This window comes from Mchenga conophoros, linkage group LG18, assembly GCF_057382185.1.
Source record: "Mchenga conophoros isolate Kocher_MC1m ecotype Shallow Benthic linkage group LG18, M_conophoros_male_GT1.1, whole genome shotgun sequence".
NCBI classification, from domain to species: Eukaryota; Metazoa; Chordata; class Actinopteri; order Cichliformes; family Cichlidae; genus Mchenga; species Mchenga conophoros.
In genome coordinates, this window is record NC_140543.1 from 5,686,037 (window position 1) to 5,746,117 (window position 60,081).

The 60,081-nt window shown below is 40.8% G+C and overlaps 3 protein-coding genes, 1 long non-coding RNA gene and 1 pseudogene across 6 annotated transcripts in view; 4 read left to right on the forward strand and 1 right to left on the reverse strand.

Annotated features, from left to right (window-relative positions):
• The first annotated feature begins 13,028 nt into the window (after nucleotides 1-13,028).
• On the forward strand, nucleotides 13,029-18,668 carry LOC146553060 (uncharacterized). The gene is made up of 3 exons (XR_014889596.1): nucleotides 13,029-13,131; nucleotides 13,769-13,883; nucleotides 18,547-18,668. It is a non-coding gene; the product is annotated as an uncharacterized LOC146553060 (long non-coding RNA).
• Nucleotides 15,437-25,189, reverse strand: LOC146553061 (uncharacterized). 2 transcript variants are annotated; one of them, XM_085255519.1, is made up of 4 exons: nucleotides 25,067-25,189; nucleotides 22,593-22,851; nucleotides 19,155-19,300; nucleotides 18,877-19,048 (listed from the first exon to the last, which is right to left on the reverse strand). In XM_085255519.1, exons 2-4 carry the CDS (start codon nucleotides 22,834-22,836, stop codon nucleotides 19,016-19,018), a joined length of 423 nt encoding a protein of 140 aa, XP_085111645.1. In that variant the 5' UTR covers nucleotides 22,837-22,851; nucleotides 25,067-25,189; the 3' UTR covers nucleotides 18,877-19,015. The 2 variants fall into 2 exon arrangements, with proteins under 2 accessions (XP_085111643.1, XP_085111645.1); XM_085255517.1 differs by having other exon boundaries at nucleotides 15,437-19,300.
• Nucleotides 25,190-29,620: 4,431 nt separating this feature from the next.
• Nucleotides 29,621-44,446, forward strand: LOC146553062 (uncharacterized; annotated as a pseudogene). Its single transcript, XR_014889559.1, has 4 exons — nucleotides 29,621-29,726; nucleotides 32,523-32,787; nucleotides 42,835-44,008; nucleotides 44,438-44,446. The product of XR_014889559.1 is annotated as an uncharacterized LOC146553062 (transcript).
• An 8,909-nt stretch (nucleotides 44,447-53,355) lies between these two features.
• On the forward strand, nucleotides 53,356-57,016 carry LOC146553063 (uncharacterized). Its single transcript, XM_085255098.1, has 4 exons — nucleotides 53,356-53,401; nucleotides 53,511-53,720; nucleotides 54,198-54,383; nucleotides 55,786-57,016. Exons 1-4 carry the CDS (start codon nucleotides 53,356-53,358, stop codon nucleotides 55,998-56,000), a joined length of 657 nt encoding a protein of 218 aa, XP_085111224.1. The 3' UTR covers nucleotides 56,001-57,016.
• Nucleotides 57,017-59,400: 2,384 nt separating this feature from the next.
• LOC146553064 (uncharacterized) overlaps nucleotides 59,401-60,081 on the forward strand; it is an 8,750-nt gene continuing 8,069 nt past the window's right edge. The window contains exon 1 of the mRNA XM_085255558.1: nucleotides 59,401-59,647. Within this exon, the coding sequence (XP_085111684.1) occupies nucleotides 59,485-59,647 (163 nt within the window). The 5' untranslated portion in view covers nucleotides 59,401-59,484. The remainder of the gene's footprint in view (nucleotides 59,648-60,081) is intronic.

Here is a 60,081-nt window from a genome sequence, read left to right on the forward strand (position 1 = left end):
ATTCTTGAGGTGATAGTAAGCTGACTTTGTTATTGTCTTAATGTGTTTTTCTAAGTTTAGGTCTGCATCCATCACTACACCCAAATTTCTCGCCTGGTTTGTGGTTTTTAGGTGTATAGATTGAAGTTCTCTGGTGACCTGTAATCGTTTTTCTTTGGCGCCAAAGACTATTACCTCAGTTTTGTTTTTGTTTAGCTGGAGAAAATTGTGGCACAACCAGTCATTAGTTTCCTCAATGCATTTACCAAGAGCCTGTACAGGGCCTCGGTCTCCTGGTGACATTGTGATATATATTTGTGTGTCATCTGCATAGCTATGATAGTTTATTTTGTTGTTCTTTATAATCTGTGCCAATGGGAGCATGTAAATGTTAAACAGAAGGGGTCCCAAGATGGAACCTTGGGGAACTCCACATGTGATACTTGTCTGCTCAGATGTGAAGTTACCTATTGATACAAAGTATTTCCTGTTTTCTAAGTATGTCTTGAACCAGTTTAGTACAGTTCCTGAAAGACCTGCCCAGTTCTCCAGTCGTTTGAGTAATATGTTGTGGTCAACTGTATCAAATGCTGCACTGAGATCCAGTAAAACTAAGACTGACATTTTTCCACTGTCTGTATTCAGACATATGTCATTAAACACTTTGGTCAGAGCGGTTTCAGTGCTGTGGTTCTGTCCAAAACCTGACTGGAAGGCATCATAGCAGTTATTCTGTTTTAAGAAGTAACTGAGCTGTTGAGAAACTGCTTTTTCGATGATCTTACTTAAAAATGGGAGATTTGAGATCGGCCTGTAGTTGTTCATTTGTGTCTTGTTAAGATTGTCCTTTTTCAGTATAGGTTTTATTACAGCAGTTTTTAGTGATTCTGGAAACACACCTGATAATAAAGAAAAGTTGACGATCTGTAACAGGTCTGACTCTAAAGTCTTTGAGACCTTTTTGAAAAAACTTGTTGGCAGGACATCTAAACAGCAGGAGGAGGAGTTCAGTTGACCTAAGATGTCCTCCAGGTCTTTGCTGTTAATCGGGTGAAACTGTTTCATGGTGTTTAAACTGTTTTTTGGTGGACACAGTACATATCCTGGATCTGCTGTTGATGTACCAATTGCTTGTCTAATTTTTTGGATTTTTTCTGTGAAGAATTTGGCAAAGTCATTGCAGGCCATGGTCGAATGAAGTTCAGCTGCCACTGGCACAGGAGGGTTTGTTAGCCTGTCAACTGTAGAAACTAAGACCCGAGCATTATGGCTGTTTTTAGTGATGATGTCAGAGAAGTAGGACCTCCTTGCACTTCTCAGTTGTAAATTATAATTGTGAAGTTTCTCTTTATAGATGTCATAATGAACCTGGAGGTTTGTTTTTCTCCATCTGCGCTCAGCTTTCCTACACTCTCTTTTTTCTTTTTTCACCAGTGTGGAGTTTCTCCATGGAGACTTTTTCCTTCCAGAGATAACCTTCACCTTAATGGGAGCAATAGTGTCCATTACATTTAACATGTTAGCATTGAAGCTATTGACGAGCTCATTGACTGACCCTCTGGACAGGTCAGGTGTTAATGGGAAGACCTGGTTAAAATTGCACTATTGTGTTCAGTTATACACCGTTTTGTGATCACTGTTGTTGATATATTTATGTGGGCTGAGATTTTACTTTCAAATAAAACACAGTAATGATCAGACAGGCCCACATCAGACACAGTAATGTTTGAAATGCTCAGGCCCTTGGAGATCAGTAGGTCAAGAGTGTGTCCTCTATTATGTGTGGCCTCTGTTACATGCTGAGTCAGCCCAAAGTTGCCCAGAGTGTTACTCAGGTCTTTAGTCCCTTTGTCCTGAGGGTTGTCCACATGGATGTTAGAATCCCCAACAATAATTACACAGTCAAAATCAACACAGATCACAGACAGCAGTTCACTGAGGTCATTAAAAAAGTCTGTGCAGTATTTGGGAGGCCTGTAAACATTAAGAAACACAACTTTGGATGGGGCCTTCAGCTGTAAAGCCACATATTCAAAAGACTGAAAACTTCCAGGAGATAGCTGCTTACATTGAAATGATTCATTAAATAAGACAGCGACCCCTCCTCCTCTCCTGCTCACCCTGGCCTCACTGATAAAACTGTAGTTAGGAGGGGTCGTCTCGATGAGAACAGCTCCACTGTTACTTTGGTCCAACCAAGTTTCAGTTAAAAACATAAAATCAAGGCTGTGCTCAGTGATTAAATCATTAATTAAAAATGTTTTCCCAGCTAAAGATCTAACGTTTAATAAAGCCAACTTAAGTGTTTTAGAGGCATTACTTGTCCCCTCGTGTTTGGGAGCAGTCTGTGGCACACAAGGTATGTTTACTATGTTTAAAGATCTTTTAGAGTGCAGCTCTCTGTGTTTTGACCAGGCCACATGTCTCCTTCTGTCACCTAAAAGTACAGAGATTTTAAAACCTTCTAGTAAACAGGGTCCCAGCTTCTCCTGGGAAAAGTCACCACTGCCATAATCCTCGCAGCCCGGACCCTTCACACATCACACATCAGACTGCGGAGACAGAGCATGAAGGTGGTAAGAAGGAACTAAGGGGGGCGAGGCTGGGCAATGTGACTTCGATTGCTCTGTTGAGGGTGGGGCTTGATGGCGAACAGTGACTTACAAGTCACTGTTTTTAGTTTACTCCGGGATGGGGCTGGATATCGGGCGTCCTGCACCACCCATCCGATCGGGAGCATAGCGGAGCCATTTCTGCACTGCTTGGGCGAAGGCAAACTCAGAAACTGCATTTACCCCCACCTGCTGAGTCAGGCCATCTAGGGCAAAAACAAATAAGCAAAAAAATAAAGAGAAAAAAAAGAGAGGCCCAATTAGAGCTTAAATATGAACAACCTCTTGTAAAAAAAACAGGGAGAATACTTTGGGATATATTATACATTTGTTTATATTATTATTTTTTTCTCTTTCTTTCCCTTTTTCCTTTTTTTTTTTCTTTCTTTTATTTCACAGCCGAAGATAAATTTTTGGACTCATTTCACAGCTTAAATGTACTACTTAACCTCAATGTACAGATCATCTGTAATCCTTCTCTTTTTTTTCTGTCTATATGTATAATATATATGTTGATGTTTATGTGTACAAAAGGAAACCTCTTAATAAAAAAGACATTGTTTAAAAAAACAGGGAGAAAGCCTATAAACCCACGTTCCCCAACCCCCGGGCCACGGACCGGTAACAGAGGCCCGGGTGTGAAATTTATGAATAGGGTTTAGGGTTAGTTTTTTTTTTTTAATCGTTAACTCTGTTACCCTGGGTCTTTTCCCGTGTTATAGTTGTGTCTCTTATTTTGAAAGAAATATTTACAGGTTACCATAGTGACCAGAGAGCATTAAGGGGCGGAGAGGATGATGTTACTCTCAATGTTGTTGGCGCATTTCAGGAGGACGCTGCTAATAAAGTTGCGCAATTTTACTGTGAATTTGCTGAATTTTATTATTATATTTACAAAATACCACAGTTTTTGTCTTGGTCATATCATTTTAATTTGTTGTATTTATCCACGACAACATGAAGGCCGGTCTGTGAAAATATTGTCTGACATTAAACCAGTACGTGGCACAAAAAAGGTTGGGGACCGCTGCTATAAACTAGTAGGCTGATTAACATGAAAGTCACAAGGCTGAAATCAGCAAGCTACTGCCTCACTTTGTTCACCGGTGTGCTATATTTCATGATCTGCTTGGCTGCAGGACTAAACATGGGGCCTGAAATTACACACATTGTCCTAAGCATTTTCCTGTATCCCTCAACGAGGACTGGGCTAAGGTAGAAATAAGTCTGCCAAATTTATTTATTTTTTGCTTCCAAGGTGCCACACTACTTTGTTTTGTTCGCAGTCATAGTTTCCGGTCTTTCAATATTCTTTGGAGAGTCCCAAGTACTAAAACCCTGGTGATAGCAGTCCTTTAAGAGGGTCAAGAACCCACTAATGATCATGTATCTCATCACATGAAAGGTGACTTTATCAAGGTGTGAAAAAGGGTGTGTCATTATCAGCAGAGGTTTCAGGTGAAACCATTGTGAGACCTTGCCTCACCCTATTATGTTACCTATTGAGATCAGCTAACGTGAGATGTTGGTGGGCTTTAAGGTGCCTGTGAAGAGACTTCAAGAAACTCTGAGTGTTATTAGCTGAAAGCTCAGCATTTGCGGCTTGGCTTGTCCAAAGAAATTTTTGGTTGTCACTCCAATTCAGCGGTCCCAAATACATAATTAAACTGTCAAGCTGAATCATGAAAAATGCCAGTGTGATGGACATAACTAGAATTTTTTTTACCAACAAGGTGATTCCCACAGAGCTATTAGCTGCAAATTTGGCACGTCTTAGCATTGTGTGCCAGGTATCCTTAAAAAAAAGGAAAGAAACTGAACAAATGGAGGACAAAAGAAGTGGAAGACCTAAAACACTATCTCCAGGTTAACAGGACATAAAAGTCATGTTCTCAAGAAAGAGGCAAAAAATCTAGCAAAGACCTGACACAGGAAATGACAGATGCATGTAGCACTTCAATTGATCCACTCTATTGGTTCACTGAAGGCTCATAAAACTACAATAAACAATAAAACTTACCAAAGATGCACTTGCAGAGCACTGTCTCTTTAAATGCCCTTTTTTGCTTGGTCTGGTCCTTATTTTTTCTCCCAGTCCAGTTAAGTCCAGAGGCCAGCTCATTTGTAATGGCATAGGCTAGTATACGACGGACTCGCACCTCCAGTGTGGTCCCTCCAATCAAAGAAAAGCGTCTCACCTATCAAAATATTTTCAAAAATTGAATTATTGTGACTTATGTTTTAAATGTGTATGAATATGCTTGTGAGTTGATATGAAATAATTGAAAGAGACAATGTTTTTTTTTCCCAATGCTTAATTTTCCAGAGATAATAGGAAATATTTTGGTTAATTCCTATTTGTTGGATCTTCCGATGATAGCATGTTGATGTATATTCAAGCAGGACATACAGCAGCAGGCAATTTTAAGAAGTTGAACCAAATTGGGCAATTTATAAAGTTCTGAGTTACAAAAGTTACATAAGCTTTAAGTACCTACCATTGTTTTATTTGCTTCCGGTAACTGCAGAGTTGCCTCTGCATTGTTCAGCTCATCCATATTATGTAAAGGCAAATCCAGAGGCAAAACGCCAGCATCAACAGGTTCATTGCTGCAGGATTGACGGAAGGCTCTGAACTCCTCACGGAGGTCCCTGACTTCTCTGGTCAGCTCTGTCACCATAGTTAGCAGTTTTTGGAAGGCTGCATCTGTTAAGAAGAACAATAAAACTGGCTTGTGATAAACCAGATCAGCATTGTGATGAGAAAAAAAACAACTATATCCATAAGTTATGGTTTCACATTTTGATTTCAAGTTTAAGTAGTTCAATCAGGTCAAACTGTTTACAAGTTTATCCCTTTTGCATGTAGATGAAATCCTATGTAAAATTTCAAAGTACCACATTTTAGAATTTGCCTTTTAAAAGTTGACTCACAGAGTCTCTGGAATCTAAAAAATCAAAATAAGATGATATTTAATAACATAAATTAGTGTTTCGATGGTAAAATTACAATGAAATTGTGATGAAACTAATTTAATCAAAGCATACTTTCATTATTCAACGCAGACTCTATTTGCTGGGGAGGTTGTATAGTTGTGTAGGTTGGTGTGTTGGGCTGGAGCGGTGAAAGGAGCCGGTAGCTGGCCAGGGCATCGTGATGGTTGCTAGTAGTGGGTTGGGAGGCAGACTGCAAAGTGGTGGAGGCTGTTCAGAAAAATGTTTAAAAAATAAAAGCTTACATAAAATTTATCTACAAAGGTTCATTTCCTCACACACACTAAACATTACAAAATACTATACCTGGGGGATTCGGTCATCTACAGAGGAATTTCCTATTTGAAGACTTTTTGTCAGGTTTCAGAGCCCATCACAGTACAGAGATGGCTTTAGTGAAGGTCTCAAATGATCTTCTTTCGTCCCTGACAGTGGACTCATGTCCTGCTACACCTCAGTGCAGCATTCAATACTATTGGCCATAGTATTTTATTACAGTGATTAGAACATGCTGTAGTTATTTAACTTACTTAAACAGCTACAGCGCTTCAGTGTTTTGAATTCTATCTCTCTAATAGACTCCAATTTGTTCGTGTAAATGGAGAGTTCCACAGGGTTCTGTGCTAGGGCCAATTCTGTTTACATGCTTCCTATAGGCAATATCATTAGAAGGCAAAGATGGCATAACGCACACCAATTTGTTAAACTGCAGGAATGTGTTAAAGACATGAAGACCTAGATGGCCTTGCATTTTCTGCTGCTCAGTTCATATAAAACTGAGGTTATTGTACTTGCCCCTTAAAAATCTTAGGAATATGGTACCAAACCAGATTATTACTGTGGATGGTATTACCTTGCCCTCTAGTTGCACTGAGGAATCTTGAAGGTATTTTCAAAGAGTATATGTCCTTCAATGTGCATATTAATCAAATATTAGGGCTGGATTGCGTGACCCTTCATACTGCCTTAAGATATTCTGCAATATGCAGTTAGGCTACCGGGGGTTTCCATGATGCACGTTCTTTTTCACTCACTGTATTGTTGTGGAGTCTTTATCTTACAATATATACCACCTTGAGGCAACAGTTACTATGATTTGGCGCTAAATAAATAAAACTGAATTCATTTGTTTTTTCTTGGTCGTTGTATGTATGCCATAGGGCCTCTATTGTCTTAATTAAATTACATAGTATCAATTAAATATATCTTTAGACATTATTTATTAGTTTAATGATTTGAATTTGTTACAAAGTTTAATTTTCAGCTAACTCCAAGTCTGCCAGAGTTTTTTTTTTAAGGGTAAAGAAAGTTATCATAGCAACTATCAACTAAAACACAGAAGCTGCAGATACTGTGATCACAAGTTTGTACTTTGAAGCTAAATTTGAGGCTGATCGAGTTAACTTCAAGTTCAAACCTGGGTTTTCAGTATTATGAAGGTCATTCACATACGCTGGTATGGTAACTTGTGGAACTAATCCAGGCCTACAGACCAATCCCTTCTTTGGTCTACAGATGGTAAGAGGGTTCCAAGTTGTGATCTCCCATAAAGTCTGCTACAGCTTATCCTTGTATTTTTACATGCTGTGTGAAATGTGCCATTTCAGCTGGCTACATAATTATAACCTTCATTTCCCAAATTCAATATGTAATAAGTTCTTAGTAACTAATAAATGGGTAAAGTACAATAAGCCCAAAAAACAGATTTTTATGAAGATGCAATTTTCTACAGCTGTGTGCCTCAAAATTATAAATGGAAAAAGAAAATTGTCACAGAATCCTTTTGAAGCTCTCGAAATTTATTGCTAGTATGTTTATAGCTTCATTTTTGAGATGCAATCATTTTAAATGCATTAACAGCATTAAAAACTAAAACAAAATGTACATGTGAAACATTTGCAAAGTTACAATATATCAAAATAAACAATTTTCAACAGTAATCAAAGTTTTAAGTGTCAGGGAAACTTGTATACAGAGAAGCATGAAGTCAAATTTTAATTTTCAGTACCCTTTAAGGAGTTGTGATACAGCTTGTGACAGTTCCTGTCAACGATAACACACAGAGCCACTCTACATGCCTCACACATGAACGGAGTGCACTTCCGACACAGTTTGCACTTCCTTCGCCCCTTTGAGGCTTTATTATGGCCAGATGCCCCTTCAACAATGGCAACAGGGATGTGCTGATACCTCTCTGGGACCAATTGTAGGGGAACCTCACAGAGCTCAGTTATCAGCTGTTCCAGGAAGGCCTGGTGCTTCACAGGCTGCTCCTCCAGTCTGCCACACAGCTCCTTGCTGATTAAGTAGCTGTTTGTTACAGCAATGTCAATGAAATGATATAGCACCCTCACATACCACGCCCTGCTCTTTCTCCATGAGGAATAGTAGCCAATCAGCTGGTCTGACAGGTCAGCTCCCACCATAAAGCTGTTGTAGTCTTTCACAGCCGATGGCACCGGCACCTCGACTACTCTGCGTTTTCCACCAACCTTACACATCCTTTTCAGAGTGTCCCCTGAGAAGGCAGTGTGCATGGTGGAGCACACACTCACCTCCCTTGTGTCCATCCACTTGATGAAAATGAGGGCTCCCTCTCTGATCCACCTGACTGTCCCTCTTGGAGATTCTTTGGTCAAGGAATTATCTTTGGTTTTTGGGGTGCCGATTCTCGTGTCCCGAAATGTGCCGCATGCTCCGAACCCCAGGTCGTGAAGGTGGCGGAACAGTGCTGGGCTGGTATAAAACTTATCACAGTAAATGTGATATCCAGATCCCAGGCAGTTTTTGTTGACGAGAGACACCACTGCATCAAATGACAGGCCCCTCCCGGTTGCCAGAGTGGACTTCCTTGTATAAACCTTGAAGTCAAAAATGTACCCCGTGTTGTCAGACAACACAAAAATTTTTATCCACCTCTTTTTTTGCTTTATGTTTTTCTTTAGGGCAGTTTTGGCTTTGGTCGGTACCATGCGCTCATCCACAGAGAGGTTTTTCTGGGGATGGTACACCGCTTTGCAAGCTAACCGCAAACTGTCATACAGGGGGCGTATTCTGTGCAGGCAGTCATAATCATCGGTGCCTTTTTTGCGGTCGTTGAGTTCATCTTCAGCAGGGTCACTCATATGAATGTTCCAGGTGATGAGGAGGAACCGGGTTCTCGACATTACCTTGCTAGGATACGGCGCATAAAAGATGGAACTGACACGCCAAAAATTCCTGATATTTGGCAGCTTCAGAATCCACATGTACAGTGTCAGGCCAATGTAGCGATAGAGTTCAGCCTCTGTGAGCTCAGCCCATTTGAACTTTTTACCTGCAGCAATATTTTTTGCTGCATTTTTGTTTGTGTTTGCACACAGTGTTTTAACAGCGGCCCAGTTAAAATACATCTTGAAGAGCTTAGATGGAGATGGATTGGTCAGATACTCTGAAAGAGGTAGTTGGATACCTGGCGTTCTCGTGGGCAGGAAATGTGGCAGGGGGTGTGGCAAGTTGTCGGGGTCCTTTTCACTTTTCCAGGCAGCTGCATCACCAGAGAGTGGCTCTGACCTAGAGCGCTTGGCTTTGTTTGCTGAAGGCCAACTCCTCTGACTCCTTAATCTTCTTCTGCCTCCATCCAGAGTAGTGGCGGCTTCGGTTTCTTCTTCTTCTTCTTCCTCCTCCTCATAATCATCATCACTTCACACAAAGAAGTTGCACAATGTTAGAAGAATTCACCATGAGAATAATATAATGATGTATATTTAATGCTGCATAGTTATTTTCTCTAACTCAGAAACAAACAATATTTCATAAATGTATACGTACGTGTCATAGTACGGATACATTTCTTCACTCAAGTCAGTTTCATCATCACTATCAGCAGAGTCCAGCCCAGAGGAGTGGACAGAAAACCCATCTTCGTCCGGCACTGTTACAGAGTCAGAATCTTCGTGTTTGAGGGGTCCATTTTCTTCTAGTTTGATAATATCGTGTTTGTCCGGACCTGTGGGAGAGTGCAAAAAGTCTGTGGTGAGTGTGGGCTGTATATTTCTAATGCTTTCTAAGGTCTGCTTGGGTCCCGATGATGTAAATTTTTGTCATAACACAATAAGCAGAAGGGGCCGTGCCTGCTGGCTCATTATTTTGTTAAAACCGTATAAGTGTAGTCAGTATATTTCACACACTGTTGTAAACAGTGAAAAAGCGTTCTCGGGTTAAGGTGAGCCTGACTATGAGCCTGGGCTCAACCAAGAGGTAAATGCACTATATATCCACTACATGATCCTACATCAATCATATTTTCCCTATTAAGACTGTTTTAAGTTTTATATACCTGTGCAGTGCAAGTCTTCCTCACGTTTCCAAATGTTATCCAGGACTCTGAACCGCTCTTTCCCGGTCCAGACGAAGATTTCTTCAGACTCCTGCTTCACTATAACCTTCGCTATTTCCTGACCGGTGCAGACTTCCTCCTGTTCCTCTTTAATCTGTGGTTCTGGACCATCCTCGCTCAGACCAAAGTTCCTCTCCTGGTTATGGACCTGCGGGTCATTCAGACTCTCCTCTTCCTCACACTTCATATTGCTGTAAGGGATCTTAAATGATAAGGGGACATAACAAGAAGGTTACTAATATGATGACAGATGTGAAGGCACATCTGAGCAAATATATTCTAGCAAGTCTGTACACTGTGAGCATGTTGCTCACAACTTTATTAGTGCAAAAAAAAAAAAAAAAAACCATCAATGTATTTTCACTTAAACAAGCAGCTGTTTTTATGTGCGTTAAAGTTATATAAAAATTTAACAGTGCAAATGCAAATTCCTTGCTGACAGTTTCACCAAAAGGCATTTCCAGTGGAAATTAGCCGACATATCCTCAGCATAACCATGTATAATATCCACAAAACGCAAAAAGAGGTTATACAGACACAATACGGTAATATTATGTTCAAGTAAGACTGGGCGATATGACCCAAAATTCATATCTCGATATTCTTTAGCTGGATGGCGATATACGATATATATATCTCGATATTTTTTAAAGCCATAAAGTAAGAACAAAAAGAGAGTTCTTAGTCAAAACTGCGTCCCAAATCTCACACAGGCACTTTTATTAACATACAGCACAGATGTACAAGAAATAAATACTCAGAAATAAATTATCAGCATTTATTAAATAATAATGCTTAGTTTTCTGTCTTCATTTATGTTGGAAGTGGTAGCAGAGCTGTACGTTTTAATTAGTTTCAAAAATCTCTCAGTCAGAATATGTCATGTCATGTTTAGGTGGAAACTAGCGAGCTAACTTCCAGTTAACTTGTAACTCCGTTAAATTTAATAACTTCTGTTTTCATGGTGTAACTTAATTGTTACACCCGGTAAAGCAGCAACGCTGATCATTTTATTAAAGATGAAAGAATTTAGACTGTTTTTAACTCTCAGTGTTCCTTTGACTTTGGGACCTGAAGGGGATGGAGTACCGCAATATGGATTTTAGGCCATATCGCCCAGCCCTAAGAGAGCCAAATTTGCGGCTCAAGTAACATTGACTACATTGATATTAGGGCTGGGCGATATGACCCAAAATTCATATCTCGATATTTTTTAGCTGGATGATGATATAAGATATATATCTCAATATTTTTTTTAAAAAAGCCATAAGTTAAGAACAAAAAGAGAGTTCTTAGTCACACTGTGTCCCAGATGTCACACGGGCATTTTCTTTACATACAGCGTAGATGTACATGAAGAAATTACTCATAAATAAATTATCAGCATTTATTAAATAATCATGGTCCATAAATAAAAGAAAACAATGTTGTTTTTGTGCATAACAAAAAGCTCACAATTGTGCAGTCAAAATGTAAACTAATAGAAGCTGAGCATAATAACAAAGAGACAGATTTCACAGCTGCACCACGTCTCTGAACAGGTGCCATTTGTGGTCCTTATACACACACAGTACGGTAATATTACGTTGAAGCACAGTACGTATCACTCCGCGAGGCGGCTCCATCAAGCGGTGCAGCTCCTTAGCTTAGCAAAGTCATATTAAAACATTTTTTGACAGATTGCTGAGCGCTGTGCACCACATAAAATCGGTTCGCGGTCAGTAAGCACAACCAGAATTCATACATAAGGCGCACTGTCGAGTTTTGAGAAAATGAAAGGATTTTAGGCCGTGCAGCCCCTTCGGGCTGCATGTCGTTAGCGCGGTTAACTCGCTAACGCGTTGACGCCGTCCAGCCCCACGCACGGGGCGATCCGCGGTAACTCGCTAACGGAGATTTTCCGCTTTCATCTTGTCATTGCCTGCAGGTGAAGCTATGGGGGAGGCGGAGTTGTGTTCAGTGAAGGAGAGGCGAGGCCGAGTAACGTTTCGTAGAGACAAAAGTGGACGAAAGAGAGGCAAACCTGCGGCTCCACAACGTAACATAGACTATATCGATATAAACGATATTGTCACATCTTATATCTCGTATGAAAATATATCGATATTTTTAAAAAACTCGATATATCGCCCAGCCCTAATTGATATAAACGATATTGTCACATCTCATATAAAAATATATCGATATATTTTAAAACTCAATACATCGCCCATTGTGAAGCACAGCACGTATCACTCCACAAGGCTCCTGCTTACGATGCCGTAATGCTTCGACAATCCATCAAGCGGGTTCATAGCTTAGCAAAGTTGTACTAAAACATTTGACACATTTTCGAGCGCCGTGTACCACATAAAATCGTTTCGAGGTCAGTAAACACAACCAGAATTCAGTTGCAGCTTCTTAACGTTGCCCAACATTATACCAGTATTACCGTGAATGGTATGATATGGCCCAGCCTTAGTCCCAGGTATTTAAAACCTAGTGGGAGCTGTCCATTAAGAGGATCGTTGACCCACTTTAGGGACTACTTAAGTGAGTCAATGATCATTGACAAGCCATGGTGTGAAAAAAAAAGGCTATGGGTCATTATCATAAGAGATTTTGTGTGAAAGCATTGGGAGACCCTGGCTCAGCCCATCATGTGCCTACTGAAATCACCTCACCGGTTTAGACATTTCTGCTCAAAGATAGTCGTTTACCCCACATATCCACATCACAATACAACCCCTTCACACATGTGTGTGGCGCGCGCGCACGCACGCACGCACGCACACACACACACACACACACAAATGGCGAAATGTAAATTATGTAACTGGGTAAAAACAAATGTTTTTTTCTCTTTTTCTACGTTTTCAATTCCGTTGCGTGCTTTGTCTCCACACTACTTCCTGTTATTGGGGGAGCGCGGTGCGCACAGTCCCTTGGCCTTACAGATCTGCAGGTCCGCAGAGATCTGAGCAAAAGCAAATACTGAGCGAGGGGCTGTGTAAATGGATAAAAGCAAACACTGAAATAAGTTTTTGCACGCAGCAGTGAATTTTGTTCGCTAAAAGTTAGCCTTTCTTCGCTCAAAAAAAGTTTATCCTCAAAAAGCAACACTCGTGCTGGCAAATTCTTTTTACGTGCGCTCAGACGAGTGGCACAAAAATAACGCCATAGTAGACGGTGAGTAAATCTAAAAACATATCTTCGCTTTTCTTTAAAACTCCCGCCTTTGTGCTCAAGCGTTCTTTTTTACCAGTGGTTGTCGTTCATAAGTCCTGCAGGGAAAGACGTAGGATACACGTTTCGTAGAGGATCTTTTAACATGACAGTTTTACATACCTGTTATCTCAGATATCCAATAGTCTGCATTCACGGATGATTTCTTCATCGAGCTTTAGTAAGGTTTTAGATTTCATCGCCTGCTGCACCAAGTCTCTCCGTAAATTCTACTGCGCCGAACAGCGATAACACCGCGTCACTTCCGTTTTTCTTCTTCTTCTTCTTCATTGTGTTTCCGGCAGGCTAGTCGGAAACTTGTACTAGCGCCCTCCCAATGATTCAAGTTAAGCACTGTCTCATTTTACATCGCGGGTCTCATAAAGATAATGATGAGATAATGGGTTTCATGTCTTGTTAGTTGTTTCCCTCCGTGCTCTGTGCGCAGGCTGCCCCACTCACCCCAGCACTGTTAGTATGCAAATCAGAGCAGAGCAAAATTATGCAGCCAATCTCTATCGTCACAATGTAACTGACAGTGAATTATTTTAATGTTTTAATTTTGTATTTGTTTTAAATATTTTTTTAATTTTTCCTTTAGTTGCGAGACTTTGTTTTAAACTTGGTGTAGCGGAAGTAACGCTCAACACGGACTGTGCCTAAAGTGGGTGGACCGCAGGTTTTGACTCTTGCCACCGCCTTGAAGCTGGACTCAGGTATATAAAGAACACATGTGAAAGTATTGTGGTTAAGCTAAATGCAATTTATCAACCTACCTTTAAGGTGAAGTGCAGCTGTGAAGAACGCTACGGCAGGCAATGATGTGCGTTTAATGTGACTCTGTTAATTTGAGTTTCCATGAAATGAATGTCTTATTTTATTCATACTTTATTTTGCAAATTTATTTGAGAATTAGGCCATTTAATTAAGATAGATTTTATGTTGTTGGTTGTAAAGATCTGGATGGAGATTTTTTTTTATTCTGTATTTCTATTTTTCAGTTTTATTTTTCAAGACTTGATTTATTGCCTTTTTCTTTGTAACTTGGCCTACTTTTTAAAGTTTTGTTAATATTCACATTTCTCTCTGCCCCCTCGCCTGTCTAGAACCGGCTCAGATGGTGTTACTGATCTGACAGAAGTAAACAGTAAATCACAGTTTCATACTCCTAAAGAAACCAAGCAGTAACTGTCTGCGGATTTTGCGAAAACTTATTTGATACTCTTCTGCAGTAGAGTCCGAAGATAACATGATCCTGAGAATGAGTTTGTCTTCTATGCTTTGTAAGGACCTTGAGTAAAGGTGCCCACAAATAAAGTGCAATAATAAATTATTATTATTATTATTACTACTACTACTACTACAGAGTACTGTGTGAGAAATTATTCTTAAAATAGAGATAAAGACTAACCGACTGTCACCTCTGTAACATAAAACCACTGTCTTTGAGTAAGACCTGGCTTTTTCAATGTAATTGAGATCTCTGTATCACCCTTCAAATTAATGCAGGCTATTGGTTTGGTCTTCTGAGGTGAATAAATTCTAAAATATCAGCGAATTTATTTCATACTTCTATTCTTTTTTCTGATGATCAAAACCCCAATTTTGAATATGCACAGACTCTTTTCAATCAGTGTATCATTAATTCTTTAATTTTCCAATGGACAATGAAACCAGGTCTCGTAAAGCAGACAAATTGAATTTTAAAATTAAATTTGTTCCAGCAGCCCTTTTTTATATTTCATATTTTTGATCCAAATCTAAAATTGAAATAATCAAAACAAGTACTATTTCCTTTTGATAGGCAATTCAAAATCAAATAATATATATTTGTTCTTTGATTGTCAGTTTAAAAAAAAGAAGAGCGAGTGATCCACTGATTCAGTCACTGTTACAATATGCCTGTGCTCACGTTTTGAATCCAGCAGTTTACAGGGAGCATTTAATAGTGAATAATATTTAATATTAAAAACAAACTCAGATACGTTTAATCTTCCTGAAGTTTTTTTTTCCCCAGATAGACTTTTTCTTTATTGTATGTGGATAAAAACTTGTTTGAATTTATTTGTGTTTATGTGAAGACATGATAACTATGCCATTTTCAAATTAAAAAAACATTTCAATACGTAATTTGCATTTAATACTAATGGTTCAAAGAATGTCAGGCTGAATGGTGGGCCCCGACACATTTTCACCTCACCAAATCTGACCTTCTTTGCAAAACGTTTGGACACACCTGTCTTAGAGATCACAGTTCAGAAAAAGAGTTGGTCTCAAAAAGATTTATTTAAGGTTTTATGTAAACTTTATAAACATAACTTTTAAGTGCATATTGAAATTTAAGCCTACATCACAACATATGAATTGATAATGACTCAATATTATTTGTCTTGTGTGTGTCAATTTACAGCTTCTACTCCTGTGTAGTAAAACCTCTTTATTGAATGACAGAGAAATCTAGGCTATTAAACAAAAGCAACAAGCCAAATAAAATTCATGCTTTATTTTGTACAACAAAGCTTAGTTTAGTAAAAACGATTAAGAACTTCAATCTACAGCTGTTTTAAGCTGTTTTATATGTTTTTAGTATCACCTCTACAACTTAAAAGAATAACAAAAGTACAAATACAGACAAATGTAAAATTAGCCGGGCTTGTTTGTCCCAGTGATCACAGTGGCTATGATGTCAGAGGCTTGACCCTGGTAGGGTCTCCCAGGCAAATTGTCCCTGTGTGAGGGGCCAGCGATGAGCGATTTAGGTGACCCCTTTGAAGCAAGGAAAAACAAGGGACCAGTTCACCCTGCCCAGGACATGGATACTGGTGCCTATCCCTATGCCAGGCCTAGGGAGGAGGCTTAAGAGAGAACACCTGGTGGGCACGCCTTAACCCATGGGGCTCTTGCAGACTCCGCACCTGCAGAAAGCACTGTAGAGGGCGGGTGCAATGCATTTTGGGTCGCAGTGAAGGGCAGAGGCTCCAGGAGTTGTAACCCTGGCTCATGGTAGGAAAACTGAAGTTGACAAATAGAATGTCACCTCTCTGGTAGGACATAAATCTGAGCTAGTGCATGAGATTGAGAGGGACTGGATATAGACATAGTAAGGTTCACCTGAATGCATGGCTCAGGCGCTGGAGACGTTCCAGACTCTTCCAAACTCTAGATTCCCCATACACAGAAAGGCAACAGGCAGGGATGGGTATACTAATATCCCACCAAGTTCACTGTCTGTACAATAGGGTTTTCCCAGTGGACGAGTGTGTCTTTTCCCCTGCACCTTTGGGTCAGGGAACAGGTCCTGGTCCTGATTATAGGTGAATGACAGTTCAGAATATCCAGCTTTATTAAAGTCAGTAGGTGGGGTGCTGGAAAGTGACACATCTGGACAATTTATTTTCCTATTTTTAGACTTTAGTGTGCAATATCATGTAGACATGAACATTAGAGGGGTGTGATTTTTTGTGATGTTTTGTCACTGGACTTTTGTGCCAACCACCATGTCTGAGCATAAGTTATTTGCATAAGTGCATGTGGTACTAGGACACCCCAGGTCAAAGGTCAAGGATAGATTTTGTCAATGTTTTATTGGTGGTCTTGGACACATGAGTGAATAGAGGAACAGAGCTGCCAACTGATCACCACCTGGTGGTGAGATGGATCAAGTAGCAGTTTTCTGAGGAAGCCTGGGCACATTGAGTCTGAGTGGACCATGTTCTGCACCTTCACTGTTGAGGCACCTGCACAGAGCTATGGCTGGGAGTTGCCTGTTATGGGGTAATCCCTGTACAGATGGTGAATAACCAAGGTGAAGGGAGTTGTCAAACTGAAAGAGCTCCTGTGGTTATCCTGTGGGATTCCAAAGGAAACAGATTCCACTGGGCCAAGCAGAGTGTGGCTCTGGAAGAAGCTGAAACAAAATCTCTGGTGCAGGAGTCTGGTTAATCCATGAAACAAGACTTTTGATCTCCCTCAAAGAGATTCTGGCAAACTACCAAGTGACTCAGGAGGGCAAAGTGGTGCTGTACTCATATGGTGTATAGTATGGGTGGGGTGCTGCTGACTTGAACTGAGGAAACAAGAAATAGACAACCTGAAGGATTTTCTGAATCCCACTGACATGCTTTCTGTACATGAAGTAGAGTCTGGAAACTAGGGGGATGACTTGCCCGTAACTGGGGCTGAGGTCATTGAGGTAGTTAAACAACTCCTTGGTGGCAGGGCTGCTGGGGTGGATGAGATTCACCATGAGTTTCTCAACACTCTGAATGTTGTGGCACTTTCTTGGCTGACACACCTCTCTGCTTTTTCAATCTAAGGCTACAACTCTGACTGGAGTGGTAGCCTAAGAAGGGGGGACTGGAAGATGTGCTCCAATTACAGAGGCAACACATTATTCTGACTCCTGGAAAGATCTATGCCAGGGTACAAGAGAAATGACTGTGTTAATCGAACCACAGGTTCAGGTCCAGCTCTTTATCCTCATAGGAGCATGGGGTATCTGGCTTGTTGTCATCTGGTCTTTAAGTGATGACGTGATGAACCCTGCTTTTAGATCCTAACTGCTCCATGTTTATCAAGGCTGTTGTGTTTTTAACACGTTTTAAGGCTTTGTATCTTGTTCTATGTACACGACTTAAATAATAAAAATAATGTGGCATGCAGCCAATTGAGGTGGCTCAGACATCTGAATAGGATGCCTCCTGAGCTTTTCCTAGGTGAGGTGTTCCAACACAAAGGGGCCCAAGGGCAGACCCGGGCCACACTACAGAAATTATATATTATCGCTAACCTAGAACCTAATGCCTTGGTGTCCCCCAAATGAGCTGAAGCAGGTTGTCGGGATGAGTGATGTCTATAATTCTCTGCCTAGACTGCCCTAACATTTGGCCCTGGAAAAGTGCCATAAAAGGGATGGATGGCTGTAAAATCAGTGTTTTCCTTATACAAAAAAAAGGCTAATAATTGGAATAAACAATTCAGAGAGTAGAGTTAATTACTATTCTAGACAGGATATATACCATATTGACCTGAAAATGGTATGAGCGCTTCCTTCAGGCTTTGAAGTGATTTGGTTCCTCATGAACATGTGCTCCACTATTAAACTGTTCCACCTAACAGCTTTCAAACATTATCTAAGAAGGAAGCTTTTAACAAACATGGATTTTCATGTGTCTTCTCAACTGTATCCTATAAGTGAATCTTTTCGCACAGGTGCTACAGAAATATGGCTTTTCACCTGTGTGCGTTCTCATGTGAGTTTTCAAGTTTGTCCTATCACTGTATCTTTTACCACAGAGGTTACAGGAATATGGCTTCTCACCTGTGTGAATTCTCATGTGAGTTTTCAAGTTCGTCCTATCACTGTATCTTTTTCCACAGGTGCTACAGGAATATGGCTTCTCACCAGTATGGACTCTTATATGAGATTTCAAGTTCATCAGATCACTGAACCTTTTCCCGCATGTGCTACAACAATGTGGTTTCTCACCTGTGTGACTTCTCATGTGAGTTTTTAATGCAGACAGGTAACTAAATATTTTTCCACATATGCTACAAGAATATGGCTTCTCACCTGTGTGACTTCTCATGTGAGTTTTTAACGCAGACATGTAACTAAAAATTTTTCCACAAGTGCTACAAGAATGTGGCTTCTCACCTGTGTGGACTCTCTGGTGTTTTGTCAGTTTGTATTTATATTCAAAGGTTTTTCCACAAGTGTCACATTTTAAAGACTTTTTACTTGTGTCAGTTCCACACTGACTCTCTGACACAGGACAGCCGTCTGCTGTGTTACTGTTTCTGTGATGTCCTCTCTTCTCAGGCTTTGCATTTCTTTTTGATCCTGAGTCTACATGCTCACTTTCATCCTCATCTCGACTTTCTGGTTCAGGAGAGTTGTAAGAAAGAAGCTGGTCACTGTTTGGTTCAGGTTCCTCATAAGTAGAAGTCACCATAAAGGTATCAGTCTCGACCTTCAGCACAAGCACCTGACTAGTGCAGAGTTCCTCTGGTTCCTCTTTAATCTGTGGAAGCTCTGGGTCCTCCTGGTCAAGACTCAAGTTGCCCCCCTGGTTAAAAACTTGCTGGTCATCCAGATCCTCCTCTTGCTTACAGACATGTTGTTGCAGGAAGTCTGAAGGGACAAACATAATAGAAAAAACGCATCTGATAAAAGATTATTTTCACTTTAAACATATGAAAATAATAAAACAACTCAAAATTTACATATAAACATTTCTGCCGTGTCAAAAAATTAATAAATAAATAAATAAAAATCAGTGACCAATATAACCACCCTTCTTTTCAATAACTGTCATAACCCTTCAATTCATGGAGTCTGTCAGCGTCTTAATCTGTTGATGACCAACCGCTTGTGCAGCAGCAACCACAGCATCCCAGACACTGTTCAGAGAGGTGTATTGTTTTCCCATCCTGTAAATCTCCCATTTAAGCAGGGCCCACAGGCTCTCAATAGGCTTTAGGTCCGGTGAGGAAGGGGGCCATGTCATTATTTTTTCATCCTTAAGGCTAGCCATTCAGTGGAATACTTCGATGCATGCGATTGTCCTGCATAAAATTCATGGTCTTCTTGAAAGATGCAGATTTTTCCCGTACCACTGCTTGAAGAAAGTGCCTTCTAAAAAAAAAAAAAAAATCTTTGCAACAAAATGTTTGATGGTCCTGTGGTCACGCCCCAATATTTGAGCAATTTCAAAAGTGCTGCATCCCTCTGAAAGACCGGACACATTTTTTGAGTTTTAAGAGTCTTTTAAATTTCTCTTTTGGCCCATTTTGCCTGAGGAAGAGAAGCTGCCTAAAAATTATGCACACATTTCTATAAAGTGGTGACATCCTTAGACCACGCCTTCACTCATTACGCAAATAAACATCACCTGATATGCTTAAGTCCAATAAGCACTCAAGTTTATACAGCTCAAAGTTTAAAAATATGCATAAAATTATGATATGGCCAAAATACGCTGTTCAAACAATGTTTGACTGCATTGTTCTGGACAGAGATCTTGGATGTTGTTCCGGGGAGCCACTCGCCTAGCTTGAAGGTCACTGCACAGAGTGCTTCCATTACCACTGAGACCAATGTTTCAGCTTCTCAAAGCTTCTCGTTCTCCTTCATCCTGATGTTGCTATCACTTGGTATTATCTACCTTTATTACTATGGCCATTGTCCTCTGCTTGTCCACCACTACTATACCAGTTGGTTAGGACTACTATGATTATATTTAGAAATATACATTTTTGTATTTGATTAAATAGATATAAAATAGCACTTGGTGAAAATTTTATATTTATTCCAAGAGCTGCAGAACCTAAAGTTTTACACTGTCAAGATGGAGGCATATGATCACATTACAGCACGCAGTGATCAAACCCATATTTTGTTCACCACATGAAAGAGCTGTTAAGCATTTATGCACACAGTGTGAATGCTCTCCAATCCAATCAGAACAATGTCATTTGTTTAGAAAGGCTGGACAAGTTTGTAAGTGATCCAATCAGAAGTAATCTTCTTGTGCAGTGACGTTAGATGTGCACATTTAATCTGCACCTGGTAAACAGGTTCGGAGAGTGGGTTTAGCCAACTCCCATACCTCCAGTTTCTAATCAAAATGTGACGAAATCTCAACATTTAGGAAGCAGAGAAGAGTACATGCACAGAGACATTTCAGATATAATGTCAATGAAAATAAGATGCTTTGCAAACCACGTGGAGCAACACTCTTCAGTAAAAACCCAACAAACCACTTTATTGTTTAGTCAATTAAATCAACTTTAGATTTTGTCTATGAAAGTTTTATGATATTTAGTTAACTTAAACTAGACTAAAACAATTTAAATGTCTAAATTATGACCAAAACTGAATGATGTTTTACTTGAATAAAACTAACTCCAAAAAAAAAAAAAAAGAATTTTGAACAAAAATTCAAAAGTTAAAAGATGAATTAAACAAAAAATATTTATCTACGCAACATAACATTTTATTGTTTGTTATTAAAATATTTGAATCTTGTCCTATTTTCGCTGGAATTACATTTCCTATCCTTGGAGTTTTCAAGGCAGTAACAATGTTTTTACTATGTTTACTGACAGTGTTGGTCAAGTTACTTGAAAAAAGTAGTCAGTAACTAATTACTGACTACTTCCCCAAAAAGTAATCCCGTTACTTTACTGATTACTTATTTTCAAAAGTAATTAATTACTTAGTTACTTTTTAAAAACATGATTTACAACCTGAATAGGTGATGAAGCGATAGATCTTTCAGCCCAATTCTACTTTTTCTGCATAATCCAGCATACAAAATGTAATCAAAAGGAAAAGTCTCTTTTTAAAACTTGTTTTATTAGTTTTAATCTTTTAACTTTATGCATCAAGCAAAAATGTAATTATATTCAACATTCTCTGACTGGAAAAAAAATTGTTTTAACATTTAAACCTATTTTCTGCACCTTCCAGCACATAAAAATATAATATTTTTTGTGTTTGTACTGAGTCTTTCAAATAAATGCAAGTGGTGCAGGTGTGCCGCAGCGGTCAGTGGAAGAATCCGCGAGTTTCTCTGAATTTCCCATTACGTGGTAGTGTACTGGGTGCTTTCTTGGAAGTTTATGGGGTTTTTTCGCTGTAAAAAGAAGTTTTCTTCCCACGCAGTGCAAAGCGTACGCTAATGTTTTTGTCACTTTTTAGTAAGTAAGGTCAGTACTTCCACGTTTCAAACGCTGCATGCTCATACTCTCTCCTGCACTCGATATATTATCCATTGTTGATCTGCACACAGCTGTTGCCACAAACGTCACACTCGCTTACGTCATTGTCATGAGACACTCTTGCAAAATAATAAATAAATAAATAAATCACGGTTATAGTAACGCAGTAGCGCAGCGTGCTTACGTAACAGTAATCTAATTACCTTTTTTGCAATAGTAATCCCTTACTTGATTACTTGAAAAAGTAATCGGATTATAGTAACGTGTTATTGCCCATCTCTGTTTACTGAGCACAAACATCTAACTGGGAATAAATTAAGTTCCATTTTATGTTATTTTTGGGTTGTAGCATTATTTACATTCTCAAGATTGTTTCTTTCTAAACTTTTAGCAACATTTGTGGGTAAATATAAAGAATTTAAAAATGATTCAGCTTCAGTAAGCAAAGAATTGTATTCAGTTTGGACAAAATGCTGCATTAAAATCTAGTCTCACCTCTTCAGTCTAAGAATTTAAGTCAGTTTATCAGCTGACTGATAGAAAGTATAGAGTTAGCTTAGGAAAGGTATAATAATAGAGGTATAATGATACTTGCATTTGGCTCTTAAATTCATCCTCTACCTCTAAAAGTAAAAGTAATTTGGTGTCTCGTTTGGAATCCTACACGAGTCATATTTGTTTTTACTAAGAATATTACATGCCTTTGTCATGTTTTTCACATTTCCAGATTGTATCCAGTAGTCTGAGCCGCTCTTCCCCAGTCCAGACGATGATTCCTTCAGCCTCCTGCTTCACTACAAGCGAGTCTACATCCTGAGTGGTGGAGACTTCCTCCTGTTCCTCTTTAATCTGTGGGAGCTCTGGGCTCTGCTTGTTCAGACTGGAATTTCTCTCCTGGTTACAGACCTGCTGGTCATCCAGACCCTCCTCTTCCTCACACTTCATGTTGTTGTGGGAGGTCTTGAGGGACAAACGGACACAACAAAAAGGTTACTAATGAGATGACAGGGAAACACAAATGTGACAAATGTTTTGAGACAAAATATGAAAACGATAAATAAAGTGGAGGAATGATAAGATTGTTTTTTTATAAATATTTGCGAGATACATCTTACAGGGTTTTTGTATTAACAAGTACTGCAACAGCAGTGAAAAGCTTTCAGCTGCAATATTCTCATTTGGATTTATCTTCACATTATTAGCTCAGTCAGTGTGCACAACTGAAAAGACAGTTCATTTAAGTTCTGCCATGTTTCATCAAATACCAGTATTACTGAGGAACAGCAAAATGTGCAGGTCCACTGTAAACACTTATGGTGAGGACTCTGTCAAGAGTAACATAATAGAGAAAGTTTTGGTGCTCTACTCAAAGCTTTGAGGCATCTACCCGTGCCAATTACACACTCTTTTTGACAACATATCCCATATCGCTTATGTGGTACATGTGGGTTCTCTCCGGGTACTCCAGCTTCCTCCCATATTTCAAAGGCATGCAGTTAGTGGGGTTAGGTTAATTGGTGACTGGTTGCCCATAGGCAAGAATCTGAGTAAGAATGGTTGTCTGTCTCTGTGTGTTAGCCCTGCATCAGGTTGGCGACCTGTCCAGGGTGTACCAAGCTTCCTGCACTACGACAGCTGAGATAGGTTCCAGACATAATCCCACTCTCCGATAACAGACATCAGTGCATTGATGTCTGTTGTGGTGATGAGAGAGCTGAGCGTAAAAGCAAAGCCATCAGTTTATGGTCCCACCCTCACCTACGCATCCATCTCCACATTAGTCGCTCATGAGCTCTGGGTAATGACACATCACATTACAGAGAATAACTTCCTCCCAGAGTAACAAAAACTGTAATTTAATGACATCCGGAATCCGTTTCTGACCTTGGTCAGACACCTGGGGCTGAAGCCATGCACATCTCCACAAACACATAAGAGATACACAACAGGTTACTGCTGTTATGTGGTTGTTTTTTCACCATCAGTGGTGTCATTTTTAGTAATATATTATTTTTATTGCTGTTATGACTACTGTCAAAATAAATTTCTCTTCAAATTCACATTGTAATATAAGATAGCATATCATAATAGGTATATAAGATATAATATAATCTATACAAATTTACATAAATGACATTGCATAAATTTATATTACATATTATAGTCTAAGGAGCTTGGAAAGAAAAGTGTCTGGACTTCTTTAAGTTGCTTGAAGACGTTTCACCTCTCATCCGAGAAGCTTCATCAGTTCTAGGGTCAAATGGTGGAGAGTTCCAGATTTAAGCCCTGTGGCAGTAACCCTCGAGAGGGACAAAAAGACCCCCTAAGATCCTCTACCTAATCACATAACATATTACATATTATACAACACATTGGGTAAATTCCCTGCTTATAGAGTCTAGGGGAAACCAGCAAGTGCCATTAACTGGTCTAGACTGGTTGCTCTTAATGATCTGTTACTCTATATTTTTCACATGTTTGTACAGGATATTGTATTTGATTTAATTGTTATGTGCTTATGTGGTACATGTTTTTTGAGTTTTGCTGCCATGATGCCAGGACTCTCTTTGAAATGAGATTTTTTTACCTGGATAAATAAAGGACTATTAAATATAAGTATAGATGTATACGTATACAGCATTATAATTTATTGAATACATAACAGAAACATTGCTGAAATGGCGAATATTGAACCCCTTGTTAACCTCGTTTATAAGAACCCAGCTGCGGGTTTTGTAGTCCATCTCTTGCACAGTCTGGAGTCACTGCAGCTCTCTGAACTGTGCTTCTCTTTTAAAGTGCTTATTAATTCTCATTCACACCTTTAATCGGCTTCGTTACGCTTTCCTTCAAGGTCGAGGAAAAGTAGCTAGAATAAGGAGACATAATAGGAGGTATTTCAGGACTATCTGGACCTGCCCCACTTTCTCTGTACGTATCTTTGATTTAAACGTGTAAAGCCGCCTTTTTACTAGTCACGCCCCTCCCGTGTCTCACTGAACTTCGGGCTGAAAGGTTTTCATTAAAAAGAGAGCGAGAGAAACTTGTGTTATTCCTATTATAAACAGCTCGTAGCTCCTTGCTGGTTTGAGATCTGAGCCTGCAAACTGAGCTCTGATCAGGGTCCTACAGGAGTCGTATTCCCGCGTTAGCTCATTGACGCCGTTTTACACACCTGTGTGACTTTATCTCGGATATCCAACAGTCTGCTGATCTCTTCACTGATGTCTTTTCAATTTCTGAGATTTCTTCGGCTGCAGTTCGTCTCTCCTTAAACTCTCGGACACTGAAGACGCTGCTAAATAGTAAGAGTCACGTCACTTCCGCTTTCCTTCTTCTATTGCATTTACAGCAGACTAGACCCATCAAAGGTGTGTTGCTGCCCTCCTTACACAAAAAAGTCCTGTATTTTTGTGCTTCAAAGCTCTTTTCGACAGCAACCTTTTTTCACGGCGGAAAAAGGATAAACTGCATGTATCATTTCAAATTCTCAAAGACTGCTGGCATCGCTACCAGAACACTGTTAAAGAGGCAAAAAGGGAATATTTTGCAAATATTATTTCTTCCAACTGTCATAACCCACGTGTGTTATTTAGGACCATTGACACTGTTCTTAATACTCCTTTGAATGTCTGTTTGGAAGTTTCTCCTGAGATTTGCAATGATTTTCTGAACTTTTTTATTGAAAAGGTTGTCACCATCAGGGCTCTTATCACAGCTCCTGACTCTGACCCCTCTGTCTCTGTCCCTTGCGCTGCTGTTTTCACTCAGTTTGAGCTTGTGACGCTCTCCTCTTTAGAGGATGTGGTTCGCCATATTAAGCCCACAGGTTCCCCACGGGATCCTGTCCCTCCACAATTCTTTAAAGAAATTTTTCCTAGTATACAACAGTATGTCCTTGACATTATTAACAGCAGTCTGTCTTCTGGTGTGGTTCCTGCAAATTTCAAACATGCAGTAGTACAGCCACTGCTTAAGAAACCTGGCCTTGATCACACAGTTTTAGCAAACTATAGGCCTATTTCCAAGCTGCCTTTAGTCTCCAAGGTTTTAGAGAAAATTGTTTTTAGTCAACTGAAAGATTTTCTAGATGAAAATGGAATCTTTGAGGTTTTTCAGTCAGGTTTTAAAACCCTTCACAGCACAGAATCTGCATTACTAAGGGTTTTTAATGACATCCTTCTGGCATGTGATTCTGGTAACCATGTTGTTCTTGTCTTGCTTGACCTAACTGCTGCCTTTGACACAGTAGACCACAATATTTTAATTTCTCGATTACATGATGTAGTGGGTATTGGTGGCACTGCACTCAATTGGTTTAGGTCTTATTTGTCAGATAGAACTTTCTCTGTCAGCCTTCTCGGTTACGAATCGTCTTCTGCTCCTCTGTCATGTGGTGTCCCACAGGGCTCAATTTTAGGGCCACTGCTCTTTTCTCTGTATCTACTGCCTCTGGGTTCTATCCTTAGAAGGCATGGGATCTCATTTCACTGTTATGCCGATGACTGCCAAATTTATTTGACACTAAAACGCAAGGATGCCATCTCCATAAAACCTCTCTTGACATGTCTAGATGACATTAAAGCTTGGTTGGCTCGAAACTTTTTAAATTTTAATAAAAAGAAAACAGAAGTGTTGGTGTTTGGACCCAGTGGTCCCTGTGAGTCCTCCTCTGTTGTTTTAGGATCCCTGGAAGTCTATTTTAAATCTGTTGTTACTGACCTTGGTTTTAAGTTGGACAGTGATTTTAAATTGGACAACCAAATCAGAGCAGTGGTGAAGTCCAGTTTTTATCATTTAAGGCGACTGGCAAGACTAAAATCTTTTCTTTCGAGGCAGCACCTTGAAACAGTGATCCATGCTTTTATTTCTTCCCGCCTGGACTACTGTAACTCACTTTATGTGGGGGTCAGTCAGTCATTGCTCTCACGTCTGCAGCTGGTTCAAAATGCGGCTGCACGACTCCTAACAGGAACTCGAAAAAGAGCATATAACCCCCGTGCTGGCCTCTCTGCACTGGCTGCCTGTGTCTTTTAGAGTTAATTTTAAAATTCTTATGTTTGTTTTTAAATGCCTACACAGTCTTGCCTCTCTGAGCTTCTTCATCCCCACATACCCTGTCGGTCTCTCAGGTCAGCTGACCAGCTGCTCCTGGAGGTACCGAGATCCAGGAGGAAGCTCAGAGGGGACAGGGCCTTCTCTATTGTGGCTCCAAAATTATGGAATAATTTGCCCATGCATGTTAGAGAGGCCCCTTCACTGTCCACTTTTAAATCACGTCTTAAAACCCACTTTTATTCCTTGGCTTTTAACCTCAGTGAGACTTAGTTTCTTTTTTTAATGCAGTAGTTATTTAATTAATGATTTCACTCTTCTTTTATTTGTTTTTTATTTATATCTCATGTAATTTTATTTTACAGTTCCAATGTACAGCACTTTGTGTCAGCTGTGGTTGTTTTAAAGTGCTTTATAAATAAAGTTGATGATGATGATGATGATGACGGCAGCATATAGAATAAATCCAATAAAAAGGATATATAGAACATAGGACGTACTAAATTGACTTTTGCTACGGTGTTTGAGTGTAATTATGACTAAAAAAATGCACATTTGCCTTTTTGCGGCATATTTTAGTAGAAATGTTATATGTTATGTTTTATGACACAGTGCACTTTATTATAATGTAACCTTTATTATAAAGGACTTGTCCTAAATACATGGCAAATTGTCAAATGTATGGACAAACTAAGGTGCAATGCTTTACCTTCCTCTCCATCCCTGTTAGCAGGATGAAGGCAACCTCTTGTGTTGTGCATTCTTGGTTTTCAAATTTCAGTTGTTAACCTCAGTGTAAAAGCTTCACTGTGCCTTCGGCAGCTTCAACATCATCAGTAAAGAGAGATTTAAATATGTGTAATATCACACTGTGTCAATTTGTTCACCGGAGTCACAAGCTGTAACACTGATGCTGCGTTAAGGGACCATGGGAAAGATGGGAGAGACAAGTGTCCTCTACAAAAGCCCTAAAACCCTTCACTGATGAAAACTGTGGATTAACTTCAACCCAGAAAGTTCAGGAAATCAAAAATCAACTTTAGGTGTCAAATGAATAAATGTGGAAAGCCATTAACTCTCCTGGGGTTTGAGCTTTGATGCAGCTTTAGTGTAAGCCATGGATTTACTGGTCAATCTATGGTTCCACCCTCACCTAAGGTCATGAGCTCTGTGTAGTGACTGAAAGAATGGGATCACAGATACAAGCAGTGTAAATGACTTTTCTCCAAAGGGTGGCTAGTTTCTTCCATAGTGATAAGGTGAGGAGTTTGATCATGTGGTGAGAACTAGTACAGTTGTAAATAAAATACTACATTTTTAATTGGAAATCAAAAAGCTCACTATGCATAAATGACTATATTAATTTTCATTGAGAACACATCATATTAGAGAGAATAACTTCCTTCCGGACAATAAACTGTAACCTGACGCTCTGGTCACGTCTATCGCGTTCGGTGTGGACGTCTATTGGGAAATCTGAAATCGGAGCCTCTTTCACAGAGTTCTGCCGGAGGTTTCTTCCTGTTAAAAGAGAGTTTTTCCTTCCCACTGTCGCCAAAGTGCTTGCTCATAGGGGGTCATATGATTGTTGGGTTTTTCTCTGTATCTACTGTACAATATAAAGCGCCTTGAGGTGACTTTTGTTGTAATTTGGCGCTATATAAATGAAATTGAATTGAATCGAATTGAATCCAGTATTCCCTGTTACAACCTTTCTCCTCAGTCTGCTGAGTATCTTTGTCAACAGCAGCTGAGTGTGAGAATGGATTATGCACTCTGATAACAAGTGCAGCAACATTTTGCAATGCTCACAAAGTTTCTCCCTAAAGATTTTCACTTAAATGAAAAGTCTTTCCCTTTTGACCATCTCTGAATCGAGGAGGGGGGCCTGAGGGTACATCTTTCGCCATCTTGCAATGCTGTGATTGCAGCCATTCCCCAACTCTCTGTGAATGGTACTCATGGCCATTGATCAGTGGGCTTTGATCAAGGGTTGGTGATCAATGGTCATGAGAATTTGCATAATCATGATGAAGGAACTGACCTCCCAGTCCGTTGTTCCTACAGCGGATCCAGTCATTATGCAAATGTACTGTTTATAAGATTAGGAAAACCTGCAGTCAGCTGAGACTGAAGAAGTCACTTGGATGAGCGACGAAACGTTTCTCCCACTGAAAACGATACGTCCAGATGAACAAAATCAACCTTTGAAGATTTACCTAAGTGGATGTTTGAGAATGCATCAAGACGTAAAAAGCTAATAAAATGGTAAAAAAGGACTTCCTGCGGATACTTTTTGTCCTTACTCGTCTGCAGCTCCGTCAGCATGTGTAAAATGCTCTTGTTTCAGTTGCTCTAATTTTAGTTTCTGCTAAAGAGGGGATCATGTTCAGCTCAGCTTGTTTGATTTTATTTCAAACTGATACTGAAGTGTGTACTTAAATCGATAGAAAGCAGAGTTTCACTGGTCTGGCCCACTCAAGATTAAAATTTGGTTTATGTGATTGACGACTTAAAATGAGTTTGAGATCTCTGTCATTCACTATTCCTTTAAGTCAGTGCTCAATGTGAATCATTAGGGGGCGCTAGTACGCCTTTCAGTCCAATCTGCCAGAAAAGCAATAGAAGAAGAAAAAAACGGACGTGACGCGATGTTTTGGCTGTTCGGTGCAGTATCTGAGAGACTTGGTACTGCAGGCGAAGAAATCTCAAATATTAATAAGCTATGATTGAGGAGGACCAGCTGTGAGCGCATACTGCTGGATATCCGAAACAAACAGGTATGTAAACACGATCGACTACAAAACGTGCGTCTTACTTCAATAATATTTGACACAATACTAGACGTGCAACGGGAAGTAGTGTGAAGGCAAAGCACGGAAACGGAAAAGAAAAGGGGAAAAAAGAACATTTGTGCACAGTTACATAATTTACATTTCACCATTAAAGTGTGTGTGTTTACACACACTTAAAGTGTTCAGTGTATTGCAGGGATGGGCAACTCCAGGCCTCGAGTGCCGGTGTCCTGGAGGTTTTAGATGTGTCCATGATACATCACAGCTGATTTAAAGGGCTAAATGACTCCTCAGCATTTCTTGAAGTTCTCCAGAGGTCTGGTAATGAACTAATCATTTGATTCAGGTGTGTTAACCCAGGGTGGGATCTAAAACCTGCAGGACACCGGCACTCGAGGCCTGGAGTTGCCTACCCTTGGTGTATTGTATGCACTCTAAACGACCATCTTTGAACAGGTGATTTCAAGTCACATGATGAGCTGAGGCAGGGTGTCACAATGGTTTGACACAAAATCTCTTATGATATTGACCCTCTTTTCACACCTTTGTTGTGTGATGAGAGACATAAGGGGCAACTTAAGGGGCAACTCCCACCAGGTTTTAAATTCCTGGAACTATCCACCATTTGGCTTTAGAATTAAAAAAAAAAAAGTGTATCGGATAGGAGGTGAAACATGCAATCTAGCTACTTTCTTTCCAAGCGCCTTAGACGACTGTTACCTGAATGACTGAATGATATATTGTTAAGAGTTTTTCTTCCCCACTGTTGCCAAAGTGGTTGCTTAACATTTGATTGTTGGTGTGTTCTTTGTATTATTGTAGGGTCTTTATCTTACAATAAAAAGTGCCTTTAGGCAACTGTTGTTGTGGTTTGGTGGTATATGAATAAAATTGAATTTAATTAAAAATTAAATTGATTTGAATTGAACGGCAACAATTAAAGAAGAAAAGGAGTATAAATAAAGGCAAGCAGCTAAACAATAAGAATGGAATAGACAATTAAAATTTATCAATAAAAAAGACGGCTATGGGACAGGAGCTTGGTACATGTTTGTCATGATTTTAGAGAGCAGCGATGGCACAGAATAATCCTCGTGGTGGTTCACTGGGGGTGAATACTGGCTGGATTAGCAGTTTTTCTGTGCTAAGAGCAGCAACTTGTATATTTTTTCTGTGTTCGTGGAGGTGTGCGTGTCTTCAGCCCTGGGTGTCTGAACCAAACCAAGATAGGTCAGAAATGTGTTCCAAATGTTATTAAATAATGGTACATTGATTCTATGGAATTGGTGAAAGAAAATGAAAATATTGCAGAACTAAATCTCGTCAAAAATCACTAGTTAATTCAAACACATGAAGTGACCCACTACCCCCCCCCCCCCCCCCTTCCACAACTAAAGAAATGAAGAGAGGAGGGAAATCCTTCAGACACAAAGGACCATGATCTTTTTATATTTACAGCTTAGTTATTACAAATGCCTCATTATCATTCCTTTTTTTAAATCTGTGTGTTCCACATAATCTGACCCTCTTGGCTTGCTTCCAAGAGAGTTTTTGCAGTATACTTCCACAGTCCTTTTTCCTTTTTCCCTTTAGGGCTGTTCGATATAACGATATATATCGGATGACGATATTAAAAACGTCTATGTTTCATTTTACGCTATCGTTTGTTTCGTGGTGTCACAAAATAAACTGTTTACGGCAACATTTTTTTCATTATATTGATGGTCACAGTAGTGGCTATATTAATTTTTTAAAGTTCTCTCTTTCTTTAAAGTTCTCTTTATATTTGATATAACCACACTACAGACAGAGAAGCAGTTGTTGTTGTTTTTTTGCCTTGTCCTTAGCAACAATGACGGTAAAACCACCATGTGTCCGCGTGTTTATTTTCCACATAAACCTTTCACAATAAAGCTCAAGATCCTGTTGAGACTTTTCAAAATAAACTGAATCACGTGAAAGAGCAGATTATTTACGGATGAGAAGCAAAAAAGAGCCGCCAGGTGCTAAAAAATAAACCTTAGACTCAAACGTTAGAACAGGCTTTTCCCCGCAGCACGCCGTGTAAGAAATACTCACAAAGAAAACGGCGACCGTTACAACTTATGTCTAAAAATGTATCATTTCAATTAAAACACTCGACTCCAGGTACGAGACGCCCAGCTGGAAACACTTCATGCAAGTCGAGCTGCCCGAGATTCACAGAATTTATAGAAAATGTTAAATTTTTGTGATTTATATCGTTCCCAGGACAATGGATGTCTTAATATCGGGATATGAGATTTTGGTCATATCGCACAGCCCTAATCCCATAATCAAAAAAGTTAAACACATTCACTTCTTGCTACTTTTCAAGAACCCTGTATCAAGTTACATTGTGTTACCATCTGTTCTTATGTATTGTTTTACTGCTGTCCTATTATTATTATTTTTTCTTCAATAATGGTTGAAAAATTGTTACCATTTGCTTTAATATAAATTTTAATTCATGTAATTACTGTTTTATTTCAGTATACAACAGTGAAAATCAAACTGCCTTAAATGAAGCTGGCATCAGCAATTGAATGTTGTGCACTCTGAACTTTGTCAATAAAAATGTGATAACTCGAGTCACTCACACAGGTGCTCTTAAACATTTGTCCAATTTGTACACTCCAAATTTCACTCACATATGTGAGCAACATGCTCTCAGTGTACAGACTTGCTAGAATATATTTGCTCAGATGTGCCTTCCTGTCATCATATTAGTAACCTTCTTGTTATGTCCCCTTATCCTTTAAGATCCCCTACAGCAATATGAAGTGTGAGGAAGAGGAGAGTCTGAATGACCCGGAGATCTATAACCAGGAGTGGAACTTTGGTCTGAGCGAAGATGGTCCACAACTTCCACAGATTAAAGAGGAACAGGAGGAAGTCTGCAACAGTCAGGATGTAGTACAGGTTGTAGTGAAGCAGGAGTCTGAAGAAATCTTCGCCTGGACTGGGAAAGAGCGATTCAGAGTGCTGGATAACATCTGGAAACACGAGGAAGACTTACACTGCACAGGTATATAAAACTTAATAGTTGTTGGGGGCGTTTTTCTCTGTGCACAGACACACTCTACCTCTCCTTTTATTCTTCAACAAAAAACATGTATGGTGCTTTTTGAATTTGCTTAACTTGCTGAACAGAATCAACTTTTGGGAACCAGGTGCAGAACGACTCTTTGCTGAACAGAAGAGTGTTCTGGATTCTTTGTGGTCATGAGGCTATCACAAGACAGCAGTTCTCTTGTCCGTATTGCCAAAGCTTGAGAGCCCAACCAGTCAACCCTAAGATGGCTGATTTGCATCCTTCTTAGCTCAGATTGCATAAACCAACATTTTTTGATATCTCGGCCAGGGTTGTTATCTCTGCCCTGTGGATGAACATAAAGGCCACGACACAGTCTCAGCTGCAGCAGAAAGGACTGAGAGGCAGAGAGAGCTGGAGGTGAGTCGACAAAACATCCAGCAGAGAATCCAGGACAGAGAGAAAGATGTGAAGCTGCTTCAACAGGAGGTGGAGGCCATCAATCAGTCTGCTGATCAAACAGTGGAGCACAGTGAGAAGATCTTCACTGAGCTGATCCATCTTATCCAGAAAAGCTCTGATGTGAAGCAGCAGATCAGATCCCAGCAGGAAACTGAAGTGAGTCGAGTCAAAGAGCTTCAGGAGAAGCTGGAGCAGGAGATCACTGAGCTGAAGAGGAAAGATGCTGAGCTGAAGCAGCTCTCACACACAGAGGATCACATCCAGTTTCTACACAACTACCCCTCACTGTCAGCACTCAGTGAGTCTACAGACTCATCCAGCATCAATATCCGTCCTCTGAGCTACTTTGAGGATGTGACAGCAGCTGTGTCAGAGGTCAGAGATAAACTACAGGACATTCTGAGAGAGCAATGGACAAACATCTCACTGACAGTCACTGAATCAGAATCAGAATACTTTATTCATCCCGAGGGAAATTAGGGGTTACAGCAGGCAGCACGCTAATGGCACATGCGCACTCACAAAGGAACCTTCTGACCAACTTTACACAAACATCACATTGGGCAGACATGTCAGAAGGTAGGCTGATAGGAAAAAAACAACGAAAATACACTACATGAGGTAAGAGGAGGAGAAAAAAAACTCCACTCAGACTGAGCTCCTAGTGGGAGAACAGTTTGATAAAAGAAAAAACACCTCAGCACAAAAGCACATGACTATCAATACACCATAGAAACACGAGACAAGCAACAGGGCGGGTAAAGGGTAAGAGAGAGCCGGCGTAGACAGCGCATCCGGTCCTGCAGCATCTGTGCTGGTCCAGTTGACTGCTATCATCCCCGGTAGGGCACAAGCATCGAAGGCGTTGGAAAGGGAGGGGGATGAGTGAGTGCTTATCAGTGTAAATGTGTGTGTGTGTGTGTGCGTGTCCATAGTTTAGCTGAGACAGTGTCCTTCGGCCTATCAGGCTAAGTAAACAGTCCTCCAGCCAATCCAGGTGTCCTTCATGGGGCGGGAAGAATAGTCATCACACAGTCGTTATCAGGGAGTTGTTTTGGTGGGCTCCAGCCTTGGGCCTGCAGCTGGAGCCGTGGTGTCCAAATGTTGAATATTGTTGATTTCTCCTTTGTGAGCAGCTCGAATTCTAGCACTCCGAGGCTGGTCTCTCGATCTCCCGTTGAAGAGCTGCGAGCCTCCCCATGATGGTATCAAACTTCTGTTCCGTGGTGTTGTCAGTCTTTTGATTCTGAGACCTCACAACTGCAGTGATCCGTTCCGCGATGTTTTCCAACTGTCGCTCAAGGGTCTCATTTTGAGCAGGCCTCTCTCTGATGTTTCCCCTCATACGCTCAATGGTGTTGTTTTGAGCCTTCACAGCAGCTGTAAGCGTCTCCAAGGTGTTGACCATATTACGTTCGTTGTGAGAGGTCGCACCTCGTCCCGTCGCTTCGAATCCAGCGGGCAGCCTTGTGGGGGTTTGAACAGCCGGTTCCGCTTTCTTAGTGGAAGCCCACAGCTTGTTGGCCTTATTGTAATAACACTGCACTTCGTAGATCAGTGTGTCAACCTCAAGGTGCTGACAAAGGAGCAAAAATCTACTTGGATTAAGTCTAATAATCACTGTTGGCATTGTGGGTGGCACCACCGGGCCAGTGTTGGTTAAACCTCCTAGGACCTGGCATCCACATATATGGACATCACATTTTGGGTTATTTAGACCAGAATACGATCTAAATCCACTTGAACCCCTAACTGTACACATTTTCCTGTTTAGAAGCAAAGTTACCTTCTACTATGTAGGCAAAATAAAATTGATTTATTTTTTATTGTCTTTCTTTTTCTTTAGATTCGTGGCAGATATGTAACCAGGAGAGGAACTCCAGACCAGGAGGACAAAGATCCTTCACAAACTAAAGACGAACAGGAGGAATTGTCCATCAGTCAGGAAGGAAAGCAGCTTTCACTGAAGAAGGAAGCCAAAGATACCATCATCTCGACCAGGCAGGAGCTGGGCATCAAGTGGAACACTGAAGTAAAGTTGCACATACCGTATTTTCACAACCATAAGGCGCACTTAAAAGTCTTAGATTTTCTTCAAAAAGTGTGGCGCGCCCTATAGCGCAGTGCGCCCTGTGTGTTGTAAGGAGGACGTAGTAGAGAACACCATGAGAACGCTAAAGGGTGAAGTGTGTGCGTTGACTTTATTGCACATACCTGTATAAAAGAACAGGTATGTGCGTTATGCAGGACATCGTTGTTTTAACAACCCTGAAAATGGCAAAGAGACACGCTTACGAAGCACAGTTTAAACTGAAGGCCATCAGCTACGCGGAGGAACATGGAAATCGAGCAGCGGCGAGAGAATTTAAGATTAATGAATCGATGGTTCGCAAGTGGAGGAAGCAAGAAAACAAGCTCCGGCAGGTCAAGAAAACGCAGCTGAGTTTCCGCGGACATAAGGCGATCATCGAGCAAAGAACGAGCGGGAGAAGCGTTTCGACGGTCACCATTCGGCTAAAAGCAGTTTCACTTTCACTTTTTATGAAACGGTGCCATTTTTCCATCCGGACCAGGACTACGGTAGCGCAGCAACTTCCAGCGGATTATAAGGAAAAGCTGGCCATCTTCCGCTCCTACTGCAGCAAACACATCGGCGACAAACACATCCAGCGATGGATGACCGATGGAGACCACAGTTTCACCAAGAGTGGAAGGCAGCGCCGGGCGAGTTACGCCACAATTTGCCAATGGATTGTAGATGCTTGGGCTAACATGTCTGCTGGCACTGTTGTTCGAGCTTTCGCGAAAGCCGGCATCATTTCCGAGGAGCCGCACGGCACGGAAAGTGACTCTGACAGTGAAGACAGTGAACCTGGCATGTTTGATGAAGATTTAGCGCAGCTGTTCAATTCAGACACAGAGGATGAGGACTTCGATGGGTTTGATTGATGATAAAAATGTGAGTACCAAACTTTGTTTTGCTCCTGCTTTATTTTTAAATACGCACACTTGTATGCTTGTGTGTTGTTGATGATGACGATTACTGGTAATAAAAATGTGAGTAAGGTACCGAACTCAGGTTTGCTCCCGCTTTATTTTTAAATACGCATACGGTACTTGTATGCGCCCTATGATCCAGTGCGCCTTATGTGTGTGTTAAATACAGTAATGGCACACATAACTGAGACTGCGCCTTTTAGCACAGTGCGTCTTATGGTCATGAAAATACGGTAATATGTATGCAAAGCTGTAATGGATGGATTTCTTACTACAAAACTGAATAAAACTCATGTTGGGTCCTATTCAGACCTCAGAGATATCTTATAGGGGCACATGAAGAATCTAAAGACCAACTGCAATAAGCAGCATTAATGCATCTGTTTTGTAAACTTTTTAAATATATTGACAATTTAAAATTAATTTAATATTGACAATTTTCCCTATTAGTGCCGAATGTTTAATTTGAAAATAAATTATCGATTTTAAACTAAGCTTTTCACAAACCACACAACACTATGATAGGTGTGTCCCTGTGCCACGTTTCTGGGTCTTCCTGTCTTACCCTTTGGATTCCAGCACAAGGCCTGTGTAGTGATGTTATTGGTGGACTTCCTGAGGGTGTGGCCAGCTGTTGATGAATATCTGCAATATACACAGGGTTGTGTTTGTCTTGCTACATGTTTATGAAATATAGAGAAGTGTAAGTTTTTAAAATGCCCGGCTTGGTGGATGCTCTAATCTCTCTTTAGCTCTTGAGCTCAAGAAAGGTCAGAAGACGGTTCCAGACAATAACTTAATGCCCACTCATATCCTGGGCCATGTGACCTCAGTAAATCACATGATAGGGTGGGGCAAGGCCTCTCGATGTCTTTCTGAAAGTGCTGTAACAAGGTTTAAGAATTTAATTCACCCACTGTTGTTATCCTTAATGCCCTGTACCAACGCAGAGCAGCTACCTGAATGCTACTCCAACAGAGGTCGATTATCTTGTTAATAATTTTACCTCCTCACTACGTACGACTCTGGATACTGTAGCTCATGCGACAAGAGAAGAATCAGAAGTACCTGACTCTGTAGTATAACTCTCAAATACGCACCTTAAAGCAGGTAACAAATACATGTGTACTGAGTTTTTGTAACCTTGTAAATCAAAATATGTGAAAATTTGGTGTGTGTGTGTGGTAAAAAGAAAAAAGATTTGTGTTTGTTGTAGCTCAGAATTCTTTGCCAGCTAAATCCGTATATATATTTCTGCACTACGTCACACCGACACACAGTTTACTCAGTTCCACTTTTTGTGTCAGAGAACAGATGGGTTTGGCTGTTGAAGGGGTGCTTTACTGAACTTCAGGTCCTGGAAGAATAAACGCCCTTTTATATGCCAGCAATACATGTTTTTATTGAACATTTGAAGATAACACAACACAAACTCTAGAAGAGGACATAAAGTCAGAGATAGAAACGACAAGGAGCAGGCGCATCTAGTACACATAGAGCTGTCACAAAAACTCACAGAGCTCAGCAGCCAGCGCAACAAATTCTGAATCCTTGGCTTTTAGTTAGCAGTTAGCATTAGCAACACATGCTCCATCCGCTGTGAAAGGGCCCTTATGCTAAGACATCTGGGATAAACACTGGTTTGAGCGCGGAGTCAAGGAGGCGATTTACGTGAAAAGGGAAAGACAATCTCTGAATCGAGGAGGGGGCCTAAAGGTACATCTTTCGCCGTCTTACAATGCTGTGATTGCAGCCATTCCCCAACTCTCTGTGAATTGTACTCATGGCCATTGATCAGTGGGCTTTGATAAGTGGTTGTTGATCAATGGTCGTGAGAATTTCCATAATTATGATGAAGGAACTGACCTCGCAGCCCATTGATCCTTCAGTGGTGCTAGGTTCAGTCATTATGCAAAATTACAGTTTATAAGATTAGGAAAACCTGCAGTCAGCTGAGACTGAAGAAGTCACATGGATGAGTGACGAAACGTTTCGAAACGCTACATCCAGATGAATAGGATCAACTTTTGGAGATACTCTGGATGGGATTATTATTTGTTTGTGATTTTTATTTGTGACCACGATATGTCCTCCAATGAACATATTAAACAAATATGGAGGACTGCTTTCTTCCATTTGCACAAAATCTGTAAAATTAGAAATATCCGGTCTCAGAGTGACGCTGAAAAACTAGTTAATGCATTTATTACTTCTAGGACTACTGTAATTCATCATTATCAGGATGTACTAAAAACCCATGAAAAGCCTTTAGTTAATCCAAAATGCTGCAGCAAGAGTACTGACAGGTCTCCTTGTGTACGACCGACAAACCTTACTGGACATAAAAGACGGTCTTTCTTATAACTTTCCGGAGTTCAAGTTTTGCAACACGGACGCTCCGTTTGCAGACCCCCCATTCATCTCACCTGAGACGCCTTTGTTCTCTGGCCCTGGAGGCCGCAAACGCCGACGCAGAGGGAGAAGATCTGGCGTTCTGGTTCGACTGAGACGGCGCACTTACAGACCACCGTTACCCAGTTTATTACTGGCTAATATGCAGTCTCTGGAGAACAAGCTGTGCGAGCTTCGGGCACGGATCTCATTCCAGCGAGAGATGCGGGACTGCTGCATGATCTGCCTCACAGAAACCTGGCTATCGGACAAAGTACCGGACTCCGCAATACAACTGCCGGGGTTCTCTGTGCACCGCGCGGACAGGTCACAGGATCTTACTGGGAAAAGCAGAGGCGGTGGTGTGTGTTTCATGATCAACAACAGCTGGTGTGATTATGCGAACGTGCACCCGGTCAAATCCTTCTGCTCACCGGACCTGGAGTACCTGATGATTAAGTGCCGGCCATTCTGGCTACCGAGGGAATTTACAGCAGTGATTATTACGGCCGTTTACATTCCCCCACAAGCCGACACTGACCGTGCACTCAGGGAACTGTACAGCGCGATCAGCAGCGAGGAAACTGCACACCCAGAGGCAGCGTTTATCACAGCCGGAGACTTTAATAAGGGAAACCTGAAGAAAGTCTCACCAAAACTCCATCAACACATCCTTTTCAACACACGTGGAAACCGGCAACTCGACCACTGTTACACCTCTTTCCGGGATGCGTACAAAGCCCTCCCCCGCGCCCCATTCGGCCAATCAGATCACTGCTCCATCCTGCTCCTGCCCGCCTACAGGCAGAAGCTGAAACGGGAAGCTCCAACCCGGAGGGCGGTGCACTGTTGGACGGACCAATCGGAGTCTGCGCTGCGGGACTGTTTTGATCACGCGGACTGGGAAATGTTTCACGTGGCCGCCAGAGACATTGATGAATACACAGACTCAGTCTGTGGATTTATCAGGAAATGCGTGGAAGATGTCGTCCCATCCAGAACAGTCAAATCCTTCCCAAATCAAAAACCCTGGATTAACGGAGATGTTCGCGCGGCACTGGCGGCACGGAACACCGCCTTTGCCTCCGCGAACACATCGGACTACAAACACGCACATTACCAACTCCGGAAGACGATCAAAGCAGCCAAACGTGAGTACAGGGACAGGGTGGAACAACAGTTTGACAACCCTCGGAGTATGTGGCAGGGACTAAACACGATCACAGACTTTAGAGGGAAAACCAGCACACCGCAGACCACGGCCTCTCTGTGTGAGGATCTAAACATATTCTACGCTAGATTCGACACAGCGAACACCATGAGACCGGACAGTGTGCGCACCGCGGATGACGTCAGTGCGCACACTGTGTCTGAGGAGGATGTGCGGAAGTGCTTCAGGAAGGTGAACGCACGCAAAGCTACTGGTCCGGACGGGATTCCCGGCCGCGTCCTCAGGTCATGCGCGGCTCAGCTGGCTGGAGTGTTCACGCACATCTTCAACCTTTCCCTCTCTCTGTCTGTAGTCCCAGCCTGCTTCAAAATGGCCACCATCGTCCCTGTACCCAAATCCTCCACCATCTCCTCATTGAACGACTGGCGACCTGTAGCCCTGACCCCCATCGTAAGCAAATGCTTCGAGAAGCTGGTCAGGGACTTCATCTGCTCTGCACTACCCGACTCACTGGACCCTCTACAGTTTGCATACCGCCACAACAGGTCCACTGATGATGCCATAGCCCTGACACTACACACTGCCCTGTCACACCTGGAGAAGAGAGACACGTATGTGAGGATGCTGTTTGTAGATTACAGCTCAGCATTCAATACCATCGTTCCCTCGAAGCTGGACAGGAAACTGCAGGATCTAGGACTGAGCAGCTCCCTCTGCAGCTGGATCCTTAGCTTCCTGTCTGACAGACGCCAGGTGGTCAGACTGGGCAGCATCACCTCATCCCCCATCACACTGAACACTGGTGCTCCACAGGGGTGTGTACTGAGCCCTCTCCTGTACTCACTCTACACCTACGACTGCACAGCCACTAACAGCTCCAACATCATTGTGAAGTTTGCGGACGACACTACAGTGGTGGGTCTTATCACCAACGGTGATGAGACGGCTTACAGGGAGGAGGTCAGCGCCCTGACCCACTGGTGTCAAGACAACCATCTCACCCTCAACGTCGCAAAGACAAAGGAGTTGATAGTGGACTTCCGGAGGTGCAGAGAAGTACACACCCCCATCACCATCAACGGCGCTGCTGTGGAGAGAGTGAGCAGCTTCCGGTTCCTTGGTGTACATCTGGCTGAGGATCTTACGTGGTCAGTACACACAAACAAAACAGTGAAGAAGGCGCAGCAGCGCCTCTTCTTTCTCAGGAGACTGAAAAGATTCGGCATGAGCCCCCGCATCCTCAGGACCTTCTATCACTGTGCCATTGAGAGCATCCTCACTGGATGCATCACCACCTGGTATGGCAACAGCACCGCCTACAACTGTAAAGCTCTCCAGCGAGTAGTGCGGTGCTCTGAACGGATAATTGGAGGTGAGCTTCCCTCCCTCCAAGACATCTACAGGAAGCGGTGCCTGAGGAAAGCGGGGAGGATCATCAAGGACTCCAGTCACCCCAGCCATAAACTGTTCAGACTGCTTCCATCAGGAAGGAGGTTCTGCAGCATCCGGTCCCGTACCAGCAGACTGAGAGACAGCTTTTTCCATCAGGCCATCAGACTGCTGAACACGTCATAGACACCTCAGCTTCACTACTGGAACTTCAACATTATGCACTCCACACTGTATATAAATGCCACTTGTTTTGCACATATTCAACTCTGTATATTTTATATATTTTATTATTATTATTATTATTATTATTATTATTATTATTATTATTATTATTATTATTTTATTTTATTTTTTTACTATTTAATTTGTAAAAATGTGTATACACACACACACACACACACACACGTAGGAAAATATTTAGTATACACATCCAGAAATGCATACACTATTATATATTGTACATATATTTATTAGTTTCAGGTTGGCCATTCTTGTATTTTGCTCGTTTGTGTTGTTGTGTTTGCACATCTCTGTTGCTTGTGGGGCTCGCACACAAGAATTTCACTCGCATGTGCTGTGCCAGTGTGCCTGCACATGTGATGTGACAATAAAAAGTGATTTGATTTGATTTGATTTGATTTGAACTAGAAAGAGAGCATATTTCTCCTATATTGGCTTCCATTCATTGGCTCCCTGTTAAATCCACAGTTTAATTAAAAGTCCTGCTATTCACACACAAGGGCAAGTACCATATCACCCCATTGGATCACTTCGCTCTCGCACTGCAGGCTTACTCATTGTTCCTAGAGTATTTAAAAGTAGAATTGGAAGGAGAGCCTTCAGTTTTCAGGCCCCTGTTCTGTAAAACCAGTTTCCAGTTTGGATTCGGGAGACAGACCGTCACAGTTGACGCTGGCCAACTGTGGGAATGTGAGGAAGGAGCTGTGAATGCAAGCAGTGCGTTTATTTACAGTGCATGGAAAATAACAATAAAACCCGAATGCGTTCCCGACTCCCGTGACATGTCCTCTTCCCAGTGTTAGTGTTCTTTGTCCCCGCTCCTCAGTGTCTGAGCACCCCGTGCTCGCTGCCCTCTCATCTCCACACTTCTCCTGGGAAAATAACAATGCAGCAGATTAAACTTACTAACTGGCCAAGAGACTAACATAAAGCCACGCAATGATCCAGCGTCGGAGAAAGCTCCACCACACTCTTAAGTAGCTCCTCCGACGAGGCTTGATCAGCTGCCCCATGAGGCGACTGTTGCTGTGATTTGGTGCTGTATCAATAACATTGACTTGAAGAGAGTCAATAGTCAGCTGGTAACACAGAAAATACAGCATTAATATTTATTTAGAAGCATTAGTTTGTCTGAGAATCTGTTTTTTACTGCAAAATTTTTGTCCTGTTTTTAAATCTCACCTGATGCATGATCATCTTTTTATTTATGGAAATTAGATTTCCAAAATGTCTATCACTGAGTCAGCTAAACAGCTTATCCCCAGAACATACCTTTTACTGGTACATGTGAGAACCATGTTTACCATGTAAGGACCTGCTAATTGTTGAGGTTACATTACAGTTGATCCAATTTATGTTTTTCTGATATTATCATTTTGTCCCTTCAGATCCTCCACAATGTGACTGTAAAGACAAGGAGGGCCTCACAGATCAGCAGGTCCGTAACCAGGAGAAGAACTCCAGTCTGGACCAGGAGGATTCTTCACAGATTAAAGAGGAACAGGAGGAACTCAGTACCACTCAAGTGGCATAACCACTTGTACAAAAGCAGGAGACAGAAGCTTTTCCTGCTCGTGAAGAAAACGACCACAGTGAACCAGAACCAAGCAGTGACCAGCTCCTTTCTCACAACTCTCCTGACACTGATCAGGAAGAAAACAAGGATGGTGACTCACACAGAAAAAAGTCAGATCAAGTCGTAGCAGGACTGAGAGTTCAAAATTCCAAGACAGTACATTTATGTAGTACCTGTGGGAAAAAATGTAATAGGATGGAAAACTTGAAACAACACATGCAAATTCACACAGGTGAGAAGACGCATTCTTGTAGCACCTGTTGGAAAAATTTTACTCTAAAAACGCATTTAAATGAACACATGAGAATTCACACCGGTGATAAGCCTCATTCTTGTAGCACCTGTGGGAAAAGATTTAGTTTAGCAGCAAATTTGAGAGCCCACATAACAATTCATACAGGTGAAAAAACATATTCCTGTAGCACATGTGGGAAAGGATTTAATCACAAGACATCTTTAAAAATACACATGGAATTGCATACAGGGGAAAAGCAATATTCCTGTAGCAGCTGTGGGAAACGATTTAGTGTGGCAGCAGCTTTGAGAAGTCACATAAAAATTCATACAGGTGCGCAGTCAAATTCCTGTATTACCTATGGGAAACAATTTAGTGTGGAAGGAACTTTGAGAAGTCATATAAGAATTCATTCAGGTGAGAAGCCATATTCCTGTAGCACATGTGGGAAAGGATTTAATCATAAAGCTTCTTTTAAAATACACATGGAATCACATACAGGTGAAAAAAGATATTCCTGTAGCACATGTGGGAAAGACTTTAGTGTGGCAACAACTTTGAGAAGTCACATAACAGTTCATACAGGTAAAAAAAAAAAACACATTGTTGTAGCACATGTGGCAAAAGTTTTAGTTGTCTTGAGTACTGGAAAGCCTACATCAGTGTCCACGCAGGTGAGAAACCACATTGCTGCAGTACATGTGGGAAAAGTGTTAGTTCCCTCACAAACTTAAATTCACATGAGAGTCCGGTGAGAAGCCGTATTGTTGTGGTGCCTGTGGAAATGGGTTTTACTCATATGTCAAGTTTGAAAAGACACATGGGAGGCCACACAGATGAGAAGCCACATTGTTGCAGTGTCTGTGGGAAAATTTTTAGTCGTATGTCAAGTTTGAAAATACACATTGGTTTTTCACCTGTGTGGCCTCTATATTGTTGTAGCAGCTATGGGAAAAAATTCACTTCTTCGGTACAGTTGAAATATAGGAAAACATGCTACATGCTAAGTTTCATTTTTAGAAAATGTTGGTGGCGGAGCTTATGTGTCTCTGACTACATTAACAGGTACATTTGGTAAATGTAACTTTTTCTGACTGTTTTGGCTTTTTACCCAATATAAACAGTATAAACAAGTTTTGTTTTTTTTTGTTTTTTTTTTTGTTTTTTTTAATCCTTCTAGGAAGGCTGAAGATTTTTGAAAGCTCAGTTTCTGTGTTTCCATATGGACAAGAAAAACAGAGTTTGTCTCACAACTTTAAAGGTGTGCACCTTTACCACCTTTATCTGACACCATTCCGTTATTATTTGTGGGCTTTTGATTGACATTTGATGGACATTTCTTCACGTTGCTTTGGTTCGGTGTCAACAGTGCTTGAGATCACATGAGTCTTAATGTAATCAGAACTATTTGCCAAGTTATTATAGGTGTTAGGAAGGTTGTTTTTAAAATGTATTCCGCTACAGATTACAGAATACATGGCCCCAAATGTAATTTGTAATGTATTCCATTACATTAATCAATGGGAGTAATGCTTTTTACAACTACAAAAATGTATTATTACTGTGTGATGATACATTAGAGCAGAGGTCTCAAACTTAAATGAGCTGTGGGCCACTTCTGACACTGTCATGTCATTGGAAGGCCACTTTAGTGTTCAGGTAGTACAAAAAAACCCCAAACAAATAAACAAGAAAACACCCACAACCAATTCCTAAAATATGATCTTTTGTTTGTTTGTTTTTCCATTTCAAATATTGTATTACAAGACAAAACTGCAAACGTGAACGCAGTTTTTTTTTTCTCACTCTTAAGTCTTTTATTGAACTACCAAATAAATATATTAATACTCTCTTTTGACCAGACACGTGACAGCTTTTCTGCTATAATTTCGTTCGTATTTACCAAAATAAAAATGCAGACATAAGTGTACACATTAGTTTTTGACTGCTAATGAAAAATGTTTTCTTTTTGTACTCTGCCAGGATTCCTGGATCGTTGACACAGTGTCTTCAGTCTTAGACTTTGTCATGGTTTAGGTTTCATGTTTGCTGTTTAACTGTGTCAACCTTCTGTTTATGTGCATTATGTGTAGTTCTTCTTACTGTGTTATTAGTTAGATTATATTCAGCTGTGTACTCACTGGTCTCTAATTGTCATCATTTGCCAGAGTATTTGAGACCCAGGCATTAGGCTTGTTTGGGTTTCCACCAGCGTGGAATTACCAAAAATATTTAGGGGATAGCCTGACATATGAAACAGGACAAAACAGCTGTGTAATCCATTTATTTCAACAAACTAACTGTATTCTAAATATCACCTTTTTAAATGGTAACCGTAACAGAATACAGTTACTCGTATTTTGTATTTTACATACATAACGCTGGTACATGTATTCCGTTACTCTCCAACATTGGTTATTATCTAATATTTTGGACTAATGTTTAACTTTGATAGTGTTGTGTTCCATTTTGAAAGGTTTGTAATATGTGGTTGGTAGAAACTGGCGAAAGATGCATGTGGTAATTATTTTATATGTATGAGTCACTTTAACAGCCCAAAGTTGCCCTCAGCTGTAAACCACCTCAAGCATAATGCAACTTATACATGTATGGGTGTGTGGATATGTGTATGCATATGTATATATATACACATATTTACATATTACATACATATTACATATTTACATATATTTAATATTTATGGATGTATGTGTATTCGTACATGTGTGTGTGCATCCAGGTGGAAAATAGCAGTGATACACCTCCTGCTTTCAGGCCTGCAGGTATCAGGCTTGTGATGTTTTACTAAGTCTTACAGAGGACAGAAACTGTTTTTTGGAGTGGCACAAATAACTTTTGTGGAATCCTATTTGATGCAAAACACCTGATTGCTCTCTAAATAATTTAAAATGGGTTAAAAATGTCTGTGGCATTGGCTTTATTTTTAGGTAAATAGTTGCATATAACTTTGTTGTTTGCAAAACTTGTGCATAAGTTTTTAAAACATACAATTTCTATTTGCATTCCAAGTTAAGAAAATTATTTGTTAAACATGTTTGTGGTTTTTACAGTAAAAAAATTAACTTTTTCGTACTCTGATTTTGTTTATTTTGTCTGATTTTGAAACTGTGTTAATAAAGTATGTCAAAAGGAAAGGTAAAATCAAAATGCCATAAAAACAACAAAAAACGTGGATCTTAAAAACAATAGAACTATATCTGTTGAATAATGATTCTGATTTTCACTATGACACTTGCTTTTCAGTTTAAGTCATGGACCTAAATGCGTCACCTTTTGTTTCCGTTATAAAGAAGAGACTCACACAATAACTGATACTAAGAATAGAAGTGGTGCAGAAGGAAGTTCAGCTGAACCAAGAAACCTTTTCTTGTTTGATCTGTTTGGATCTTCTAAAGCAGGGGTGTCAAACTCAAATACACAGTGGGCCAAAATTTAAAACTGGAACAAGGTCGCGGGCTAACATTAATATTTATTGAAAAAAAGATCTTCCTCCAGATTTAAGAATGAATCTCTTCTTATGGACTCAAACAAGTTTTGCTGAAAAACTGAACATGGAACAAGCAAAGCTTAATACTAAACAATATATATTAGCTGTATAATACCAGTAGGCCAGCTCTAATAATAATTTGGTATGGCTTCGCGGGCCAAATGTAATTAGGCTGCGGGCCAAATTTGGCCCATGGGCCAGAGTTTGACACCTATGTTCTAAAGAATCTGGGGACTATTGTCTCTGGACACAGCTACTGCATGAACCGTATTAATGGCTTTTAGGATGGAGAGGAGAAAATCAGAATCGGAATACTTTATTAATCCCGAAGGAAATTAGGGAAAAGAAAAATCTACCCTTGCCAATAAAGCATCTTTACTTTACTGCAGCTGTGATGAAAATAAAGCAACAGTGTGAGTGTGAGGCATGTAAAGTGTTAAGCATACTTTGATGGTCTGCAGTAAGACACCTTAAGCATAATGAATTGTCAGAGATGGGCATTACAGCTAATTCTCAACTTGAATAATTGGGAACGATAAATTCTTTATCCAGGTTTCTGCAAAGCTCCAGACTTTGTCAGGAATTGATTTTTGTTGGACTGACCTGATGAGGGCAGTATTACGCCTTTGACACCTCCAGTCTACTGTAAGTACAACAGAAGAAGAATAGTGGCAATGGCGCCATTGAGAGATTCTATCGCAATCCTGAGTTATGTTTGAAGACGTTGGTTTGGCGGTATCGGTTGTTGTTGCAATAATGTCTTAAATTCAGCATCTGAGAGAGGTTATCAAGGAGAGATTAACTTCTGCTGCAGAAGAAATCTTCTCAGAGTTTGAAAAGACGATCATCCGGTATGAGGAGGAGATTAGTCAGCTAAGACTGCTTGATATCAGACCCGGGATAAAGTCACACAATACAGTTGTGTAAATTTGTGGAGATGTGGGGGTTGCGGGATCATCGCAGGATTCATGTGGGCATGTGGACATGTGGACAATTCCCGAGGATCTTTAGAGGCATTCGGAGTGTGTGGATAGAGGCTCTGGTGACTTAAACTCCAGTGACATGTAAAGTAATAGGCAACAGCTTTATTTAGTGACCAACGCGGTTTGTAGTCTTCATCAGCGTCATTGCAAAATGTCAAATGGCTTGTGTTTAAATAAAAATCAGGAAACAGAAAAAGAAATCTCCAATTAGACCAATCACAGCTTCACAAATAAAGCAGTTGACCAATTATCATTTAACAGGTTGGTATTGGTAAATTGGTTAAGCCACAGCCCAAATAGGTTCTGGACTGAGCCACTTCAGATTAAAAGGGGAGAAAAGATAAATGGCCTGTATTAGTATAGCGCTTTATTAGTCCCTAAGGAGCCCAAAGCGCTTTACACATCCAGTCATCCACCCATTCACACACTGGTGATAGCAGCTACATTGTAGCCACAGCCACCCTGGGGCGCACTGACAGAGGCGAGGCTGCCGGACACTGGCGCCACCGGGCCCTCTGACCACCACCAGTAGGCAACGGGTGAAGTGTCTTGCCCAAGGACACAACAACGGAGACTGTTCAAGCCGGGGCTTGAACCGGCAACCTTCTGATTACAAGGCGACCTCCCAACTCTTGAGCTACAATCGCCCCAATGTAAAAAATCACTGCATGTCTTAATGTAATACATGCTAAAAAAAGTACACAGAAACCTGCAAACAAGTTAATATAAAAAATACAGTACCTACAGGAACATTAAAAGGAAAATGAAGCTCTGACAAGCCTATCTGTTATGTTTTTACCTCTCTTAAGTTATCATTGGCGGTTCTTTAAAAATCCCTAATGATAAGCTTGGATCACTTTGAAGGTTATACCAATGTTTTAAAATGATTTCTTTAATGTTCCTGGGTGTTTGTGTAAAAGTTGTCTAGAAGACAAGATTTGATTTATGTTTTGGAGGTTTCTTGATCTCTAAATAAAACTTCCTACTTTTTGAGTCGACCTTTTTTTTTCTGCAGATCTTATCAAGTCCTTCATAATTGTTGTTGTTGTTCATTGTTGTTCAAGATGGCGCCGAGTATGGCAGCCTCGTCGCGAGCTCCCCCAAGCAACGGCTTTCTTCTGTGTTTAATTTTACTTTTCCTTTATTTTTTCACGAGCAGCACTTGTCTCCTTGTGTACGACCGACAAACCTTACTGGACATAAAAGACGGTCTTTCTTATAACTTTCCGGAGTTCAAGTTTTGCAACACGGACGCTCCGTTTGCAGACCCCCCATTCATCTCACCTGAGACGCCTTTGTTCTCTGGCCCTGGAGGCCGCAAACGCCGACGCAGAGGGAGAAGATCTGGCGTTCTGGTTCGACTGAGACGGCGCACTTACAGACCACCGTTACCCAGTTTATTACTGGCTAATATGCAGTCTCTGGAGAACAAGCTGTGCGAGCTTCGGGCACGGATCTCATTCCAGCGAGAGATGCGGGACTGCTGCGTGATCTGCCTCACAGAAACCTGGCTATCGGACAAAGTACCGGACTCCGCAATACAACTGCCGGGGTTCTCTGTGCACCGCGCGGACAGGTCACAGGATCTTACTGGGAAAAGCAGAGGCGGTGGTGTGTGTTTCATGATCAACAACAGCTGGTGTGATTATGCGAACGTGCACCCGGTCAAATCCTTCTGCTCACCGGACCTGGAGTACCTGATGATTAAGTGCCGGCCATTCTGGCTACCGAGGGAATTTACAGCAGTGATTATTACGGCTGTTTACATTCCCCCACAAGCCGACACTGACCGTGCACTCAGGGAACTGTACAGCGCGATCAGCAGCGAGGAAACCGCACACCCAGAGGCAGCGTTTATCACAGCCGGAGACTTTAATAAGGGAAACCTGAAGAAAGTCTCACCAAAACTCCATCAACACATCCTTTTCAACACACGTGGAAACCGGCTACTCGACCACTGTTACACCTCTTTCCGGGATGCGTACAAAGCCCTCCTCCGCGCCCCATTCGGCCAATCAGATCACTGCTCCATCCTGCTCCTGCCCGCCTACAGGCAGAAGCTGAAACAGGAAGCTCCAACCCGGAGGGCGGTGCACTGTTGGACGGACCAATCGGAGTCTGCGCTGCGGGACTGTTTTGATCACGCGGACTGGGAAATGTTTCACGTGGCCGCCAGAGACATTGATGAATACACAGACTCAGTCTGTGGATTTATCAGGAAATGCGTGGAAGATGTCGTCCCATCCAGAACAGTCAAATCCTTCCCAAATCAAAAACCCTGGATTAACGGAGATGTTCGCGCGGCACTGGCGGCACGGAACACCGCCTTTGCCTCCGCGAACACATCGGACTACAAACACGCACATTACCAACTCCGGAAGACGATCAAAGCAGCCAAACGTGAGTACAGGGACAGGGTGGAACAACAGTTTGACAACCCTCGGAGTATGTGGCAGGGACTAAACACGATCACAGACTTTAGAGGGAAAACCAGCACACCGCAGACCACGGCCTCTCTGTGTGAGGATCTAAACGTATTCTACGCTAGATTCGACACAGCGAACACCATGAGACCGGACAGTGTGCGCACTGACGTCATCCGCGGTGCGCACACTGTGTCTGAGGAGGATGTGCGGAAGTGCTTCAGGAAGGTGAACGCACGCAAAGCTACTGGTCCGGACGGGATTCCCGGCCGCGTCCTCAGGTCATGCGCGGCTCAGCTGGCTGGAGTGTTCACGCACATCTTCAACCTTTCCCTCTCTCTGTCTGTAGTCCCAGCCTGCTTCAAAATGGCCACCATCGTCCCTGTACCCAAATCCTCCACCATCTCCTCATTGAACGACTGGCGACCTGTAGCCCTGACCCCCATCGTGAGCAAATGCTTCGAGAAGCTGGTCAGGGACTTCATCTGCTCTGCACTACCCGACTCACTGGACCCTCTACAGTTTGCATACCGCCACAACAGGTCCACTGATGATGCCATAGCCCTGACACTACATACTGCCCTGTCACACCTGGAGAAGAGAGACACGTATGTGAGAATGCTGTTTGTAGATTACAGCTCAGCATTCAATACCATCGTTCCCTCGAAGCTGGACAGGAAACTGCAGGATCTAGGACTGAGCAGCTCCCTCTGCAGCTGGATCCTTAGCTTCCTGTCTGACAGACGCCAAGTGGTCAGACTGGGCAGCATCACCTCATCCCCCATCACACTGAACACTGGTGCTCCACAGGGGTGTGTACTGAGCCCTCTCCTGTACTCACTCTACACCTACGACTGCACAGCCACTAACAGCTCCAACATCATTGTGAAGTTTGCGGACGACACTACAGTGGTGGGTCTTATCACCAACGGTGATGAGACGGCTTACAGGGAGGAGGTCAGCGCCCTGACCCACTGGTGTCAAGACAACCATCTCACACTCAACGTCGCAAAGACAAAGGAGTTGATAGTGGACTTCCGGAGGTGCAGAGAAGTACACACCCCCATCACCATCAACGGCGCTGCTGTGGAGAGAGTGAGCAGCTTCCGGTTCCTTGGAGTACATCTGGCTGAGGATCTTACGTGGTCAGTACACACAAACAAAACAGTGAAGAAGGCGCAGCAGCGCCTCTTCTTTCTCAGGAGACTGAAAAGATTCGGCATGAGCCCCCGCATCCTCAGGACCTTCTATCACTGTGCCATTGAGAGCATCCTCACTGGATGCATCACCACCTGGTATGGCAACAGCACCGCCTACAACTGCAAAGCTCTCCAGCGAGTAGTGCGGTGCTCTGAACGGATAATTGGAGGTGAGCTTCCCTCCCTCCAAGACATCTACAGGAAGCGCTGCCTGAGGAAAGCGGGGAGGATCATCAAGGACTCCAGTCACCCCAGCCATAAACTGTTCAGACTGCTTCCATCAGGAAGGAGGTTCTGCAGCATCCGGTCCCGTACCAGCAGACTGAGAGACAGCTTTTTCCATCAGGCCATCAGACTGCTGAACACGTCATAGACACCTCAGCTTCACTACTGGAACTTCAACATTATGCACTCCACACTGTATATAAATGCCACTTGTTTTGCACATATTCAACTCTGTATATTTTATATATTTTATTATTATTATTATTATTATTATTATTTATTTTATTTTTTTTTACTATTTAATTTGTAAAAATGTGTATATACACACACACACACACACACACACACACACACACACACACACACACACGTAGGAAAATATTTAGTATACACATCCAGAAATGCATACACTATTATATATTGTACATATATTTATTAGTTTCAGGTTGGCCATTCTTGTATTTTGCTCGTTTGTGTTGTTGTGTTTGCACATCTCTGTTGCTTGTGGGGCTCGCACACAAGAATTTCACTCGCATGTGCTGTGCCAGTGTGCCTGCACATGTGATGTGACAATAAAAGTGATTTGATTTGATTTGATTTGATTAATTTCTTTCTTTAACTTTTTTCAACATCTCTTCTTTATTCTCATAGTATTGTTCTGGAATTTCACAGATACGTTTAAGGCTAATCAATTGGCTTACAGGTAAGCTTTTTTTGAGGTGGCTAGGATGGAAACTTTCATGACCCAGACCTAGTGCTAGATTTTTTTAATTATACTCTGCAAAACCTTTCCCACAGTTACAGTAGAGTTATTTTAATCAGTGCAGCATTTTCTTTTGTTTTGCAATGTAATGTATTCCAGTAGGTTTGGGGGTACAGAGAGGTACAGAGATTTCTCTTTTTTGTTACTTTTTTGTCAAGGAAGTTAATTTCTTTAGTGTTGCAATTAAGGGTAAAACATAAACTTGCAAAATGTCCATTTAAGGATTCTACAAACTCCAGTAATGAAGTAACTTGTACATAATCTATATACCATAATAAGTGGGAGGAAAGTGCTATTGTAGTAGTAATATAAAATTAGTTCTTTAGTTCTTCCAGGTGATCAAGAAATAGAAAGGCAAAACTGGGTGCCAGAAATGTTGAGATATGGTATGCTGGGTGTTGGTACCACACTGGCTGGTCTGAGTGTTTCAGAAACTTCTAATCTGCTTAAATATTCCAGCACAAACATCTGTATGATTTACAGAGAGTAATCCAAAAAAGAGAAAATATGCAGTGCCCTTAAAATGACAGTGAGTTTCCTGTACTCGGGTCTCCAGAGTCACCAGGTCTCAACCCAACAGTGCACCTTTGGAATGTAGTGGAACATGAGATTTGCATCATGGATGTGGAATTGACAGATATGCAGCAGTTGTGTGAAGCATTCAGGTCAATATAGACCACAAATATCTGAGGAACGTTTCCATCACTTTCCTGAATCTTCACAAAGAATTAAATCAGCTGTGAGGACGAAAGGGGCTCCAATCCAGTACTAGCATTGTGTATCTAATAAAGTGACCAGTGAGTGTATATTTATTAGTAAAATGTTAAAAGATTAGTATCAACAGCATACTTTAACTGCTTTCATGATCATATTCAGATCATGCTGCTGTTCATTTCTTTGTTTATTCACAGTGTGTGATGATCACTGGCAGTCACATCTAAAAATTAGATCCCAGACAGCTGTAAGGTTATCAACATCACCCAATGAACAAATGACTATGATTGAATGTTTCTGTGGCAACATCTGCAAGAATGCAAGAGCCCGTGAAACCATAAGCTAAATTCTCAATAGGTGACCCCTTTTAATCCTTCTTGATCTTTCTTATCATCACATTAGTCACTATTTTCTTGTGTCCCTTTGTTGAACACGAAGGTCTGGATGATCAGCAGGTCAGTGACCAGGAGAGGAGTCTCAACCAGGAGGACCCAGAGCCTCCACAGATTAAAGAGGAACAGGAGGAAACCCACAGCAGTGAGGAAGGAGAGCAGCTTGAACTGAAGCAGGAGGATGAAGGGATTAATGTCTGGACTGGAGAACAGCTGGATTTGTTGTGTAAACCTGGATTACGGCTGAGCAGAATAGGTATGTGAATCTGTAATATACAGACTTCATAATACCGAAGTGAATATGACTTATATCAAAAGGCCAGGTGATGACATCACAAAGACACGTGCATTACCGCCTGGCATACTACCTTACTGAAGACATGTTTTCTGTTAGCACAGTAAAATAAAAACTGGATTTAAAATCTTCTGTTTGTTTAAAAAAAAACAACTAAATTTTCCACAATATAGATTTAAGTCATGTTGGCCCAGAACTGTATGCAGAATGTAGGAAAATGTTAAGACAATGAAAAATGTGCATAACTGGCCACATGGACCAAGTTGGAGTAGCGAGCTTTACGCCTCATAAATGATGACTTTCTGCATGTAAACAGAATTCTTTGCTGTTCACCGCATGAGAGATAATATTTAAAACATTTGTGCACCTTAAATATCGCTCACATATCTGAGAGACCTGCTCACAGTGTAACTTCTTTCTTGTGTTGTGTCCATCAAGACCTCCCACAGCAACATGATTGTAAGGAAAATGAGGATCTGGATGACCCACAGGTCTGTAGCCAGGAGAGGAACTCCAGTCTGGACCAGCAGGACACAGATCCTCCACAGACTAAAGATGAACAAGAGGAAATCTCCACCAATCAGGAAGAAGAGCAGCTTTCACTGAAGCAGGAAACCAATATGAGTAAGTAGCTCACTGTTTACGCTAATATTAGCAGCTAACTAGCCAATTACCTTACTGAGACGACTGTACCACTTCGTCGTCAGAAGCCGCCACATGCTTCCTTTTCAGATGCTTGTGAATCACTGTTGTACTGCCATCGAAGGGCTGTTCCATTTTGGAGATTTTGCATTGGAAATTCTTCTCTTTTATTTTCTCAGAAGGCTCCCAGACTTAACGACAGCTGGCGTCCTTGTAGATGCATTGCTGCTTTCTTTTGTTTCAGTCCATTATTACACTCTTAAATCCTACTTTTTCCTGCATCTTTCAGGATCTTACAAAGCTTCAAACGACGCTTTGCTATTAAATTAGTTGTTGACTTTTAAAGTCGACGTAATCGTGACTAGTTGACTAATCGTGGCAGCCCCAATAGAGGCACATGAAAAATTTAAAGACCAACTGAAATAAGGAAACTGACTGATTCCAAAAGCCAAAATTTCTAGCTTCCCAGTGGCCCACCTGGCAAGACTGTCCTATGTTGGTAAGAATTGTTATAAATGAGCCCAACGAATTGCAGTCATCGCTCCTTCGTTTGTGCTGCGCTCCTGCACCTGCAGGCGCACTTACAGTGAATATCAAATTTAATAACAGGAAGTTAACTAAACATGTAATTCTTTTCCTTCTTGGTTTTGGCCAATTGACAAAAGAACAGGTTATTTGCATGGCTGTGTTTTGTAAACACAGGGTGTTGTGAGTAGAAGAAACAGTCATGAATTTTGGCAAGTCCTAAGCCTAATCAGGGTCACCTCATCCAGCCATATCTGTATGCTTTATCAAAAAGGAAAGCTTTAAGCCTAATCTTAAAACTAGAGAGGGTTTCTGTCTTCTGAATCCATACTGGCAGCTGTTTCCACAGAAGAGGGACCTGAAAGGTGAAGGTTCTACCTCCCATTCTCCCAACCAATCAGGCAATGGATAATTAATCTAAAAAATACATAAATACTGTAGTGAGTGTCCTGTAAATTTTAAGTAAAGTGTTAAATGTTTTCTGCACTTTAACTTTTAAATGACAACATTTTGTTGTTTTGTTTGATTGTATATTGTCTGTATTTTCTCACTGTAGATGGTCTGTAGTTGATATCACATATTTGTGATTCATCACAAGAGTTTAAATCACTTGAGAAATGTACGATTCCAAAGTTAAATCGATCACAGAAGAAGAGTGTTTTTCATAGAGTTTGTAAATGAGCAGCCAAAATGGTTTTAAATTAGTCAGCAAAACAGCTTCTCCCCACAACATGCCTTTCATTGGTATATCTGAGCAACATGCTTATCATGTGGAACCTGCTAATGGTTAAGATTACCTTGTAATTTCTGAAACATGTGTTGTTGTTGTCTTTTTTTTTTTTTTAATCTGTCACTTCAGATTTTCCACAACAAGACTGTAAGGACAAAAACCCGCTTGTACTGAAGCAGAAGACTGAAACTTTTCCTGCTTTTCCTGAAGAAAGTGACCACAGTGACCCAGAACCAAGCAATGAACAGCTACTTTCTCAAAACTTCATTTTCATAAGGTTTTTGGAAGCTCAGTTTCTGTTTTCACACATGGACAAGACAAACAGAGTTTGTCTTGCAGCATAAAATTTGTGCACCTTTATCACCTTTTTCTGACGTTATTGTTTTATAGTTTATGGGCTTTGTCTTGGCTGAAGTTTCTTCATTTCTTTCGTCATGGCATTGGCAGTGCTTGAGATATTTTTGGTGTCTTGATGTAAAAAGAACTATTTCTCAAAAACACAATTGGAATTGTCTGTATAAAAAAAATACATGTGTTCATGAGGTAGCCTTAATTAAAGCCAGTTGTTTATCTGAAGTTCACAGTTTGAAGGTGTTTAAAGCAGCAAACAGTTGCAATCACTTTTCGCTGACTTGCACACTGCTAGAAGTCCTGTTGTTGTTTTTGTTGTTTGTTTGTTTTTACATTTTCTTTACATTGGCTTGACATATTTGGGAAGTGCTTTGTATACAGAAAAGGAATATTTTCGGGAATGACAATGTTAAGCAGTTACTCATATTGTTTGTGACCCACATACTTAGGTTGTTTATTCTCTATGTTTATATCATATCTTGTACTGCTTTTATGTGAGCACCTGTTGATACCCAGCTGTTGTTTTGAGATATAATAATTTGGACTAATGTGTAACTTTAACAGTGTTCCATTTTGAATGGTTTGTGATATGTTGGTTGGTAGAAACTGAAACTGGATTTGAAGATGCACTTGGTAATTATTTTATATATATGTGAGTCACTTTGATGGTCCAAACTGTCCAAAAGTTGTAGAATAATTTGTGAAATTTATAGCTTACATTTAACTGTGCAAATTGATTTAAAGGCATAAAAATATCTGTAGTATTAATTGCTTCTTACTATGAGGTTGGCATAACAGTCATTATTCCTGACCCTATGGGCTGACCTTACTATAAAAATGATGGATGAAAAGGTAATTGGAAGAAAGTCCAGAAAGTTATGCAAGACAAATGTTGAATATTATAGAGGAATGCAAAGTTGTGTAAATTCATAGACTGGTCAAAGTGACACATTAATAAACACATTTAATAGATAAATGTTTTTAAGAAAATGATTTTGACAAAATTGGGGAAATCAATCTAGTTTAAGATGGAATTAAATCAGTTTAAAGATAAAATATGGATAATTATATAATAAAGGAGGAGGAGCTCCTCTCCAATAAAGGAGCTCAGAAGTGCCTCGGGAGTCTTCATCTTTATTCATTTTTGTTGGCTTTTGGCCTGCATGTGCTTAAGGCGAACAGGCTAGAGGTCTTTCCTTTCTTTTAAGTTTCTGATTAAGTTGTATGTTCAATAAAACTGTTGGCATCTCCTGTAAATTTTGTGTTTTTGTTTAAATTGTGTTCCAAAAGCCTGAACCAACATCTTTCCGGCCTGAAGAAATTCTGCAAAGCCTTTAAAATTTGCAACCCCACAATCCTGCTGCTCTTTGAAAAACTAACAGTACTTCTAAACGAGATGTTAAACAGGGCTTCGTGTGATCTGCCTTTTGGTGAAGCAACTGGCCAGAAAGATTCAACACATTCAAGGGGCTTCATCATACTGACTTCCTTCTCTTCCTTCTCGGACTTTCCAGGTCCTCAACCGTACTCCATCAGAGGCTTCTGAAGTTGTTTTTCAGAACAAAAGTGGAGCACATAATAGCAAACACTGAACACACAACTCCCCTGTCTGCCAAGAGCATGTCTGAGAACTTCCCTTTATAGCACAATCAGTGACGTGAAGACACATTGTTCAAACAAATCTGCGATGGTATTTTCAGATTAAGTTAGCCAATTAGACATTACAGTGGACTTAATGCAGTCCACAATTCCTTAGGAGGTACTCAACATGAATTTAAACCAGCCTGAATTTAATTAAATAACACACCCCTCCCTCTCTGAGCTTCAGTAACACCAATTTGCATCAAAATCTTGATTAAATCAAAATTCAAGAATCGTTTTAACTGTCTGAGTTAGGTTCAGTCTTCACAGTCACTGGAAGCTCTAATCTTACCGACGTACAGGTTCCAGACCACAACTGAGGCAGCAAATCCAAAAGTGCTTTTCTCCACAGAACCAAACTAGGTCGGTCCTGAAAAGAAGTAACTAACAGGTGTTATACTAATTCATAATGTTTATTATTTTATTACACCATGCAGGCTGCACTTCATTTACCTCAGTGGCAATATAGTGAATTAGACATGTGTAATTAATCTCGTTTGACGTATAGATAGGTGGTCTTGTTATGTATTTAACCCATGTAGAAATTCTCTGCCCACTCACAATTTGAAAATTGTGAAAATTTGTTTATGCTTTATTTTTGTTTATTCCTTCTATTGTCTAATATAACTTTGACCCGTGTCCACCAGGGGTGGTGAGTGACCTGGATGGACCCAGATAGCACTTTAGCTCAGTCCTACCACTAGTTGATACTAACTTACTTATATTTTTTCTCAAGTGAATTTAGTAATTCACCTAGCAAAAGTCCCTGTCCTTGAGATCGTCACTGTCTCCTCTGGCAGAGCTTCGACACCATTCAGAGGGAGACTGGGAACATTGAGTCTAAATGGACCATGTTCAGCACCTTCATTGCTGAGGCTGCACCACTGAGCTGGGGTCCGTGTCGTGGTGGTAAACCCCTGTTGTGACTGTGGTTTTACATCTCCTATAAATACTACAAGATTTTTATTCTATTGTATATAGTATTTTATTTTATTCTAGTCTATTGTGTACAGTACCTTATTCTTATTCTTATTCTATTCCAGTGTTTTCTAATTTTTGCTATGTAACTTTCTGCTGTAACAAAAGAAATTTCCCACATGTGGGACTCGTAAAGGTTATCTTATCTGATGTTATCTCTTATCTTATCACCCAGGACTGACCTGATGTATTAAATGCACTGAAAAAGTAAAAAAAAAAAAAACCCAAAAAAACATGACCCTCACAGTGCTCACCAGCTGGCCCAGATGGGCGTAGGCACGATTGAGCAGTTATATCATGGCATCCTCAGCCTCGAGGTGGGGCTGGTAACAAACTGAAGGAGATCCTGATGTGGCCTAACTATAGGGCGGAGCTGGTTGAGGATGAGTCTTTCCAGGCTCTAAATGTATGTAGTTTATTTATATTAATGTATTTGTATATTGTTATTTCACTTCCACTTCATGGACCGTACCAGAGAAATCAGGAGACCCTCGTTTATTAAAAAGATTTTATATAATTATTTTTAGAGTGACTATAATCAATGAAGGGATTATTCTTTGTTCTGTAAAATGATTAATGCTGGATCAAACTAAAGGGTTTTACAATAAATCAAACTTAAATCAAAGTATTTTCTTCTTTCTTTATTCCAGGATATCACTAATAATCTCATGGCAAAATTGCAGTTTTCTGCAAAGTACCAGACTTTATGTTGGACTGGACTGACCTGATGAGGGCAGTATTACGCCCTTGATACCTATAAAAGAGCAATAAAAGAAGAATAGCGGCAATGTCGCCATTGAGAGATCCCGAGTTAAGTTTGAAGACGTTGGTTTGGCGGTATCGGTTGTTGTTGCAATAATGTCTTCAGTTCAGCATCTGAGAGAGTTCATCAAGGAGAGATTAAATGCTGCTACAGAAGAAATCTTCTCAGAGTTTGAAAAAACGATCGTCCGGTATGAGGAGGAGATCCGTCAGCTAATACCGCTGGATATCAGACCCGGGATAAAGTCACACAATACAGGTGTGTAAATTTGTGGAGGCGTGGGGGGTTGCGGGATTGTGTGATTTACTTGGGCATGATCTAAATGCTTTGCATAAATGCATTGATCTAAACTAGTAATACACCCCAGTAAAGTGTATGCAGCTATATCTGTGCAGTGTTGAGAAGGTTACTCTTAAAATGTTTTTTACTACAGATTACAAATAAATGGCCCAAATGTAGTTTGAGTAACTTAAAATACATTTCAATGTGAATAATGTATTCTGAATACTTTGGTTTGGATTACTTGATATATTTTCCATTCTTTTTACAACTACATGAATGCACTATTGTCATGTGAATTATTGCTATTACTGAAGGCTACTAGCCACCTGTTACGCTCCTGTTTAGCCCCTAATCTCCTCAGTATGTTCAGCTGGTGCTAATTGGCCCCACCTAGTCTGGTGTTGATAAAA

Bases quoted from the DNA above. Each gene is read 5' to 3' on its own strand.
- LOC146553061 (XM_085255517.1), bottom strand. From the start codon at position 22,836: ATGAAGTGTGAGGAAGAGGAGGGTCTGGATGACCAGCAGGTCTGTAAC. The intron at 19,301-22,592 runs GCATGTAATATT...TTGTCCCTTCAG, and splicing joins ATGTGAAAAACATGACAAAG to ACTTCCTGCAACAACATGTC.
- LOC146553063 (XM_085255098.1), top strand. From the start codon at position 53,356: ATGATTGAATGTTTCTGTGGCAACATCTGCAAGAATGCAAGAGCCC. The intron at 53,721-54,197 runs GTATGTGAATCT...GTGTCCATCAAG, and splicing joins ATTACGGCTGAGCAGAATAG to ACCTCCCACAGCAACATGAT. The intron at 54,384-55,785 runs GTAAGTAGCTCA...CTGTCACTTCAG, and splicing joins GAAGCAGGAAACCAATATGA to ATTTTCCACAACAAGACTGT.